Source organism: Erigeron canadensis, chromosome 9 (assembly GCF_010389155.1).
Source record: "Erigeron canadensis isolate Cc75 chromosome 9, C_canadensis_v1, whole genome shotgun sequence".
Lineage (NCBI taxonomy): Eukaryota > Viridiplantae > Streptophyta > Magnoliopsida > Asterales > Asteraceae > Erigeron > Erigeron canadensis.
The window spans coordinates 4,204,311-4,276,399 of NC_057769.1; the positions used below are offsets into that span (position 1 = coordinate 4,204,311).

Here is a 72,089-nt window from a genome sequence, read left to right on the forward strand (position 1 = left end):
TGCAACAATTACTTTGTTAAATTCTATATATAGTAAAAGAAATTCGATTCCGATTTCGATTCAAATACTAGTATATTTTTGACTCGATAACGACGTATGCAAAATGTTGTACCATTCAACCTTTTTTTTTAGGGCATTTTATTTTATTTCTACTCCTAAATTACATGTGTTTCATAAATAAATTAATTTACTTTATAACTATTAATTATAACTAATATAATTTAGATAACTATAAATACTTAAATAAATCCTAACTTATTACGTAAACCTCGACTTTAATTGCAACAAGATATATGAACTCAATATTAAAATATTGATAACACCAAAAGACTTTCAACTTTTCAAAATTATATATTGACTTTCAATATCTTATTAAATACTTTATATTTATTTATATTATTTTTATTTTTTTATAGAAAATATAGTATCACCCTAATCATTTACATCCAATCAAAAAGTTTAATTTGATCCTGAAATAGATTTTGTATGTGTTATAATTAAAATTAATAGATTAGAAAATATGGTTCAAACTTTTTTCAAAGACAACAGACTTCAATCAACCAATCTAAACACTTAATTTTTTCAAAATTAATAAATCAACACTTGTCTAAATTAGTTTATATTTTTTGGTTTTCCATCACCCATTTACATTTTAACGCAATTTAAAAATAATTAATGTTTTATTGCATAATGTCTATTTAATAACAAAATATAGCTAAAAAGTAGAAAGGTTATAACATTTGGTTTAATACGAATTAATATTTATATTAATGTTTTATTTTATATTATTAATTATAATCAAACTAATTTTAATATTGTTGTTATTAGTAATTGTAATTAGATTATAATTATGATAATTATTTTAATAATTAGAATCAAACTATATTTAGGATACAAAATATTCTTATATAAACTAAACCTTACAAATAATATCACAACACGTGAAATCATTAAAAACCCCACAAACTAGATGTACCTTTTATTATTCTTAATAACCATGGCTAACGAAAATAATTTATTTTTTTGCAAGACATCAATGAGAACTCGGTCAGTTGTGTAATCAAGGTTAAGATATTGCTTATTTAGAAGAGTTTTTTATAAAAGAAACTCTGCTACACCAGCCAGCCTTGATATAATTTAACATTTAGTATTTACATTTGAAGATCTCAATTCTTTTTTACATTTAACATATAAGTTTTTTTTTGTTCCATATACTACATATTATATTAACAATGTTGTAAAACTCGTCTATTTGACATGGGTATAAAATCTAGTATGGAATCATGATGAAAGTATTATACCGGCATCAAATGACTCATACGAGATGAGTCGATGAGTATCCAATTGTGGTACCGGTGATAAGGTTTCCCCATTACTTTTTTTTTAATTGTAAGTCCTATAAAAGTTAATTAATTACTCGTATTTAACTCAGATACGTACACTGGTACTTTTGAGCCTAATGAGTGGGTTTACACTGAAATTTATTAATTTAATGTTAAAATTTTATACCAGTTGTACTATTTAACCTTAAAAGACAACAACTTACTCAACGTTAGAAAGATTAAGCCATACAAAATGTTTAAAGGCTAAACCATTGAATTGATGGACTTTGAGGTACATTATTAATTAACCAATAACCCCAGTTTAACTTAATTGCTTTAAGAGCGATCCACTGGCAAATACTGACGGCCTAGTGTGGCCGCCGTGTAGGGGCATGCGAGTTTTATTGACAGATTGGGGTTAAAAACATGATTAGGTCTTTTGAGGTTTTTTCCATATAGATCAATGGCATATGATCTTACTGTCTTTCTAGAAAAAGCCAATGTGGAAAACCAATTTTATTTTAACGGTTGGTCTGTATTTGACATTACTACCTCATCATACAATAGTATACCTTGTACATACTCTAAACTACCATATGTAAACTACAAGATATTACAGCTGATTCAAGGGGGAAAAAAAACTCAAAAGACTTATCATTATAGAGAATCAAACCCAAAAAAATATAGAGAAACCAAAAATGTATCTGCCAGTTGAGGTAACTATAAACCACTTGGTAGAAGCTGCCTCTTGGGGTAAAAGTTATGGTTCAATCTACTATTTGTGAAATTCTTTTAAATGTTTTTCTCATGTTTCGAATTTGAGACCTTCAGCATGTAAAGTTGGTGTTCAACCATTAAGCTATAGTACTATTATATTTTGAATATTTTTCATGAAACAAAAGCCAACATAAACAAATCCATCATTAGACTGGTTTTCAGTTCAAGAATCGGGTCGATCGGGTGTCTTCATTCATGGAGGTTAGTTCGTCAGTCGTCCACTATTTTAATAGTTACATAAATATTGCTTATCATGGGCCTATGGTCTACTTCGTATTTCATATATCTAAGTAAAATTTACTTTCAATCACAAAGTCGAGATGGCCGAGTTGGTCTAAGGCGCCAGGTTAAGGACCTGTTCCGAAAGGGCGTGGGTTCAAATCCCACTCTTGACATTTTTTTTTGATCTATATTTTATATTTGGTTTAATACAAGGGTCTTACGACATTATCAATATTGAATGTTAGTTTATATTAATTTAATAATTAGTTTACTATTTTTGTTAATAAATATATATATATATATTAAAACTTTGACTTTTTAATATTGAGATATATTTTTAGAATATGTTTATCGAAATTGTTTACTGTAACATGCTTAGTGATATTTAAATATTACGAAATTATAATATGTTCATCAAAGTTATAAACTGTGATATAATTAGCGATACTTGAATATTAAACAGTTTAATAAGTCACTACTATTTTATTTGTTTTAATGTTACATGTGATGTATTAAAATTTTTATTTGTACTATTAGAAATAATATATTAACTTAGATGAAATATACTATATATATTATTCGGTACATGGGATCAAACGGTTTCTATCAATTTATCGTTTTTTACTATATATCTCTCAATTAATTTGAATATGACAATATTATGGGTGTTTCTTATTAATTTGATGTTTTAACATGTTTTATTTTTCTTATATGTGTCATAAAAGTTACTAAAAAAAACTTTAAAAAATAATAACTGTAAATAACTTAAAAATCTTATAAAATTTACATTGAATTTTATTTATTTTTACTTAATTAATTTTGTATTTATAAGATAGAGCGTATTATTAGTATAAATATTAGTTATTATTCTATTGGATATATATATATATATTAGCTATTGCTTTTTATTTATTATAAAAAATAACGATAAAGATAAAATAAGAATAATAGATAAAGATTATTATATTATAATTACAGCTTACATTTAAATAATATAATAAAATATTAATATAAATATTAATTCGTATTAATCTTAATCTCTAATTTTCAGTTATATTTTGTTATTGGATATATATCATGCAACAAAGTATCAAATAGTTCTCTGTTGGATTAAAGTGTAAATTGGTGATAAAAAACAAAAAAATAAAACTTTTTTTAGAATGGGCTATTAGTTGGTTAGTGGTTCGAACCCTAACAGTGATATCCAAACGGGTAGTATACTAGCAGTTGGAACCCGAAGGAACCCCTAGAGACCAAGGGTGCGATAACACACCTCGCACATGTCTGAAGAGGGAAATGTCTGAAACCATGAGAAATTGATATTCAATTTCTGGTCTCCAAGCCAATATTCCCTCTCTCATAACCGCCAAAAAGGGCCCCAGTCCTCAGGTGGCCACTTGATTTAAGACCAAGTGATTAAATATAAATTAATTTAAACATGTGGTGATTTAATTAATTTTGAGGAATAGAAAACTGCAATTATTTAATAACTTATTAAAGTAACGGTCTTCTATTATATAAAAAGATGGTATTCAATTAACTGATGTCACACATCTGAAAAGAAATTTTTAGACATGTATATTCGGGCAAGTAAAATGTGTTTGAAAGGATTGTTTTTTCCAGCTAGTAGGTCTAAAATTATGCTCAATAGTTAAAACTATTTTTTATCTACATACAATATTTGATTAAATATAAATTATTACATACGTATTTTTTTCTTTAATCAAATTATTTTTTATGTATTATTCAATAGCAAGTAATATTTTTTCAATAGGTGTAAGGAGATATTAAACAACTTTTAACATTCTATAATATATTTGTTTTATATGTAATCAATTTATTTAGTTTGACGAATATCTATAAATTATCATAAAGTCTCAAAACATATTGAAACAGAATCTACAAGACATGATTTGAATCAATCTGTCTATCGGATGAGACTAAAGACTAGTTAGAATATCATAGGTAAATATAAATATAAATATTTATATGATATGATGGTTGATAATTACTTTAAGGAATGCTTAATTTTTATATATAACAATTTATTATGTGTTAATCACAACTTTGAGGTTATGTTTGGTAGAATCCTAGTTACATTATTTTGCTCCATTTTAACCCAACAGAAATGAAACTTGATGTGTAATTCTATGGTATTTTAATTTAATATTTAACATCAAAAGGGGTGTTTATATATGTACAAGTTTAATAGTTGGATTTACTTTCTGGGAAATTCATAACACTCTCCAGGCTCCACCATAAATTCAAAACTTTAAAGGAATTGACGTAAAAACTACTATTTTCTTGAAAGTTAGATGGCGATATAGTACTTAAATTAGGTAGATAATTATTGCAAGGAATAGGTAATGTTACGTTTAATGAGGGTTTTACTAACTAGCACAAATATAGGTAGAAAACATAACACACTTTTGTTTATTCTCTTTACAAAAGATTGGCAATCCTTGTTATAAATTCATGAATGAAATATAGACATTTACACATCAAAAGCAAGTAAAACTTATACTTCGACATTGATATTTCCCATTAGTGATTGATTAGAAAAGAATCTTTGTCTGATTTTATTCATGGCTTAGCAGTTTATAGATTGTTTCTATTAAGAGGTTTTGACTACAAACTCGAATAAAAGTTCCCAAAATTTTCACTGGTATGTTTAATCAAGATAAGTCTTTTTACTATGCCTACGTACACAAGATCTAAAATATATTTCACAAACAAAAAAAATGAATTGAGAGCATCACATGTTAAAGACATACTTACATAGTGATGACTTTATATATTGGTTTTGAATAATATATAAGCCAATATGCGAGAATCTACGTATAATAACAAAAATATCAGCATTGTTTAAAATTTTTTTAAGTTAATTAGTTTATAACCATGAGGTAACCATATTAGTATATTACCAAAAGCTTTGCATGATTGCAAAAAGCTTACCCAATATTTATAGTCTTGATAAATGTTTTTGATATGTTATCATACTCTCTATGTATTAAAAATGTACATATTCCTCTCTATAAATCTTGAATTAGGTTTGACTGTACTTAATTTAATCTTTTTAGTGATCGATAGATTCTTCTTTATGATACAAGATGTCAGTGAATGTTATTCTAATTCAGATTCATGTGGACTTCTTCAATTGTCATATATTATAGAAGGTATAATCTCTTTATTTATTTTTTAATTTCTAATTCGTATGTGTTCTTTTGTCTTATACCCTCAAACGTTAGACCGAAAGGAGTGGTTCCTCGCCCAAAGTTGCCTAAAGTCGCCCCCCTTCGGCAACTCCCCTTTCAGGCGACCTCCACAAATCGCCCCTCCTCTTTTGACTTTTGCGTGGATCAAGAAAAAGACAAAGAATATTCCTTTTATTATTATTACTAGTGCTTAGACCCCGTGCGATGCACGAACAACCTAAATAATTTTTCTTAAACTTTATTTTAAGATTGTATCAATGAATAAATATAACTGAGTTGGATATAATAAAAATATTCTTATGAGTTGATTAATTTAAAGAAGAAGAATTCTAGATATACCTTGAGATTTATTAATGATACACGAGGGCTTAAAACGCGTACATTGCACGCCGGAGAGAAATTATAAAATGGATTGCCCATAGTAGGCGCATATAAGAAGGATTATGTTGGTTACCTGGATGTGATAGGTATTATGAATTTTCTCCCACTTTGATATATAGACCCACGTGCATGCGCTATAACCTTAAATAATTTCTTTAACACCAGTTCAAGCATGCATGTAGCGAAGTAAATGTACTCCTATTACAACTAATGACCATTTTAAAAAAAATTAATGACTTAAAATGCATAGAAAAGTCTTATTTAGCACTAAAATAAACCAAATATACATCGTAATTTTCATCACAAATTTGATAGGTCGTTCTTTGTATAAGATTTGAAATTTTTTGATCATTCATTTTAACTCCAATAGCACCAGTGGCATTTACAATCCTAACTTGCACGTTAAACCTACCAAAAAAAAAATAGAGATACAATTTTACCACACAACTTAATGATTATAGAGTTTTAATATGAAATATAAATATATACCTAGGATTGATGAGAACTCCTTCTTTGTTACATGAACAACAAATCCACATTTTGTTGTCCCTTAAAGCATCAATAATGTCGATTGCATCCATGTAGAGATCGGTCAACTTAACTTCTTGAGAACAGTTCACACATTCCATTGAATACCATAACTGGTCGGTTGGAATAAAACCGATTGTTGCAACAACAACCACTTTATCAAACTGTCAAAATGAAAATGTTTATACATTAGAATGTTAAAAAGCTAGTTATAAATTCGAAAGAAAGTTATGTTAAAAAGTAATCTAATCAAAAAAGAAAAATTCACAAACAATGAATACTTACATGTTCGTCCATCAGGATCATCTCAATACTACTTATGTTATTAACATCGCCATATAGAGGTTGCTTCCATAGCCGCAAATTCTAACCGTTATCATACATGGCTTATTATTTGGACGCAAATTTCTAATTGAAACATGGTTTAGTGAAGCCATGCTAAAATTGATCTGTTATGTGTTTACATATTCAAATTTTCGAAAATTTGAACTTCTTGAAAGCATAACTAATCCGTAGACCTTCCAAGGAGCAATATTGTAATGATTTTTGGGCTTTCTTGCATTTTTAAGCATGCCACATAGGCAATAACTAACAAATTTTGAAGTGAAATTTATATAATGTAGGGATTATTTTCTCTTCTCCCTCTATATATATTCAATACTTTCTTACCCCACATGCCACATGGTGCAAGTCGTCTCACTCTCCAAAATTCACTCACTTCTACCTTTTTTATGGAGCAACTCTTCTTACACCACATGATACATGGCGCAAGTCGCCCCTCCCTCCCTCCCTCCCTTTCTTCCCACTCCTCTTAGTCTTATAGGATTAATGTAACGAATTGGTAGAGCAATATAGTTAACGAATTGGTCACGTTTTGAAAAAATCTATAAAAGATGATGACCATAAAACTAGAAAAAATCAAATAAAGTAATTTATAGCTTAGCCTTATCAACAAGCAGATCAAAACCGACACTTTGGACTACTGTGTGATATGAAAGTCATGATTTAGGATGACACTTGCTACCAAAAAGCACTTGCTTTTATTTTTTTGATGCATGATTTGTATCTTCTTCGTGTTGCAATTGGAAGTGGGGGCCTTGTATTATTATGGAAATTGGGTGTATTGATGCTTGGGAAATTAAAGTATAATGACAATATGTGGGGTTCATATCATGTTACATGTTCTTTTAACAATCTTTCATTATAAGGTGTACATGTTTTCCTTTATCTTTTGAAGACCCGATATAGAGTAACTTAATATTTAAGCTGAGTAAAGTGAAGGGTGAAATCTGCTAATCACTCATGTTCGATCATTTACATATACAAGATTTATACTTTGAATATTTGGAGCTTTCAAAATAAATTCGAACAAATTAAACAAGTTTCATAAGGATTAAATACACATTGTATTTTGTCTCTCTATTAAAAGGAAGGATTCGAATTTTTGGTAAGAAGTCAAAATGGTAGATTGTGACAAAAAAGCATGTCTTGTTGGCTAAGATCTCTCCCAATTTAGAGATGTAGAGTGGCCATCTTATATCACTCATAGATCATCATCATCATATTTTCTTTGAAGCAAAACTTTGATAGACCAATTGCATCTATTATTAGTATTTGAGTGAAAATTTTAAGTTATGTACTTTAAAAGGGAAATGATAAGTGCATTATTGAGCTTAATTCAGCTTATATTATCAATTATCATTACAATCTCACTGGAAAAACACATTTAATTTTACATCTGGTTTCTTGCTTATATATATAGTCTCATTATAATATGTTATGGCAGGATTTAATTTTTGACATTATTATTTTATATAACATTTTAAGAAGGCTTTAACTATAGAAGTTTTTTTTTAGGTTTTTTATAAGGTTTTCACAAAATCTTTGATTTATTTTGGCCATACCCAAATAAAAATTCAAAAGGGAAAAATCTTGAATTTATGTCTAGTTATTATTCCAGTTTCCATGATGATACCAAGAATGTCTCAAAGATAAAAAAATAATAAATAATAATAAATAAATAAATAAATAAATAAAAAACCTAAAAGGTTTACTTTTTAATAGGTCATATTATTTGATTAAAATTTGAAATTCAAGTATGAATATTAATTTTTGAGTGTAATATAATAATTAAAGCTGTTCTAACTTTAACTATCTATGACAATTTGATAAAACTTATATCCAAATTAATATGCGAGTACAGTGCATTTTTTTGGACTGTATGGACTTTGATTGTGTTCACCTAATCCCCTTATTATTAATAGCGAGGGCCCAAGTTAAGTTAATGGCAGAATTTATCTTCGATTTTGAATCACAAATTACGAGTCCATAACCAAATTTGGGTGTAAGCTGTAAAGTGTTTTTATATTATATAGGTTTTTATAAAATATTTAAAATGCGTTGAAGTAAATTGTTGTGAGTTAAAAGGGTTGTGTAAGTTGTATAAACAGGAGTAGAAAAAGAAAAGAAGAAAAACATGAAACTAGCCATTTCATGAAATTTGTTTGAAAAAAATCTTTTCTTTATAATCGCAACGGATAGTGCAAGTGATCCCACCACCACATCGAGTCCAACTCTTCCAAACCAAGAACAAACGAACCGGACGCAACCCGTAGACGTGACGTAGTTATAGCATCTACGTCCAAAATCACTTTGGACGTGGGTCGGACGGCCTATAACAAACGTCCTTAGCATAATGTTTAGAGACATAGTCATTTAGAACAATTCTATATTATTGTTATTCTAATTAAAAAAAAAAAAAAAAAAAAAAAAAAAAAAAAAAAAAACCACCTATGATAAAACTTGGGCTGGAGCATAAGTCTTTATGCTAACCCATATAAATAAACTGTTGGACAACATTTTGCTCCCTCTCACAAGTTTGGGCCCTGGGCTTAAGTTTTTTTTTTCCTTGTCCAAGAGCCGGCCTGTGTAATAACAGTCAATTTTTTTTTTTTTGAAAGGTGATTTTGTTGGAAACTTCGTGTCGCGATTCGACAGCGAGAGGTGTAGCATACTTTGTCAATTGTCATATCGTAATCATCTTTATTAAGTAAAAAGAGGGTGTAATATGGTTGAATTCCTGATGGATATTCTTAAAACTTGTCATAGGCAAATTGTCACTATAGTCTTACAAATTGTCACTATAGGCCCGACCAAGAAATCCCCCTAACACGACACAAAAAGTCCTCAATGAAACTTAAATCTACTTGATTGGGCGAACGATCAAATCAAACTCGTGCCATAATGAAACATTTTAGTGCATCTTTGGTGACATATTGGTTCTTGTCTTTTCTTTTATTCGATTTATTATCTGAATCCTAAATTGTGATACTAAGTCTATATTTCTAAACTAAACTAAAAATCTATTTAAATTGAACAACTTAGAAAGTTTATCCATTGGGTATTACTGTATCAGGGAGCTACCTTAATTTCTACAAATTTGACCCATTTGCTTTTTTAGTTGGGCTAGCCCTTGATATCTTGGGTTGTAAAATTTATGATTTATTTATTTTTTCTTGTTTCTATTCAACTTGCAATTATATGCTGAATAATCAATAAGTTCAATAATCCTCCTTTTTTCTTCACTATATCAGAATCTACTTGATTAACCTCAATCTTTTCAAGCAAAAGGAAGTACAATGTTAAATTTTCTATGATAAAATGATGTATCATACAATAACCTCCATCCTCTAGCAAAATAAAACTCCAAGAACATAAAATATAAACCAAAAATTTTGAAAGAAATGTTATATATGATGATTTCCTTTGACTAATTAATCCAAGTTATGGTAACAAAAAGTATAATCAAATTTTAACTGCTTAAACAGGTAGGGCACCTTATGAGACCATTTTCATTGCACATGATACATGTCCTAAAACCACCATCTTCTATGTGACACTTATGGCTTCCATTGCATTCATTACACAATACAAATCTAAATCCACCACAAATTTCACAAATTCCGGGAGCCACCGCCGGCAAACCTGACAATACTTTTTGCAATTCACCGGTTTCATGCAGTTCCATCACTTCTTCTGCCCCTCCAATGTACCTTCCGCCGATGAAAACCCGAGGCAATGTGACCTTTCTTTTGCCTTGCCCCATTTGAGCCATCATTTTTCGTATCTCGTCTGAGAACGAGGAGTCCATTAATAGATCCCTTTCGTCGACTGGGACACGGAATCCTTGTAATATGGATCGGACGGTGTGACAGTCATTGAAGGTTGAACGAACCGCCCGGAGGCTCGTGGTGTATACAACCACTCGTTTATCCCCTCCAGGCACTTTGATTCGTTGGCCTGCGGCCGGCTTCAAAGGTTTGTCACTGACACTAGAGCGGAGCCAGGTGTCTGTATATATACACACACGACCCGACCGTTATTTATATATAAAATAAATAACTTTATATATAGTACATGCATGATGCATGTATTATAATAATAAAAGCTATATATTACATGCATTATACAGTTATACATATATACCTGACTCTGTTGTCGTTCCTAACGTTTTAACAGATTCATCAGCGGCCTCTTTGGCTTTGTTTGGAGAATCTAATGAAATGTATTCATCAGGGTCAGCTTTAGGTCGACCAGCGAAGGCACGCGTAAACTGATAAGCGAGACTGACACGGTGGAAAACGGACGGTCTCTTGGCTTCATTATCGGGATGGTCTTGTTCTTCTTTAATGGGATCCAAATTGGAAGCATAGTTATCACCGTCGATGAGACTTTCGACATCCTTAAGGGATTGAGGATTGAAATCTTTATAAGAAGGTATTCTACGAATGTTGGGTGTACAATGATCTATGTTGTTGTTGTTGTTGCTATCGTTTTTATTCGATGTAGATTGTCTTAAATATCCCCACATTTCAAATTCACCACAACACAATTCAAACAACATCCACACACATATATATATATATAAACAACCAAAAAGAGAAAACTGATCGAGAGAATTGGAGAGGGTGGTCACCTTTGTTCTCCCCTTTTCATGTTTGGCCGGTTTGTAATTATTTTGTTTTCTAAAATGAAAAAGAGGGGCTTAAACGGGTAATATTAACAGGGATTCAGGGGAATGTATTGAAATAGTTTGGCCGATTTTTGTTACTTAAATTCGTTATTGTTATTGAAAATATATGTATGTATGGGTGTTTGGAGTTTTGCTGTTTTTAGATGGTAGTAGAAATTAATTATGACAAAATTTGAAAAAAATGTTTAGAAGAAGATACAATAATATGAATTAGTTATGAGATGGTCATTGGATGCAATATATTTTTATTGTTTTTGAGGACCAAATCGACCTCATACTAAAAACATTCCTAGGAATAACATGAATTGTATGGATGAGACATGTTTTGTTTATTTGGGGACCAAATTTCATACTAAAAACACTCCTCGGATGATATCAATTGTATATATAGGGTAATTAAGATCAAATATGCTTGGTTCATGTTAAGGAATGACAATGGGAAAGGGAATGCCAAAAAATACAAGAAATAATGAGTATTCCTTAGTATTCCTTTCATCATTAATGTTGCTTAGTTTATAAATATATATCAATTAAATACTAGTTAACTAAATTATACATTTTATTTAAAAAATATTTATGAAATGCTAACATATCCCATTATAAGAAATGAAATATTTTTGGTCATCTTGAAACAAATTAAAAGGAATTTTATTTTTTATAAATGTTAAGATCGATATCATAGTAATTATATTTAATAACTATGACTATAGCTAAACTATAATATATATATATACGAAATATTTTATACACAGATTATCCGTTCTTGAGTTTTATCATTGATTGACATATGTATTTTATGTTATATATTATATATTGGATGTTGTAAGAAATATTGAGATAAATCATTTGGAAGTTATATATATAAACCGAATGAGAGTGAGAAACGGAAGTTACATAAAAATATGGTTAATTAGGATGGTATTCATTACCTAGTTTTATTACCCCAATTTAGTAAAGAATGGTGTATTATATAGTAATTTGTCATGATTACTCAGAGAGCTTATTCGTTCTTTAGAAATTCCATGAAAACACATGAAATGAATAAACATTAGTAGTCTCGACACTCCAAAGTCCAAATACTTTCTTACAAAGAATTGAAATATACATGGAGGACCACTCGATAAGACAAGACTCCAAGAGCAAAAGGTTTTCAAGATTTTGACAAGAGTTGGTGATGGAAATGCTTACGAGTGTTTGCCTAATTTGCAAAAATAATGGATGTTTTTCTAATTCATATATATGTGTTTCAAATCCAAAACATAAAGTTATTATTCATCCGACAATACACAACCGGCCCTAAAAAACTTCGGGCCTAGGAAGGGCCAAAAAATAGGCCTACGCTAGGAGCGACGAGTTTGACCGGCGACGTAAAAACAAATATACGTGCTTACGCAACATCTTAATTAGCCAATCAAAATGCTTATAGTTAATTATTAAAAGTAACGATACTATATATAACATATAATAAAGTGTATATATATATAATTTTTAAAAAAACGTGGCCCTTAAAAGAAATGGGTCCTGTGTAATCGTCCACTTTGTTCTATGTCTAAGCCTCTCATGCGACAGTATCATTTGTAGTTTATAAAGAAAAATCTGTTAGGTTTAAAAAATTAAACACAAGTTGATTTATTAGTTGTAGATGATAATTTACATCAAAATTCAAAACACTACATAAAGTTTTGAGACTTATAAGGATTAAGGAGCAATGCATTTAGGTCTTTGGTACTCAATATTTATCGATATGGCATTATGTGTTTTGCCGATTGATAGGAAAAGTGTAGTGGTGTATGTATTTGCATTTGTTAGTCTTTGTATCACTACATGATTCTCAAAGATGATCATTTTTGACTGATTTTCGATACACATTACGATTCATGTTATTATTGTGAGTACAATACAAGGATGACAAAAAGGGAGAAAAAAAAAAGAAAGTAAAATTAAAAGTGTTTAATGTTTGTTTCATCCTTACACATAAAACACAAAATAAGTAGAACACACATCGCATAAGACTTATGCGCGGTGAAATACCATCCTCACACATGAAACATAAAATATATTTCTCTAACTGCCTTAAGCAAAATTTAAATATATAAGCTTGTAGTTTTTTATTTTGTGAGTCCGTATGGTCATAATAATTGTGGTACTAATTGATCTAAGTGTAGCATTCGTAAAGACCGTCAAAATTCAACTATAATTATCCACATGAATAAAAATTGATATAGAAAGTCATATTCTTATTGGTTTATTGATAAAATTCATGTACTACTTGTTATATTTTTTAACTAAATAATAATAAAAATAATAGAGAATTTATTGGTAGAAACATCATAACAAAACAAACAAGCGCCTGTAGCTCAGTGGATAGAGCGTCTGTTTCCTAAGCAGAAAGTCGTAGGTTCGACCCCTACCTGGCGCGTTTTCTTTACAATCTATTTTTTTTTTTATAAATAACTTTCTCCTTAATAATATACCCAAATACCAATATATTTGGTATGTGACATTTGAAACTGTTCATTACTTTCCTTTTAATTTATGGATTATGGCATATGAATGTAACCATCTATGACAAAATGGTTATGTAATGTAGTAATCTACTCAAATGGCTATGTAATGTATACACCTATGTTTTTTTGGCTATACTATGTAATGACCTTTTTATTTGGGTCAATCAATGTAAAGACCTATGTATTTTTTTTGCTATACTATGTAAGGTCCGTACATATTTCACATGATATAGCCAAAAAACATAGGTGCATACATTACATAGCTACCTGAGTAGGTTACTACATTACGTAACCATTTTGTCATAAGTGGTTACATTCGTATGTCATTATCCCTTTAATTTATAAACATACATCCAAAAAGCAGCAAAAACTATTTCCTTAACTATATTTCTTGTGGTGTAAAAGTTTTTGAAATAATGTTGCTTATACATAACACTCTTGCTATCGTGTATATTTATACTTAATCGTACACAAGAAATGTATATACAGTCTCTCAACAAATTTTGGTATTATGCAAAATGTGGAGGTTGATGTCTCTTTAGCCGCGAGACTGCCCAATAAATTGAATGAGGCCGTTCGAGTGTGATGTAATCTTGGTTCCATATAATGTATGTACTTGTATATTCGAGTAAATCAAACTGCTTGTCAGAAAAGTGACCTGTCTGTTTTTTGAACTGGAGATGGATGTACGTTAGCCACAAATAACATCAGAAGTTTCGTTTATTTCTGGGACTCTATCAAGTACACGGTTCATCTCCTCGGGAAACTCAACCTTTGCTCGGTTAGTCTTTCCTCCGATTACTACAGTTGTTCCATCTTGTAATGCCCATATCTGTCAAAATGAACCGTGAATAAAGTGAAGAATGAAGCGTGTTCAGTTTGACAATTTTTTTCTTCTGATTCTTACCTGTGTGTGAGACAAATAACTAATGCAAGTTGTAAGCATTAGCGCACCAAATCCAGCATAAACAATGGGCACGCCAGGATCAGTCTGTGCACATGCAATTTCGTGCCGTTAGAATCAATAAATAGCAGAAGTGAGAACTTCGACAAATATACCAACAAATGGCTTGATTCGGGTTATCCTTTTATCTCTAAGGTCAAATGGGTCAAACTTGTGTAATCAGATTAACCTCTTTAACTATTCATACACGAAAAAACACTAAAACTCTGGACAAAAAGTATTTTGCATCAACCCAATCCGACCTAATAAGTTTTGATTGGTCACCCAACCTGTCAAACCTGCCCAATTTGATAAGGAACAGTGAAGTTTACATTATGCAGCTAAATTTGCAGCATTACCTTCATATCAAGCCCACTGCTTCCAATTGCATCTACTATTTCAATTTTTATACCGTCGATTTCAATTGGAAGTTTAGAGTTAGGCCTACGAACCCCTGCAAATTTCCCTTCTTGATCATATAACACAACGGACTGAAGATCACGAAGGAGCATTGATCTGGTTTCACAAATGAGAAAACAAGAACCAAATAAGATGATGAATTTAACTGGAAGTCAAGATTGAAGTCACTTTGGGACATTCAAAATTTTCATTTGAAAAGCTGGCAATTTTGACACATTCACTTATGAATTGATCAAATTGACTTTGGGTTATGTTATATCTCTAAAGGGTTAAAAAATATAACTAGCTTATAAAAGACGGGTCAAAAGTATGACCTAATATATAAATCATCAAACGGAAACGAGTCATATGGCCTCCTCTAAAAAGACATAAAAGGCTAAATCTTACATTCCCTTGACATTTGGAGAATCAGTATTTCCTACGGGCAGAAAGCTTCCATAAAGCTTCTTATCTCCATTGATGGTTAAAGGAGCAACAGCCAAATTAAAAGGGCCTTCACCGTCTTTGAGTATTTGAAGTGCAGAAATGCTCCAATCTGTTTGATATATGGTAACTCCTTCATATCTTAAAGGATCATTCACACTTATTGTTTTCCTCATCACTTCCTTCCCATCGATATCAAACAAAGAAAGATCGGTGTGAAACTGAGACACCTATACCACATTAAAGCAGATGAAACACGATAAGTATTGGCCTTTTTGTTTTTCAAGCTTTCAAAGTCTGAAAACTCATCTATATGGAGTCTCAGAAGTTAGAGTTGAGGTGGCATAATTGGCGGGTCAGACAGGTTGGTAACGCTTAAAATGGGTTTGGTCAAAACATTTTTAATGTTGCATAGGTTGGGTTGGCCCCGAAACAAGGATTGTCCAATCCTTTTACAAATGATAAATATTCTGAATATGATTAAAAAAGATCTATATGTACTTAGAGGTAAATTATTTTCTTGAAGAAAATTATTAAAAAGCTTACAATACAATTGTTGGGCTACTTTGAATCATTTCCATTTAAGCTAATAATTGATTTTATTTTACCGTTTTTTCTACCTTTCGTTAAACTCTTTGAGCAAAAGGTTTTGCCTTGTACATTACACATTTTGACCTGCTCACTGGCCCGCCTATTTTTCCATCCTCTAAAAACAACTATTCTCAGTTTCTTACCTCTCCACTGTCATAGTAGTCCATGTAGAACCGGTTAACATGAACCTCGGTGTTAAAAGCTTCTGTAGGGGTAGAGAGGAATCCGTTTGGTCCTAATACATCTCCCATAACAAAGTTTAACCCCTGTGGAACTGTCACAGAACCTCTAAAACTTCCAGTAGCAGTATAGGTTCCACCAGCCATTATCAAAAGTAAAGCCAAGTGCACGCCAATTGGAGCAAACCGACCAGCCATCCCTTTGAAGGCATATAAAGATGGTCCTTTCAAGAATACCTAAAGTGAAACTTATGGTTATTACAATATGCCTCAGATACTCTTTAACTATAAAAGATTTAGATAACTAAAAGCAGAAATTGTAGACTGCTGGCATGAAACTGAGTATTTGACATCTAATTATCCAAATAATCAAAAACAGAATTTGTTTATCCAGATAACAAATACTGATAATTACGACTGCTCGTTGCAGCTATCAAATAAACAGTTCTAGAATGCAAGTCAAACACCCCTTTATATACCTCATATCCGGCACCCGACAAAATGACGCCTAAGTCCTGAATCGAGGCTTTGGGCAGAGAATCTGAGAACTCTAGCTTTCGAATTGTGTTAGCCGAATGTAAGAAAGACCATCTGTAAAATGGTTCAAGTTGAACAACTAGTAAGAAGGGACTCCTGATTTTAGACAAGGCAAGAAAATGTTTTCTTAGCAGGTAAGAGATATCAATAACATGATATCCAAAATACTGGCACTTTAATCATAATTTAATTTTTATAACTTGATGCATATCAAAATAAATATGGTAAAGACCACCTGTGTTATGGAAAATCCTAGACTAAGTTCATAAACTAGAACACTTCTGAAACGAATCTGCATTGGCCTTTCAGTGTCAAATGGCAAACTTTCAACTTCAAAAGGGATAAGGATATATTTGAGCGTCAAAAATAGTGGACAGGGTGAATGACTGACATGGACATTTTTGTATAACAGTAAGAACATGGCAAACACGCAGTAACACACGCATAACTTTCGATCTGGGAAGTGTTACGGGACAACAAACGACCAACGGAAATATTAAATCGCACACCACATTACTACATTAGAAAAGAATGTCAGTATAATTCGGCATAAAGTTGACTATGTTAATGTGCTATAAAAACTTCAAAGAATTTAGTGATTGCCTATTAACAATACTCCAAAGTCCAAATGTTAGTTTTGCAATTAAACGTATGAGGTTTTCTACCGGGTGCTATATTTTTCTATTGTACTACTGTCCCAAGTTAACCTATTAGCAAATACATGACTTTTGTTCCTTGTCATGATTTGAAAATGGAAAACCGAATCTGAAGCTAACTCATCTATGAGTGTAAATAGGCATGACGGAGCTACATACACCAGAGAAGGTGCAGTTGAACACGTTGAACAAATTTTTCTCTCCAAAATTCTAGTGTGATTTAGTGTACATTTCAGGTCAAATATATATGAACCCCCTGTAAGCCTTGATAACTTAATGAACCCACTCATTAAAAGTTATGGAACTTTAACCCTTACCTTCTTGCTACCTTGACCATGGGAATTTGCGTGGTGTAAGTGCAAGCCATAAGCGATGCACCCAACAAAATTAACGTTCCAAGGAAAACAGGGGATGAGAACATATGATCAAACCCGAGAGTAAGTACCCATCTCCATGTAAAGAACCCAAGAACTGGATTATCTTCGGGGTATTTTTGGAAGTAGAATTCTGGAGCCTCACCTTGATCTATTGCAGTACCTGCAAGTTTAGAACTTATCAAGTTTTCATTTGTTTTTAAGTATATCTCATGTGGAACATGGGATGTTCTTCAAGCACACATCGTCTTAGACTCCTAAGCATATAATTTCAATATCATATATATGATATTAGTTTATACTTTTTAGAAAATAATGAAGTCTTTTATTTAAGTACTTATTGTGCAACGAAAAGTATCGAGAAAGGTTCGTATCAACTGGTACCAGATTTAACCCTACCTTTTAAGGTTACAACACTCGGAGTGGTGACTTGGACCCGGAAAAAGAAGGGTGTCAATCGTGACCAACATAGCCGTGACCAACGAGCTCGGAGTGCTGGCCTATGGAATGGTGGCTTGGATCCAAAAGAAGAAGGGTGCCAACTGTGACCAACTAGTACGTTGGCTCTTCAGAGGGTGGGGTATTGTTATAAACCCACCTCGGCCAAGTATGGGATTAATTAATGGTTTATAAGTCTAGGTGTCCCTTCCTCCTTTGAGCTAGCTTATGGGAGTGAGTTCTACATCTACGATCTACCTTATGGCTCGATGTAAGGCTATTGGGATGGGTTTGTATCAGTATTCTCTCCTTTCAGTATCGATTTGTTACGCATCTAACATATTTATAGTCTAGTCAATGTTGAGGGTCAAAGTTAGCCCCATAAACTCGTGTCCTGTTTTCATCATATTTACATACTAAGTACACTGTACACTTATCAATTGATGTAAGAAAAGTACCACATCCACATTTTCTTTCTTTCATAATCTAAAGCTGCAAACTTTCATACAAATAAGGACCCTTACCCAAAATTCAAAATTCTATACTTCAATGTTTCCTAACCTCCTACTTCAAGTAGTAACCTATTTACTACACATACATTATTTACTCCCACGCATTTGTTAAAGGTGTTTTTGAAAGTAGTCTCTCAAACTTCGGGTAGGGGTATGTACACGGCGGAATCAGGTATAGTTGTTAAAAGTTGTAACTTGACTTTTTTCTTAGTCAAACCTAGAAAATTGTCAAATGAGCTACAAACAGCAATTCAAGAATGTTTACTACTAATCTTACTCTAACTTAAACTACTCCTTGTTTTACTTAAACACAGCTAAAACATTCTTCAAAAAAAATCAAATTCATACAATATCCAACTTCATAAAGCAACCAGTTTGACTTTAAAAAGTCAAACCACAATCTTGAATCACAAATTCACATATATAAACACATACCTAAAGCCATCAAACCAGCAATGGCAAACATTTCACCAAGAGCCAAAGGCAAATTAGCAAGAACTGACAATACCCTTTTGGTTAATCTTTTAACAACCATCCCATTAGTCTTTTTCGGTCCGAAATTCGGCGGTTTCGGCCCGTTTTCCTCTGACAAAGGTGGTGCTGCACCAGGAACCACAACCTTATTGTTTTGGGTTGTTTCTTTAGATGTCTGTGATGTTAGTTTACAAGAAACTGTTGAAAAGAAACAAAATTTTTGGTTTTTGGTGATGATGGGATTATAATAAATTCTTGAATTTGGGTGTTTGAAGAAATGGGTTGGTTTTAATGGGTTTAGAGTTAGTAAAGTTTCCATTTTTTGTTGAAGAAATGAAGAATCCTTCTATCAAATATTTTGGTTAATTTTATCCAAAATGATTTTTTTTTATATACATTTTTTTTTTTTTGACGTTGGAATTTCGCGGGGATATTTTGTCCACACAAATGACAAATCTTGATGTTAAAGTTAAACATATATTTTTAACTTATCTCTGATCTTTTAAGTATTTGGTATATAAAATATAAAATATGTAATATATTCTTATATTTATATAATAATAATTATAATAATTAATACATATTTTATTTAGTTAAACTCTTTATTGAGAAATCAAACTTTTATTTTATATAAAATTAATCTGGTTTAATATATTACAACTTTTAGTTTTTTTAAATGAAAGTTTGAAATATCAAACACAACATACAAAAAGTAACATTTCTATAATGGGATAATCAGATTTGTAACATAAAGTTATACCCTCAACCGTCTGAATTTTATAAGATGTATCGAATAAATCCTCTTCATATGAGAAAGACAATACTCATGATGGGTACATCTGTAGGTATTAAGCCCTTTTTCAATAATTTAAAATACACATAAAAGTAGGAATTTTTTTTTTTTTGTTTACAGCAGGAGTTAATGTCACAAATTGTGTCATCTTCTCTAACGATTAAACCATATACAAAAAGTATCATAAAAAGGTGTCATGTGTGAGATTGTCACTAAGCAAAAATATTTACTCTCACCACACTGCGTAGAACCTTCACAAGTTTAGTTAAAGTTTTATCCGATCAAGAATATTTCATGAAAGCGGATTCTAAGACCTTATTAAAGTTATATATATGACTATATCTACTTCTTTCATATTTTGCTTATAATAATATCGTAAACCCCGCGTCTAGTGTTGAGCACGAGTCTAAAATCTAGTAATACACCTGTTAAAGTATTATATAATCTCGTAGTCTTTAAAAGAATATTTCATTAATCAAATTAGCAAGGCGTTAGAATGATAAAATTTATACAACAAAACAAATTAGGCGAAAGAAAAAAATATAACTTTTTTGCTTTTACCTCTTGCAGAGTTCGTAACCAATAAGTTTTAAGCTAAAATAAACTAAGCCACTAAATAAAAATTTAGGTCAAACACAAAAAGTTCATTATTTAGGCAAGTTATTGGGGTTGTCTGATGAATTGGGATATCCCCGTACTATTACGTTTTACTTGTATCTACACTTATGTTTATTCAAGTGATAATTTATGATTTATCTTGTATGAGAATTTGACTTGTTGGCTGGCCTTTGTGACTTGAGCATTTGTTATTGATGTGTTGGGATGTACGGTAATTTATGGAAACCTTTATAGGTCTAACATATGAGAGGTAAATTGTTAAACCCAGGTTACGAAAAGGCACATATAAATAACGGATAACATTGTAACAAACTTTGTACAACCAGTTTACGTAAAACAAATTACTCTCGTGAGGATTATGTTCAACTGTTCAAGTAACATCATCACTATTTGTTCGAATACCGATTGTTAATGAATCAGTTATAAATTTCCATCACATAAAAGCACAATACAAACATATTATATAACCACTTTACTAGAACAAAATCATGGATAAAATTAATAAAATAGTATATGAAAATTCTTTTTCTTCCTTGTCAACACACAATACAAATGAACAAATGGAAAGAAGAATAAATGGAGATAATAATAGGTTTCACATATTTCTATAGTAATAATCCAATAAATCTCATAATTTTTTATTTGTATACCTTTTATATTGAAAGTTGTATATTGCTGGTATATATCAATTTGTGTTCTACACTTTTATCACATATATCTTCTTTTGAATGCTGACTAGCCCATTTGTTTTTATTGGGCTGGTCCAAACCGTTTGACAATCATGGCCATATACTTGCCCTGATGTAGTGCAAGTTCAAGTTCGGTTTGGCTTGGTTCTCTGGTGCCATCACCTGAATATACACCGGCTCCATACGGAGAGCCACCTCGAATTGAGTCCATTTTGAACATTCCGGCTCCAAATGTGTATCCAATTGGAACATATATCATTCCATGATGTGCTAGTTGTGTTATTGCTGTCCATCTACAAACATATCGACCAATCTCATATTAAAAAAGCTATTGTAAACGCTATGTAACAATTAAAGATCCAAAGTAACAAAATTTAACAACACAAACTTGGGTAACAAAAATGTGCAAACAACTTTTATAAGACAAGAGATTTGCCTTGATTAATATAATTTTAGTTGTGATAATATCACAGTAAATCTTCTCACTTTAAGTTTTCAACATTTTTACTAAATGCATTTACTACTTACTAGTACGAATTAATGATTATGAATGCTAACTTTTTGACGAAAAGGTATAATTATTTAACTTAATTAATTAATAATACAAACATACTGTGATAATAATTTCTTGTACTTTATTAGCAATCCTGTTCACAAACATTAAATTCTGGAATCGAAACACAAAACATGTGAACCAACTGATTAGGCAAGAAGGAAAACATACGCAGTTGTTTCTTGGCCGCCACCTTGTGTCCCAGTACTAACAAAAAACCCAGCCGGAATTCCAGCCAACTTCTGTTCTTTCCACAACCCACCCGTCGTGTCGAAAAACGCCTTCATTTGGGCCGACATAGTCCCATACCTTGTCGGAAACCCGAACAACAATCCATCAGCTTCCAACAATTCCTCAGCATCCAATATCTCTTTAATATCATCATCACTTTTCATGGGCACTTTCATTGCCAACAATGTCTCTTGTGACAATGTTTCGGGTACTCGAAACAGAACACCTTCAACTCCATCTATTTCGTCTACTCCTTTTTTAATATTCCTTGCCAGGCTTTCAACATGTCCGTACATTGAATAAAAGACTATAAAGATTTTTAACTTCTTGGTTTCGGGGTTCAGTGTTGTTGTTGTTATGGATGGATATGGGGTGTTGTGTGTGTTGGTAACTACCGGAACCGGATCAGAATTCGGATTGGGATTTTCTGGATTCTGATCCGGTTCGGGTGGTTTGTTTTTGCTAGGAAAACAACCACCTCCTTTACCCATTAATTTGAAAATGATATGAAGAAATTGGAGAAATGACTATGGGGTTTGACCTGAAAATTGAGAAGATAGCTGGTGGGGATGGAAGTGTGGAATATTTGATAGTAATTTGTTATGATTGTGGACTCTTCGCTGGCTGTTATTGGATGTTGTTTCTTTTGTCTATCTGGCAGAAAATAATATATTAAATTATAATATGTGTAATATTATACTTTATTATATGGGAAAAGGTTATGTAAATTATGCAGCACCTATCTTAGGTAAATTAGAGAGGTTATGTAAAATTCAGATAAGACTATGTATGTTTATCAAATTCAAAGGTTTAATTTGTAATATTTTTTAAAGTAACAGTACCTAAGCTTAGGTAAAGTCTGCAGTACAGATCATTTTCCCTTATTATATTACTATATTGTATTATATGTTTATGGGATTATGACACCTGAGTGTAACCATCTATTACTAAATGGTTATGTAATGTAACCACCTACCAGTGTGGCTATGTAATGTAAGATCCTTCAATATTCGGGTTATGTTATGTAACATACCGAATAACACCGGTTGAAATGACCGGTTAGGCCACATGCATGCCACGCGTATTTTAAATATATATAAAAAGAAAAAAAAAAGAAACATAATTTCACACTCTCTCTTTTTCTTCTTTTTTTTTCCCTCGTCTTTTTTCCCTCTAGATGGCTTCATCATCATCATCATCATCAACATCAACAAATCAGGGTCTGAGATGTATAATTTGTCATTCCGTAGCCAAGATGCATATTCTTGCTTCTTGGACAAACAAGAATCCTGGTCGTCGATTCATAAAGTGCCCTAAAGTAAGTTTGTCTTAATTTTCACTTTTCAAACAGTACAAACGTTGATCAACTACCCCAGAAGAGATCAGAAGAATTAGCACGTGTTTCTTGGTGTATGTGATGTACCAACTCTTCCAAATTCAAGATTGGGGTCATGAGGGTTATGATTTTTTAATAAACATAACGTAATGGGTCATACATAAAAGACCCATCACTAACTAAAAAACAGCTATTTATGACCCGCAATGCGCGTCATAAAGGGGTCAGATGACGCGCTTGGAAGGACTAGTCATAAATTTTCATGACCCGCATTTGGGCGTCATCCGTCTATGACGCGCACTTATGACCCTCAGTTGATGATGTGCGTTTTTGCGTGTTATAACCTTTTTTTTTTAAATAATTATTTTCGGTTCATAATTTTCTATTAAGTAATAATTAAAAACACATATCAAAATAATGCATTTCATATATATATATATATATATATATATATATATATATATATATATATATAGGGGAGTCATCCAATAAGAACAGACAAATAATAAGAACCTTGTAAGAACCAATAGGACACTTACAAATCATCAACCATCAAAAAGGATAATTTAGACAAGTTACAAATACATTTTATCAAGCAGTTATTAATTCACTAAATTAACCGACTATTCAAATTTAACTTATATTCGAACCAATGCATATATTCACATGTATATTTTACCAAATCAAAAATTACACTCTTTTCTTTCTTTTTTGATTTCACGTTTTTTACAATTAATTTATATATATAAATGGATGCTTTATGAGAATCAAAATCTAATGATCCGCCCACTAATGTCATGCAATTTTTGGAAGAAGTTACCGTTCGATTTTAGTTTTCTTAATAGTAGGTGTAGTAAGGGTTCGTTTTGCATGAATTCGAATACATTCGATTCGTCCTCTGTGATTTTGAATGCATATATACGTTCCTTGGATGCACAAAACTTCTTAAACAAATGGATGCATAACTCTTATATAATTAGGATGCATAACTTGATCCGTAGATCTTCTTACAGAATTAATGCACAACCCGATATGAAATAGGATGCAAAATTTTCCTTAATCGTGGATGCATAACTCTAAAAAGGATGCATAAGTCATATTAAAAGAATAATGGATGCATGGAAATAATGTTAAATTTCAATACTTGAGTTCTTGTATAATAAGTTCTTCATGGGGTTGACCTCTTTTTAATTCTCAAAAGTACGATGCATGTTTTTTCCCTATACGAATAGTTTTCTATGAGACATTCTTATGTAAAAGTTTGATGCAATTTCTTACGTATCTTCAATCGCTTTTCTATTTTATTTTATATAAATATTCATCCAATTTGTAGTTTACAATAAAACTATGAACGTGATATAACTACTTTTACTAATTGGAAACCGCCATGAACATGGTGTAATCTGGCATAAATATTTTCGATTTTTGTTTTTATTTTTCCTTATTTTCAATTACTTTTATGTCCTTTAAAATAGATGTAAAAAAACACATTCACCATTAATTTCAATAAATATTTCAAAAATACCCTCAATCATCTTAGCGCTTGATTATTTTCATCCAATGGCCAGAAACTATTCTCACTATTCTCATTTTCAACCTGTTCTCACTGAATATATATAGGGGAAGGGAATATGAGGCTGTTAGGCACCTAAGTTGGGTGAAAAACCCCTTACATAACTTTTTTTAAACCATAAAAATCATGGGAGGCCAAACATTTATTTAAAATATTAAAATATTGGTATGTGAGGGGTTTTTCACCCAAGTTGGGTGCATAACAACCCCATACTCACTTTTCTCATATATATATATATATATATATATATATATATATATATATATATATATATATGTATGTATTAAAACAATGAGGTTAATTCAAGTACTAATTAACGATAAGTCACAAGTTAATTAACAACAAAAATTACATATCGATAGTAATTCACAAGTTAGTTTGACAGCTTCCACATCGACCACTGAGTATACAACAAGACTACCCGAGTCATCCGTGCAGCTCTCCTGAAGCAGTAGTTCGACATTTATAATGGACCTTATCTGAGTTTGTGTAAAACCTTCGAGCAAACTCCCAGTATGTTTCTAGATGATCAAAAAGCATATATAATCTTATGATAACAAGACTCCAAATGAGCTAAAACAAGCAGCAACTACAGTTGACAAATTTTATGGCGATAAAGAATGCCATAACTTCTTCAGTAACTAACAAAATGTAATTAATATAATTACCTCTGTAGGTGCTACATGCCCGGAAAAATTAAGGATATAACGATGACCAATGCATGAGTGAGTAATTAGACATCAGATATACATCATGGTTTGAGGTAGCCCAAACAAGGTTCCTTAGCTGTAAAATGATATGCATAATCAATTAGCATCCCATATTAATTATTTCAGATCATTACTAATTCAAAAAGAGATTAGCAGAAAAGAACAAGACATAGAAATCCTAGAGCCGACACAGCAAAAGAGCTTGTTGGGCAGCTAGTCAGAATGGTTCAAATTGAAATGAGTTGCCAACTCAGAAGAATCCCAAACAATATAAAAGGTATTCGTCAATACCTGAAAGTGGAGGATTGTAGGCTTCACCAATCTTGTATTGTGGAAAAACTCATAGTAGTTGCCACCCTTCTGCTTCTGTTTACATTCCTAGACATACCAACAAGTTTACCATAATTAACGAAAGGACCAGAGGAGTTTTATGCAGGAAAAACTGAAATTGTGAGTGTTGTACCCTATCAACTTTATCACCCGATAACGGGATGTTTTCATAGTTTCTGTACTACTCCAGCCGTGTTTGCCTGTAACTATCTCTTATTATATTTAATCGTTCCCATGGAATGCCTTGTATGTCTTTGGCTCTCCTTGCTTGAGCTGAGGATGTATTTGTCACCTGCAAAACATACTGGAAATTTAAGTCCAAAGTACACTTGTAACCGAACATCAGAATAACGTCAAAATGAGCAGATATAGTAATTTACTAATTTCCAATTTAGTTAAACATGTGAAGCTTGATTACAGATTCAACATAGCAACCGCAACTTCACAAAGACCATGTTAGGCAAATTTCATAACAGGTCAAAACCGATGCATATATCATATATGCAATAGAGTAGGATGTCTAATCATCGGATACATGCAATAAGAATTAGGTTTTGTAATGTTGCATACAATAACAATGATGTTCCAACGGGTCGAAGTTACTAGTGTTTGGGCCATAGGGATATTAACTTGATAAATATAAATGGTGCAAATTTAATGCTACTTATGTGGTGATGTGCCGGTTGGTCTTAGATCAACTATCGTCGATTCAACCGCTGCACATGCTATGTGGGGTCACCATGGAGGACTTTATGAAAATAGGTCACCAGTTTGAATACGGGCTTACTCCATATGGTGGAACCCGTAGACATGATGAACATTGCCCAGCGTTGGTCCTTAGGAAAGGTTTAGTTGGTGCCCAAAGGAAACACGGGGTTAAGAGTTTCTAAAAGGCTGAAATTTGATTTTTATTTGTCACACTCGCAATAATGTTTTGTAAAATTGGTCGAGTCTTAGATGTAGCAGATTATTTATAATATATAACTCTCAAAGTTAATGTAATATCACGTGTGATCTGTCTCTCAAATCATATTGTGAAAGTGCAATGATGCAATTTCAGTATTTCAAATTGCAGGAAACAAAAAGTAAGAAGACATACCATTTTGTGGTTGCAAATGCAAAAATTATGTTGGATGATGAAGAACACTTTCAAGAACAGTTTTTCGAAAGGGCACGTCTTTTCAAAGAGAAGAACATGGAGCAGGAATTTTGGCTCGTGATCGAACCCAAGCTTTTAGATAAGTTCCCTGACATTACTAAGAAACCTGCGGTCGCTTTGGTGTTTACCAACGGGACATGAATCAAGTAAGCACAACCACATCTTTGGAATATTTAGATACATTTTGATTTTAAGGATAATCAGTTATTCTACCATCATATGAAAATAGATTACCCGAAGACAATGAACATCTTTGCTATACATTCTAAAAATTCCCATTTGGTCTTAGATGTGGAAAACTCAACCCCTTAATAGATAAATGGTCGATTTGGGTAAATGTTATAACTCTAACGGGTCAAACTAAAAAAAATTGTAAAATAGGAAACATCTTAAATGGCTCAAAATAGCCATTTGATTGTGTTCAAATGCATGAAATTATAAAATGTAGTTGATTGCAGTTTTGGAAGAAAAAAAAGTGTATTATTTTCTTAAAAGTGTCGGTTTTATAAGATAATGATAATAAATCATATTCATAGAACTAACAATGAACACGAAAGTGCTTGAGTGTTAACACAGAACTTGCCCGATACTAATAAGTACGATAATTAACAACTAATATCCCTTAACTAGGAAAAAAAATTCAGGTTTTCAGCTTACTACATAACTAGGAAACATTATATTCCTATACCTTAACCCGGTCAATCGTTGCAGGATGTACTCATCCTGGACCTGTTTAACTGGTGGAATCAAATCAGCCGTATAAAAAGTTACCAAGCGATTAGCAAAATATTCTACTTCTTTTGGTCTCATTTTCATCAACCGGGTGTTGTCTAAAACCCGATTTCTAAGACTTTGCTTAAGAGAAGACTCATAATCTTCGGATTTCATGAGTTTGTTCACGTTTGGCAAAGGGATCATCCTCTTGCTCAATTTTTCTTTACGAGCGCGTTTCCGCTCCTCGTCTTTTATTTTCCACTCTGGAGCGACTGTCGCATAGTGGATTCTGCTGTTGATGGCCTGCGGTTATAATATTTTATAAGTAAAATCAAAATTTATTAGGTAAAAGTTAAATTAACCTTAAGACACTCAAGGTCCAGTGGCAAAGCATCGACGAACAGTTCCTCCTCTGTACTGTATCCCCTTAATGTGGCAATGACCGAATGAGCCTTTTTTTAAAATGGCTTCATTACCCGTGGCGCCTTGCTGCCAACCAAAGGTGGAACTGTGTCTTCCTTTCGGAAGAAGGGGACATAGTAAGGATCATCTACATCTTGCTCTTTCTCTTTAATGTAGAGATCTAGTAAGGATAACCCATCTAATCTCTACATCAAAGAGAAAGAGCAAGATGTAGATCATCCTTACTAGGTCGGAAGAAGGGGACATAGTAAGGATGATCTACATCTTGCTCTTTCTCTTTGATGTAGAGATTAGATGGGTTATCCTTACTAGATCTCTACATCAAAGAGAAAAAGCAAGATGTAGATGATCCTTACTATGTCCCCTTCTTCCGAAAGGAAGACACAGTTCCACCTTTGGTCGGCAGCAAGGCGCCACGGGTAATGAAGCCATTTTTAAAAAAGGCTCATTCAGTCATCGCCACATTAAGGGGATACAGTACAGAGGAGGAACTGTTCGTCGATGCTTTGCCACTGGACCTTGAGTGTCTTAAGGTTAATTTAACTTTTACCTAATAAATTTTGATTTTACGTATAAAATCAAATAAAATATTATAACCGCAGGCCATCAACAGCAGAATCCACTATGCGACAGTCGCTCCAGAGTGGAAAATAAAAGACGAGAAGTGGAAACGCGCTCGTAAAGAAAAATTGAGCAAGAGGATGATCCCTTTGCCAAACGTGAGCAAACTCATGAAATCCGAAGATTATGAGTCTTCTCTTAAGCAAAGTCTTAGAAATCGGGTTTTAGACAACACCCGGTTGATGAAAATGAGACCAAAAGAAGTAGAATATTTTTCTAATCGCTTGGTAACTTTTTATACGGCTGATTTGATTCCACCAGTTAAACAGGTCCAGGATGAGTACATCCTGCAACGATTGACCGGGTTAAGGTATAGGAATATAATGTTTCCTAGTTATGTAGTAAGCTGAAAACCTGAATTTTGTTTCCTAGTTAAGGGATATTAGTTGTTAATTATCGTACTTATTAGTATCGGGCAAGTTTTGTGTTGACACTCAAGCACTTTCATGTTCATTGTTAGTTCTATGAATATGATTTATTACCATTATGTTATAAAACCGACACTTTTAAGAAAATAATACACTTTTTCTTCCAAAACTGCAATCAACTACATTTTATAATTTCATGCATTTGAACACAATCAAATGGCTATTTTGACCCATTTAAGATGTTTCCTATTTTACAACCTTTTTTAATTTAACTCATTTGACCCGTTAGAGGTATAAAATTTACCCAAATTGACCCTTTATCTATTAAGGGGTTGAGTTTTCCACTTCTAAGACCAAATGAGAATTTTTAGAATGTATAGCAAAGATGTTCATTGTCTTCGGGTAATCTATTTTCATATGATGGTAGAATAACTGATTATCCTTAAAATCCAAATGTATCTAAATCTTCCAAAGATGTGGTTGTGCTTACTTGATCCATGTCCCGTTGGTAGACACCAAAGCAACCGCAGGTCTTTTTAGTCTCTTAGTAATGTCGCATAGTGGATTCTCGAGTTTATGGCCTGCGATTATAATATTGAATTTAATCTTTATACGTAAAATCAAAATTTATTAGGTAAACGTTAAATTAACCTTTAGAGACTCAGACTAAACGGAGTGGTCGACCCTTAGCCCGTTCCTCGCCTAAACAAGGTTTGAGGTAGCCCAAACAAGGTTCCTTAGCTGTAAAATGATATGCATAATCAATTAGCATCCCATATTAATTACTTCAGATCATTACTAATTCAAAAAGAGATTAGCAGAAAAGAACAAGACATAGAAATCCTAGAGCCGACACAGCAAGAGAGCTTGTTGGGCAGCTAGTCAGAATGGTTCAAATTGAAATGAGTTGCCAACTCAGAAGAATCCCAAACAATATAAAAGGTATTCGTCAATACCTGAAAGTGGAGGATTGTAGGCTTCACCAATCTTGTATTGTGGAAAAACTCATAGTAGTTGCCACCCTTCTGCTTCTGTTTACATTCCTAGACATACCAACAAGTTTACCATAATTTACGAAAGGACCAGAGAAGTTTTATGCAGGAAAAACTGAAATTGTTAGTGTTGTACCCTATCAACTTTATCACCCGATAACGGGATGTTTTCATAGTTTCTGTACTACTCCAGCTGTGTTTGCCTGTAACTATCTCTTATTATATTTAATCGTTCCCATGGAATGCCTTGAATGTCTTTGGCTCTCCTTGCTTGAGCTGAGGATGTATCTGTCACCTGCAAAACATACTGGAAATTCAAGTCCAAAGTACACTTGTAACCAAACATCAGAATAACGTCAAAATGAGCAGGTATAGTAATTTACTAATTTCCAATTTAGTTAAACATGTGAAGCTTGATTACAGATTCAACATAGCAACCGCAACTTCACAAAGACCATGTTAGGCAAGTTTCATAACTCATTACACTGGTGCATTGTTCTTAACTTCCTCATTACTAAACGGCCTACCAATCAAAACAATATAAACCTTTAATTAATTAATTACTTCAAAAAAATCAAACAAACCCAGATCTATTTTTTATTAAAAATAAATAAACAAATTGAAGGAAAAAAAAAAGGGGGAAAGTACCTGCATCGCAGTAGAACCTGAACATTCACACCTTTATCATGCCGACCCGACATATTTTTAATTTAATTTAATTTATTTCTTTGGATCGGAATATTTTTGGTCTGTTTCTATGTGTGTGTGTGTGTGAGAGAGTGTTTTGAAAGAGTTTAATGATAAACGGTTTTGGTCTTCTGCTGGTGCGGTTTATTCTTCTTCTCTGTGCTCTGGATCGTTGCACGCCATTTGATTTCGATTTGAAGTTTTCAAGTTTTGAAGTTGTGTGTTTGTGAAATTTGATTGAGATAGAGATCGTAGATTATGAAGAAAGGGCGGCCAGATGTAAAGGTTTATATATACTGGTGAGGCGTACAAGGGTTTTTGTATAATAAGCACTGTAGCCGGGTGTTTCAATTGCTTTTTTCAATTGCTTTTTCTTTTATGACATTAAGAAATGCGTGTCATAAATCTTTCGAATTTTATAAATTATAACAGTGTTTTTATGACCTTTCATTTTGCGTGTCATCTATTAGCGTGGATTATAAAAAATGGGTCTAAGGATAGCCCTGTTTTTAGTAGTGCATCATAATGGACTTGGAATTTAAAGAATTTGTCCATTTCTATTAAAAAAAAAAATCAACAGTAACACTTTAGATACATCAGTCATATTACAAATTAATTTAGAAAAAAAATTCAAAAAACACTAGAATTTTGGGTTGAAATTGAAATGTAAAGAAAAGGAAGATAATATACCTTCATACAGCTTCGCTAATTTTTCAATCTAAGGACAATCGGATTATTTTGGGTTTAGATTAAGTAGTGTAGGTGTGGTTATGGCGGGAAGAAGAGGAAGAAGAAATGGGGTTTTGATGGTGGTTGGGATTTTTTTTAGGTTTTATATTTAAATGATCTGTATATACGCTTTTTAGGTTTTTAAATAGAATATCAAGAGTCAGCCACGCCACGTGTCGAAGTCAACGCGGGTCAACGGTGGGGTGACCGGTTACCTTTACAACAGGTAACGCGTTACATAACATAACCCGAGTATTGAAGGATCTTACATTACATAGCCACACTAGTAGGATGATTACATTAGATAACCATTTGGTCATAGGTGGTTACACTCAGGTGCCATAATCCCTATGTTTATCAACAAACAAAGCTTTTATATCAATCTTCAAAAGTCCTAATTTTTAGATATAAAACTTTTAATCAAAAGTTTTATATTTGTGTTAGTAATGAACATTGTATGATGTTACACGTTATAGTAGTAGTTTATATTATTTATTTAGGTTTGGTTCCTACCCATTTCACATGATGTACATGTTACATGTTCGTACATGTTTGACATGCTTTATAATGTAGCTTGTTAGCATTTGAGTCACTTTGTATGATAATATACTGTTTTGAGGCCTTTTTAACACCAACTTTGATAATATAACACGTTTGTAACAATGTTGACTGTGTTGGAACAATGTCGAATCTCGCCAGTCGCCACCACCTATAACACCGTGGGAGAAAGTCACAACCACTTACATTTTTAGACATATCATTTCTAAGTACACATCAAAAGAATAGAAAATCTTATGATTATTGGGTATGTTTCTTTGATTCCCAAACCATTCATAACTTTAACACAAAGGATACTTCTGACCAAAAAATTTCAAAAAAAAATATACTAGTATAACAAATTAACAATAGAAAAATAAATATTTAAAAAAATAAAAAAGAAAAAAACACACACAATAGTACACACAATATTATTCAACTAAAGATGTACACAAAATAAGTGTACAAATCCAAACTAAAGATTCTTGAACTATGCCAAACACACATAAAAGTTAACCGATACTAACCATGGGAAAGTGAAATGCTCTCTAATAAACTAAAGATTCTTGAACTTTTGATTTTATTACGTATTGGACATCAAATATATTGGGAAAGTGGTATGCTCTAGACTTGTGGTCACTGGTCACTATAGTATTTCAAGTTTATTACTCCGTACTTGTATTAGTTACATTTAATAATTAATGAAATAATTGGTGAAACTCTACATTTTCTATTTTTACTTATTATTAGAAAAGGCAATAAAAATGGGGTAAATGTAGTGGCCTAAAAATATTTACTTATTTATTATATATAAATCTTTCTATATAACTAAAAGAAGATAATTTTTTTATTATGTGACAATTATGAAATCATGTCATGTAGTATTTTTTCCTAGTTGTCATACTTATATTAATTTCCTAATTTTAAGCATAATTTTAAAAATTATTCTTTAGCCTAATTATCATTAAGTAATAATAAAAAAAAAGTTCTTAAAAAAAAAATTCGACTAAACTTTGTAGGTCGGTTAACAAGTCATGTTTAATTTTATCTACAACAAAATCTTTATTAAATCTTTCAATAATATAATTTGGGAAATGCTAGCTATATTTAACGTGCATAAAAAAACTTGTACCTTCCATATTAAAATTCCGCCCTTGATTTTTATGGTAAATGTACAAACAATTTATGCACATTAAACACAGCCCTAAGGGTTGTATTTAGCAAACCTCATATAATTTAGATCTTTAAATTTAATATTCATGCTAAATACTAAATATAAAATTATATAACTTTTATTTTATTATTTAATGTTTCATAAAAAGTATTTTAATAAGATTCTATCCCTATCTTTTTGTTTGATCCAGCAATTTGTTTCAAAAATAAAAAAATATCTATTATTTTTGAAAATCTCTCAAGAAAGATATTGGATATTATTTAGATCTTTAAATTTAATATTCATGCTAAATACTAAATATAAAATTATATCACTTTTATTTTATTATTTAACTTTTCATAAAAATTATTTTAATAAGATTCTATCCCTATCTTTTTGTTTGATCCATCAATTTGTTTCAAAAATAGAAAAATATCTATTATTTTTGAAAATCTCTCAAGAAAGATATTGGATATTCCATTGTATTCTTATTATCAAATAAATTTTAAAAAATCACGGTATTTTAATTCACTTATCCAACAATTTGATTTCCATACAAATTTGGTTTTTCATGTCTTTCTTATCTATAACTAATAGAGTATATGTTTTTTTCGTATGTAACGTTTTTATTTTATTGATACATTGGGATTTTTAATGAGTTTTCATTTTTTCCACTTAAATTGTTATGTTTATCATGTATGATCTTAATTATCAACTAGATTTTAGACGCGTGTCCAACACTGGACACGAGACTTACGACATTATTAATATTACATATTAATACATGTAACTCATAAAAGCTTATAAGTTCAAAGTTGAAGATATAAGTGGATACCAAGTGTTCAATTCTAATGTCAAGAATGTTAAGCTAATAGAAAGAAAACTAATATGATAAAAGAACATTAAAAGGATATACTCTCTTTCATCATTTGAAAGACTTCTTTATATACCAAATTTGTTATAGTGTTTTTTGTCTTTTCATCTTTGTCACATATTAACACCTTAAAACCCCTTATCGATTTAACTCGAGATACTGCAAGGTACAATTGTTCGTGTGTGAAAACCGTGCTTTGTAGATAGAAACCAATTTAAATAACATTGTAAAATTGATTATTCAATTACTATTAAAATCTTAATATATTTGCATTAAATTTAATTTATTTTTAATTAATTAATTATGTATATATGATAGAACATATTATTGGATATATATTAGTTATTATTTTATTAAATAAATATTAGCTACTATTTTATTGTATATATATATATTAGCTATTATTATATTTGTTTATTATATTAAAATTATCGGGTTAAAAGTGTAAATTTGTGATGAAAAACAAAAAAGTGTAAATTAAAGTCAAAATTGAAAACAAAAGTCAAAATTTAGAAATCGAGAGCTGTGATTGGTTGATAAGTTATTAGAGCAACTATGCTTTAATATAATAAAAGATTATAATCTTAATCATCAATCATAATTTTAATCTATTAACTATTTTTTTTTATATATATGCAAAAATGTTTATATACATTATACAATGTTCTTTATTAATTCAATGATAATTATCTTTTTTCAAATAAAATTGTTTATTATATTATGGTTATTTTTTTAAAAAATAATTATTATATTATATTTAATAAATATATATTATAAAAAGGATTTTTTTTTATAATTTATCAATATTTATGTTTCACTATTCATGCTTTAACATATGTGACGTATATTATATATTCATAAACTAAGATTTTAGTGTTTTTATTATAATAAATTATGAATAATAATGTATCTGTCTAAGCATAGTATATTTTATTTATGTTCCCAAGTCATCTCCACACAAAATGCGAGTTTAATATAATATTTAATAAATTATTATTTTTATACATAAATTTTGAAGTTCACATCAACATATGAATATATTTTGGGGTTCGTGGTACATTATCTATAATATGTTTATTTTTTTATGTATTTATTTTCGTACTCGTGCCGTACCCGTTTCTTGATTTTTTGAGTTTTGTCGTTTCTTGTTCCTATACCCGTACCCGTTTCTCGTTCCCGTGCAACATATTACTCCCTCCGTCCCATTTTATTTGTCCACATTTGACTTGTCAAGTCTTATGTCTTCAACTTTGACCGTAAATAGTTTTGTTTGTACTTTATAACACTTAATGTAAAATATATGAATGGATTGAGTTTTAGATGTACTTTTCATTGATATAAATCACACCAACTAATTTATAACACATATAAAGATATTTACGGTCAAAATTTAAAGAAAAAGACTTAAAAAGTTAAATGTGGACAATTAAAATGGGACGAAAGGAGTATTTAGCATGTACATGAAGGCTAAAGCTATAGTTTCTGTTTCTGTTTCCTCGGTACTTACATTTCATAGTATTTTAACATTTTTTAAGCTTCTTTTTTCTTTTTAGTAAACTCACTGACTCACGTTAAAATTAAATCAATCAATCAATTCTTTCTTTCTTTTTCTATTCTAGTACTCTATAAAAGGTCAGAAACATCAAACATATGATTGAACATCAAAGTGAATTTCTTTAAAAATAAAAAGGGATAAGAATATGGGATTGTAAGACCATTTGGAGTAGCCCGTTTCTTTTCGAAATTATCACCGGAACGCCTCGGGAACACCCCCGGAATGCCCTATCTCGGTCCCGGGGGCGTTCCACATGTTACAAAAGTGAAGGCTTCGCATTTCGAACGGGCGTTTAGTTTTTGTTTTTTGTTACAAAAGCAAACTTATAAGTTTGTTTTTTTTTAACCCAACTATATATATATAAAAGTAATAAAAGGAATGCCCCAAGAGGCATTACTCCACCCCGAAGGAATGGGGGAATGCCCCTCCTAATGATTGGAGGACACGTGGCAAGCTGGTATTGGGCGGAGGGCATTCCCAGGAGGGGCTAGTCCGCTTAGTCTAACTATTCGTTTGGATATTATACTATGATATATGATAGGATTCCATATTACTAAAAATACAAGTTAACATTTGTTCTTGAGAAGTGAAATTAAAATACACTTTAAATATTAGAAAAATGTTAAAGAAAGATGTAGTCGATCAAGGTGTATTACAAAAATGCACTTTACCTTGAAATTAATTAAGTTGTAACTTGCAAGAGCCCTGATAACGTTTGCAAGTTCAAATCAATACCGTGATGATTAATTAAGTAAAAATATACACACTTTTCGAACTATTTTCAAAAATGTATCAGCTGAAATTCAAGATATATATTCAAAATATATATCTAACCAATACGTACATTTGTATGTACGGATTTGTGCCGTGAAAAGCGAATAGCAAGTAATGTAAAATCCCTTATTATCATAAACATATTGTCATATTGACGGTTTAAACCCTACCTAACTAGTTCTTAATTTGTAAAAAAAAGTCAATGCACGTACGTACAAATAATATATAGTTAACCACGATCAATAATGCATGAAATTTGTACGTACGTAAGTTATTTTGATTGGATTTAATTGATTTTTAAAGTTCCTTTTGAAAAGTCGATGACTTAGATTGGATAGGAATGCTGGCAATCAGATTATTTTGTTTGATATTGTCTCCAATGAGCTAGCTAGGTTGAACTAGTCGGGTTTTTATGAAATGATTTGGCACCAAAAAAAAATACCAAAAGCAATTACTTATTTGACAATCATTAATATATGGTCTAATAATTCAATTGAACTATTGCGAGAATTTTAATCTCAAAACAGAAGTAACAGTATTTTGGTAAAAGTCATATATCTTAAAACTAAGCATCTTTGATGTTTGTTTTATAATACTTGTTTATGTAATTTGAAAATGTGCATAACAAGTTAACTACTGAATTGTACTCAGTAAGAAACCATTCTATGTTTATGTGGGTTGAAAATGTCCAAAATCTTGAAGTACGTGTTCCAAATTTGCTATACAGATTGGCAGACGTGAGAATCCTTGTTTGCTATACATCTCGATCTGTTTCTCTGCCTTTCAGGTCAAAAAAAAAAAAGAAGAAGAATTAATAAACTTGGAACATCAATCGAGCTAATTAAACCGTCAGTGTTGGTTCGATTGAAACGGGTTATCTAGTAGTTTGAGACTTTGAGTTAAAAAAGGACCCGAATGCCACACATTTTTTGTCTTTTATAAAGAGCAAACGCCTTTATAATAAATATTATACGAGTATATATTTATTTGACCATTATGCGTTTAGCTAGTATATTTTTTTATTTGATCGGTTTCAGATAAAACAAGACTAAATTGATCCACCGTTTAGAAAAAAAATAAACTTGAATTAAGGATAAAACAAACTACGTACTTATTGTGATCATTCGAGTTAAACCGAATTAACTTGCTTGCACAACTCAATGTACGTCAAGAACAAAACCCGATCTTTAGCCCCGGTTCGATGATTCCCAGTATGCTTACAAAAATACTTCAACTGCTCCAACGTACAACACCCCAACATTTGCCCTAAAAACAAAAACAACCAATTGATCGATTTCTTTTTATTTATAACCGGCTTCATACTATTTTCCTGATGACAGAATTCACACTTTGGTAATACCGGATGCGTCCAAAGTTCTGGTGCTCGGTCGTAAAACGTATGCTTGTTATTCTCCACGTACTCGAAAACCTCCTTAAACTTCTCTTCAAGATTGTACTCAACTTTGTAGACTTTTTGACATCTCTTGCATTCCATGTCACCGGATATGGTGTTGATGTCGTTATCGATCAAGTATTTTAGGCTTCGTACATGTGCACGATGCTCTGTTGCCCATATGAATGGTGGTTGGATAGTTTTGGATTTTCCTTGTCTTGGTGCATTTGTAGGCTTTTTACGAATACGACGTGGGGCCGGGGTGGCTACATTTTGTTGTGATCTTATTTTTTCGATTGGTTGAATGAGAGGAAGTACTTGTTCAAGAGGCGGTTTGACAACAACGTTGTTTTCGGGTTGTTCTTGGACGTAGTAATACATTGTGAGTTCGGTTTGTCGATCGATTTGTGGCGGTGGAAGGACTACTGGTGGTGGTGGTGACGGCGTTTGTGAAGATTGAGATTGATGGACATATAAATACAAAGTAAGATCTGTTTCTTGACCATGCAAGTCGTCTTGATGATCATTAATGTTAACTACTGGTGGTGGTTGTATACCGAACCCTAGTGGCTCGATATCGAGACGAGGTCGAGTAGTTCGTGCTTGGATTGATGATGGATCGTTATTATCATCAGAAAGCGAATGCTTTCTTGTTGTTCCTGATGTAGTCATTATTATAGAGACGATATATATTGTTGGTATAACAGGAAGAAATTAAGCTTTGATTAACTTCCTAATGACATTAGGGTTTGGAATAATATTGTAAACGTATATTTATATTCAGGTAGATTCGATAGATGTACGGAGTTTTGATTAGATACAAACTCCATTCAAATTTCAAATTTGATAACAATAACAAATCTTATCAGTTTTGTTATTTTCTTATTCCAAGTCTAACGCTTTTCACGGATTAAGAAAGCATTGTACGTAATATGTACCATGTACGGACCAATTATTTAGGCTACTTAGCTTGTTGTAATCAGATTTATTTTGAATAAAATAAAGTTTCATTTTTAAGATATCAGCATATTTTTAGCGTATAAATAAATGTACATATTAACCACATAATGCTATCTCCTCGGAGAAATTTTTGAGCGACATGACATTATTTCACTTATTTAAAGATTTATTTTTCGTACTTTAATTGAAGAATAATTTGCTCTAAAACAAAGTTAAGCTTTCTAACGAATTTATCAAGCTCGATCGAACCTGTAAATCTAGCTACAAAATTAGTTATGAAGTTTTCTAACCACATAAACGACTTAGATATCCAATCAAGGTTCGAGTCTCACTATTACATTTGTAAGGATGAATCACTTAACATTTATCACTTCTTACATTTGTTATAAGGATGGATCACTTAAGATTTATCGGAGAGTTCTCAGTATATTTTATTCTGCTAGGAGACTTGCAACTGGACTAATTAATTTTAGTCTCTTACGGTCTTTCACCTTCATTACGTACTCACATATAATACAAAACGTCTCACTGTCGTGGGCTTGTGGCCGAACTTGAAATAAAATGATAATATGATAACCTATGTTATGAATTATGATAATGATTAGTTCATCCTGGGCTTTAATTTAACCTTGGCCCATAGGTTGAATTTAATTTAAACTTTAGAAGTATATGTTATGGGCTGGGCCATGAGGAGTCCAAAACTATAAGAAAATACACAATTTAAAATGACCAAGTACAACTGTACAAGTGTACACCCTTCTGGAATGAATAAAAAAAAAAAATCCAAAAACAAAAGATAGTATTTTATGATTATGAAAAGTTGTTAGACACACGCGGGTATATATATCAAAAAAAAAAAAAAAAGTCAAGGAAAAGATATAAGTGAGCTTCAATATGTTCCTTATAAACCGTATTATAGGATATGATGGAATAAAAAACATAGTTTGTATACACACAACAATAAGAAGTTAAAAGGAAACAAAAGGTAGAAAGAAGGAATAGAAAGAGTACAAAGAAGGAACAAATTGCTTTATGATTTCTACTAGATTACAAAAAGGATTTATTTTTATCAAAAACACAGTTAATTTAAAGTGTTTGTACTTTGTAGTGATAACAGCAATATTCAAACATGTAAAAAGAAAAACGATTTTATATTAACGTTGCTTCAACCCAAATCCAATCTTTTACTCTATGTTGTTTCGTGGGTGTCGACCCATTTATCACTCAACTAATGAAACGTGTCTTTAAAATCTACAACTTTATTTAAATTTAACTTAAGCAAATACTATAAAATATCAAAACTGGAAGAAATTAAGATACGGAGAGAGAGAATAGTAGGGTCGTGAGGATGGTGAATAGTAATCTTGTCTTGTGGATTTGGACCCACCACGTGAAACCCACCCGTGGAAGTCTTTTTTTCAAACAAAATAAACATACAGTACACATTGGTCTACGTCTATCTCATTTTTATTCCACCAACTGGAGAACCGTTTATATTTGTTTTTTAACATTAATTATATTTAAGTTTATTTTAAGGGGAAATTATAGATATGCTCAGCAAAAAAGAAAATTAAAAAATTATGTTTTTCAAACAAATATATATATATATATATATGTTTTTTAATCATGTAATGTATTGCCAAACATGTTTGGACTTTTATAACTCTACTCTTTTTTCCGTTCTTTTGTTAGCAAAACCCAAATAACAATAACAACAACAACAACAACAACAACAATAATAATAATAATAATAATAATAATAATAATAAGGAAAATGTTAAACAAAACCTTTAGGGCTTCACTTAACGTGCATAAAAAAAATTGTACATTTCTATATTAAAAGCTCACCCCTGAATTTTATGGTAAGTGTACAACTAATTAATGCACCTTAACGAAAGCCCTTAGGGTTTCGTTTAGCAAAACCCAAATAATAATAATAAAGTAAAACAAAAAAAAAATAAATTACGTTTATGCAAATGGGCTGATGTGACTCATTTTATACATATTTCTCATATTGTTTTAGGTCATTTATGTTACGTTTATAGTCATTCGTACCTATATTTCGATGCTTTATGATATGTATGAGTGGTTCCAGGTCCATAGCAGGTTCATGGAGGAAAATGGCCAAAAACAACTTAAGAAAGTAAATCGTAAAGTTCGTGGATGAATTGGGTTGAAGATAGAGTGGAAAAGGATGTTAAAATGAAGAAATTTTGATGAAAGAAGCTTAACTCCAGTTACAATACATCTAATGGCCGTTAAGAGGATCAAGGATATAACATGGCCACTGTAACTGCAGTTACATTTGTGCTAACGGGAGTTACAAGCCGGGTCTTAATGGGAGTTACAAATCCTTAACGCCCGTTAGTAGCTGAAGGACGAAATCTGCAAAGAATGGAAGTTAACCCGTGTAACGGGAGTTACAAGTCTATAACGGCAGTTACGCGTGGACTTTATATAAAAACTCTTTTGGACGAATTTTAAAACATCTTTTGATAACTTAGAAACCCTAAGTCATATTTCAGCCGTTTTTGGAAGCACTTTTTGAGGTTTTTCTTGTATTCAACCTTCTTTAAGGATTTCAAGCACGATTGGATCAATTCCGTTATTCGTTTTCATTCCTTTGTATTCGGTAACGATGAATTCTTCTATTTTGATTTGTTATTTCATATTTAATATGAGTGGCTAATCACTTTTTCATCCATCTTGATGGAGTGAGACATTATGTAGGGATTGCACAATATTTATTAATTCAAGTGATTTGATTTAACGTTTTGTCGTGATCTTAATCTATTAATTCTTTGTTATTCAATTATTGATTGCGGATAATTTGTATTCATTGCTTAGTGACGACTAGGATTTGGGTATAAGTTATTTTGATTGCTTGGTTAGAAGCAATTGGTTCTATGACGGGTACGGTAGAGGGTAATCAATATTTGATAAGAATTAACGGGTTGACGGTTGGGTATAATCGATAGGCAAAATTGTTATCTGAAATGATCAAAACCATTGTTAAACTAGGGAAGTTATAAAAAGGCGTCTTGGGGTACCGGTCTTAATAATGAAACTAGTTTATACAAGAGAGTCGAATAAGTTGTTAACTTGACGGGTACGGGGTTGGCGATTAATTTGAGTCTCGATCGTTTAATCACTAAATTGAATTTAAACTTCATCAAACGTGCAATCTTAACATTTTGTCGAGCAAAATCAAGATGGGTGACCTTTAAACTATTGTTTAAAACAACAAACACTTCTTTCGATTAATCCTGAGGGATTAGTAACAAATTTAACTGACTTTGCAAAGTGACAATTCGGTCACAAAACCCCCCTTTTCTCTTGAATCGCATTTCTTAAAACAATTGCTTACAAAAAGTCCTTGTGAACGATCTCGGATTTGCCGGTTACTATACTGCATACGAACGGGTACACTGCCCGTGAGTGTGTTGTAGTCAGTTTTCCAGTGATTCGTGTTTTATAAATTTTAAAGCTAGATTTCGCACATCAAGTTTTTGGCGCCGCTGCCGGGGACTTGAATTAAGTAATTGTTACTTTTGTGATTCGATCCTTCCTTGCATTCATTTGTGAGGAAGTTAATTGTCTTTAATAGATAGATTTTATTTTTGTTTTAGTTTTACTTTGTTAGTTTCTGGTGCGGTTAACGGTTTTTCTTGTGGTGCTTGTGCAAGTGCTTTGTTAGTTGATGAACACAAGAGCCTCTGGTAGACCTTTGCTTAGTCCTCAATCTAATCCAGGGAAAGCCAGACGACGCTTACTTAGGTCAAACAACACGGAGCCCTCAAACACCGGAAACATAGATTCAAACACCGAAAACCGTGACCACCCGGACGTAGATTTGGATCAATATTACTCAAAGAAAGGTTCAACGTCCGAGGTGCACTTAAGTCCTAAATTTTCCGAAGGTAGTGGTTTGTTCAAAACTGGTGATAGCTCAGGGGAAGAACATAATCGGGATAAAACTCATCAACCGGATTTAACCGAGATTCCTAGAGAAAATCCTCAGGCAACTCAACCAGTCAGAGCCAGGAGAATGGGTGATTGAGAACCGGAAAACCCCAATAACCGTCTTTACGGTGACCGTAGGAGAAATGTCCCTACTAATAGGGGCACTCCTATTCGCCTTCCAACCACTGGAGTTAACTTTTCTCTTAAAGGAAGTCATTTGAAAAGTGTGGAGGAAGACAAGTTTGATGGGGTGACTAATAATGATCCATATGGGCATTTAGAGAGGTTCGAGAAGATTTGTAGGTTTTATCACTATGGCACGAACCAAGATGATAATGTGAAGCTTGAACTTTTTCCACTCACTTTATGTGGAGGAGCTAAGGCATGGTTAAAGGAGCAACCAGATGATCTGTATACAACTTGGGATGAGCTTCGTGTTGGGTTTATTGATGAGTTCTATTCTATAAGGACTCAGAGACAGTTGGAGAAAAAGATCCGATCATTCACTCAAGATCCAGGGGAAGATGTAGTAGATGCCTGGAAACGATATAAGGAGATGATCAGGAATTGCCCAGGGAACAATCTGAACACAGAAGCAGTGGTTGAGATCTTCTATGATGGGTTGCTAAAGAAAACTCGAAGGGAATTAGCCGGGGCATTTGGAGGTAGTTTGAACAATGTCACCCCAGCGGAAGGATACAAAATCTTGGATGATATGGCCAAGGAGTTCTCTGATCGCGATGAGCTTGTAAGCAAGAGAACTAGTGGTAAGACTGTGGCGAAGTTGGAGAGTAGTGAAGAATCAAGCTTGGTTGCTGAAGTCAAAGCCCTCACAAAGCAGATGAACGAGAGGTTTGACAACCAAGATGTGAGATTCAAAAACATTGAAAGGGATGTTAAGGTGATTGCTGATGGGTGTGACTACTGTGGGGACATGCATTACTCGGAGGATTGCTCGGATAAACCTGCACAAGAAGTTAACTATGTCCAGAATCAGCAAGGGAACTTCAATCAGAGTACCGGTTATCAAAATCGGTCATCAGGTACTTCTTTTCCTTCATCTAATTTTAATGCTAATAATTCTGGTTTTAGTGGAAGCAGGTTTAGCAGGTTCAATAGTCAGCAGAATGCGAATGCTGAATTGAGAGATATCATGAAGGACTTGGTAGGTGCTCAGAAAGCTACTAATGAGAAGATGGCCTCTCAATGGGATGCTATGACTACTAGGTTGGATGGATTGGCAAATAAGCTTGAACAAAGTTCGAAGAGTACTCAAGCAACGTTTCAGGATATTGAGGCAAAGCTTGAAAGGCTAGGAGCGTCGAACAAGCAGCCGGTACTTTACCGAGCAATACCCAGCAGAATCTTAAGCCTCAACAGAACAATCAAGGATCTGGAACCAAGTATAACCATCCAAATGCTAGGAATGAGCAAGTCAATGCTATCACAACAAGAGCAGGTAACACTTATAACTCTGCAAATGCTTTACCTAATGTTGTTACTCCTCTTGTATAGGTTGAACAAGAAGGAACTGTGGATGAGGAGATCGAGATGGAGCCGAACCCAGCTGTGAAGGTCCCGACCGTTCCATCTAAGAATGTTGAGAAACCTACTGTTGAGACACCTCCGGTGAGGCCCTACCAACCGAAAGTGCCGTTTCCTCAACGATTAAGACGAGGGAAGATCAAGGAGAACTTTAAGAAATTCGTTGAGTTAATTCAAAATGTTAACATTTCTGTTCCGTTAGTTGATCTCCTTGCAGGTATGCCCAACTACGCGAAGTTTCTTAAAGATCTTATTTCGGATAGGAAGAAGCTACAAGAAGACAAGACGGCAGTCATGAGTACCGAAGTTTCCGTAATAATAAAGAACGAGATACCCCCTAAGCTTGATGATCCAGGGAGTTTTCTTATTTCTTGTTCTTTTGGTGTTGAGTTGTATAAGGCATTGGCCGATCTTAGGGCCAGCATTAATTTAATGCCTTACTCTGTTTATAAAAAGTTGTCTCTTGGTGCATTGACCCCGACCCGCATGAGCATTAGGCTTGCGGATAGATCATTCCAATATCCCATGGGGATAGCGGAAAATTTACAGATTAAAGTGGGTCATTTGATTTTCCCGGTTGATTTTGTTATTCTAAAAATGGAGGCGGACATTAATGTGCCTCTAATCTTAGGCCGACCATTCCTCATGACCGCGGATGCTATCATCCGGGTCAAGGCCAAGGAAATCTCTCTAGGTGTCGGTGATGACCGGGGTGTTTTTAATGTAGATAAAGCTCTTAAGCATCCGTACTTATGTGATGAATCTTGTTTCAGGATCGATGTGATCGAGGAGGAAGATGCTTTGGAAAAGGAGCTTATGAACTATTTGGATATGGAAGATGGACAAGCTGTGTTAGCTTGTAGTGAAGAAGAGCATGCGTTGGTTGAAGAAATGATGCATGAAATCATGGCTCTTAATGTTGATGAAACTCCACCGAAAGTTGATAGAAGCATCCGAGTGCCTACATCGGTTGAGAGCCCTCCAACCGATTTGGAACTCAAGCCACTTCCGGATCATTTGGAGTATGCATATTTAGAAGGTACATCTTTTCTCCCCGTTGTCATTTCATCTTCCTTTATGGAGGATGAGAAATCTAGGCTTATTACCGTGTTGAAGGCCCATAAAAAGGCCTTTGCATGGAAGATTTCCGATATTCCGGGTATAAGTCCAGAATTCTGTAAGCACACAATTAATTTTGTTGATAATGTTAAACCTATTGTGCAAAGACAACAGAGGTTGAATCCAAACATGAAGGATGTTGTTAAAAAAGAAGTTTTGAAATTATTAGATGCGGGAATCATATTCCCCATCTTGGATAGTTCATGGGTAAGTCCGGTGCACTGTGTACCGATGAAGGGTGGGATGACTGTTGTTTTAAATGACAAAAATGAATTAATTCCCACAAGAACTGTCACGGGGTGGAGGGTATGTATTGACTATCGGAAACTAAATGATGCGACCCACAAGGATCACTTCCCATTGCCCTTTATCGATCAAATGCTCGAACGGCTCGCCGGGAATGAGTATTTTTGTTTTCTGGACGGGTTCTCCGGGTACTTCCAAATACCCATAGACCCGAAAGATCAAGAGAAGACCACCTTCACTTGCCCCTATGGCACTTATGCCTATAGGAGGATGTCATTTGGTCTTTGTAATGCACCCGGGACTTTCCAACGTTGCATGAATGCCATTTTTCAGGATATGATAGAAACCTCCATGGAAGTATTCATGGATGATTTTTCAGTTTTTGGTAGTTCATTTGAAAATTGTTTAAAAAGTCTTGACAAGATGTTGGAAAGGTGTGAACGGGCACACTTGGTCTTGAATTGGGAAAAATGTCACTTTATGGTCAAGGAGGGTATAGTTTTGGGACATAAAGTTTCTAAGGAAGGGTTAGAGGTTGACAAAGCTAAAATTGATGATATAAGTAAGTTACCTCCACCCAGGAATGTTAAATCTGTTAGAAGCTTTCTTGGTCATGCGGGGTTTTACCGTAGATTTATAAAAGATTTTTCTAAAATCACCCGGCCTATGACTAAGTTGTTAGAGAAAGATGTCTCGTTTGTTTTTGATAAGGAGTGTCTTGTTGCTTTTAACTTGCTTAAAGAGAGATTGACAAATGCCCCCATTATGACTCCACCCAATTGGCCACTCGGATGCTTCTATCAACTTTGATCTCTTCGAAAGATTCATCTTCCGGTGGAGTTTCATCAACATTAAGAGCCATGATTTCATGCATCATTTCTTCAACCAACGCATGCTCTTCTTCACTACAAGCTAACACAGCTTGTCCATCTTCCATATCCAAATAGTCCATAAACTCCTTTTCCAAAGCATCTTCCTCCTCGATCACATCGATCCTGAAACAAGATTCATCACATAAGTACGGATGCTTAAGAGCTTTATCTACATTAAAAACAACTCGGTCATCATCGACACCTAGAGAGATTTCCTTGGCCTTGACCCGAATGATAGCATCCGCGGTCATGAGGAATGGTCGGCCTAAGATTAGAGGCACATTAATGTCCGCCTCCATTTTTAGAATAACAAAATCAACCGGGAAAATCAAATGACCCACTTTAATCTGTAAATTTTCCGCTATCCCCATGGGATATTGGAATGATCTATCCGCAAGCCTAATGCTCATGCGGGTCGGGGTCAATGCACCAAGAGACAACTTTTTATAAACAGAGTAAGGCATTAAATTAATGATGGCCCCAAGATCGGCCAATGCCTTATACAACTCAACACCAAAAGAACAAGAAATAAGAAAACTCCCTGGATCATCAAGCTTAGGGGGTATCTCGTTCTTTATTATTACGGAAACTTCGGCACTCATGACCGCCGTCTTGTCTTCTTGTAGCTTTTTCCTATCCGAAATAAGATCTTTAAGAAACTTCGCGTAGTTGGGCATACCTGCAAGGAGATCAACTAACGGAACAGAAATGTTAACATTTTGAATTAACTCAACGAATTTCTTAAAGTTCTCCTTGATCTTCCCTCGTCTTAATCGTTGAGGAAACGGCACTTTCGGTTGGTAGGGCCTCACCGGAGGTGTCTCAACAGTAGGTTTCTCAACATTCTTAGATGGAACGGCCGGGACCTTCACGGCTGGGTTCGGATCCATCTCGATCTCCTCATCCACAGTTCCTTCTTGTTCAACCTACACAAGAGGAGTAACAACATTAGGTAAAGCATTTGCAGAGTTATAAGTGTTACCTGCTCTTGTTGTGATAGCATTGACTTGCTCATTCCTAGCATTTGGATGGTTATACTTGGTTCCAGATCCTTGATTGTTCTGTTGAGGCTTAGGATTCTGCTGGGTATTGCTCGGTAAAGTACCGGGCTGCCTGTTCGACGCTCCTAGCCTTTCAAGCTTTGCCTCAATATCCTGAAACGTCGCTTGAGTACTCTTCGAACTTTGTTCAAGCTTATTTGCCAATCTATCCAACCTAGTAGTCATAGCATCCCATTGGAGGCCATCTTCTCATTAGTAGCTTTCTGAGCACCTACCAAGTCCTTCATGATATCTCTCAATTCAGCATTCGCATTCTACTGACTGTTGAACCTACTAAACCTACTTCCACTAAAACCAGAATTATTAGCATTAAAATTAGATGAAGGAAAAGAAGTACCTGATGACCGATTTTGATAACCGGTACTCTGATTGAAGTTCCCTTGCTGATTCTGGACATAGTTAACTTCTTGTGCAAGCTTATCCGGGCAATCCTCCGAGTAATGCATGTCCCCACAGTAGTCACACCCATCAACAATCACCTTAACATCCCTTTTAATGTTTTTGAATCTCACATCTTGGTTGTCAAACCTCTCGTTCATCTGCTTTGTGAGGGCTTTGACTTCAGCAACCAAGCTTGATTCTTCACTACTCTCTAACTTCGCCACAGTCTTACCACTAGCTCTCTTGCTTACAAGCTCATCGCGATCAGAGAACTCCTTGGCCATATCATCCAAGATTTTGTATCCTTCCGCTGGGGTGACATTGTTCAAACTACCTCCAAATGCCCCGGCTAATTCCCTTCGAGTTCTCTTTAGCAACCCATCATAGAAGATCTCAACCACTGATTCTGTGTTCAGATTGTTCCCTGGGCAATTCCTGATCATCTCCTTATATCGTTTCCAGCCAACATGTCATAGTTGTTCTTTCAAACAAAACGTTTGGCCCATTGACAAATTCCCATTGTAGATTGGGTTGGTCGTGTTACTACTAACTCCTAGCTAGTTGAGAAGTTACATTCATATGATTTATGCTCAGGCAAAGTTTTTCTATTTGATACGCATCCTAGCTAATTACATTTTAATTGCAAGTTGCCATATTACCTATTCCATGTTTTGGTTTGATCGTAGGATACTTACTTTACACATTCGCTCATTGTATCAAACTTAGTAGAATAGTGGAAAAAGATATATATTAACCACTATGTCACTTTAAAGATGGTTCAATTGGGTGCTATATTAAACTAGAGGGGGAATATGGTAAGTGAATGAAACCAATTAGTAATAGCTAGTATACAAATTATAATATCAAGATAACTTTTAATATTGGTAGAAATCTTTTTAACTAATGTTATTGTTGTGGTATTATATATGTATCTATTAAACTAACAAAATATTATGCGATGATCAAGTCATAGGAGCATAAATGTACTATCGGGAAATGGCAAAAGCAAGCCTATATTCTGGATTAGATATTGCACGAATTGGTCAACCGGAATAGGTTAAAATACACAAAAGTTCGCGGAAAGATTTTGTGTAATTAATTTCAATTAAGTCGTATCTTGCTCAGACCAATAAATAAAGCTGACGAACTACGTGGGAAAATGAACCTTCTTTCTTTTCAGAAAGCATTTTTGGAAAGTGACAATTCCATTCAGTTCCGGTATCGGAAAACTTTTCATTGGGCCTACATCAAAGGCGCAGGTTGATCTCTCTGGTTGAGGTTGCCAATCAAATGATATTGAGCATGTTTCTCATCTCTGCTCTAGAAACAAGTGGGGCTATTTCTTTGCAAAGTTGTGCTTAGTTTCATATTTGGCAATTCCGCCAAGATCTCTTCGTTAGTGGGTTGGCTTGGATTTCTTAGCGTTGCGCGCCTAGGAGGGCAACGCACTTTGGGATGCGGAGGAACTATTATCGCCTAGTTTCCTAACCCTCATTGTGATCCCGTCCCTTTTTTCTTTCATTTATACCAGAACCGTTCTGTTCATTAGATAGATGCCCGTCTCGAAAAAGTGTTTTCTCCTCTTTGTGATTTCTTGTGCGCTGTTGCGCATTCAGCCATTTTTATGGTAAGAGACTATGATCCAGCTACTCGATACAACGATCTATTAGATCATGTTTTTAGACATCGCGATGCAATCATATCACATATCAACTGGGCACCGGAGTTTCGTCGAAAGAGCATTTCGGGATGCTTTCATGTTCTTTGCGAGAAATTTAGGAATAATCTCTTCGTCTAATCACGAGATCACATGTACTTTATGTCGTTTATCTGGGATTGGTTCTCGTTAGGTGGTAAAAAAATGAACAATTATAAATTATAATTTTATAGAGTTTAATAAAACTCAAATTAATCTTTTTATAAATTTGCTATGCTTAGTGTGTGATTAGTTGGGTGTCTGATCCGACAGTCTCGTGAGTAAGAGAATTCCGATGTTCCACTAAGAAAGGTCTCGTCACGACAACTCAATTTATCTGGTAAACTACTAGGGGCTCCCCATGGTTTAGTAAAAGGGAGGGGAGATTGGTTATCAACCTACCCTTAGTACCGAAATGGGTTCTTTCCAAGAAAGAATTAGTTCTACCAAAGAGGGGTCCATAACTTTTATTCAAACTGTTTATGTACCTGGAGATGGTTTGACTGATTCGTCAGAAAAGGGGATATTAGCTACTTTTTTTATGTCTAACAGGATTATTAATAACTCGTTGGATTTATTTGGGCCATTTCCCACATAGATTAGTTGAGTAGGCTTGCCTTAGTTGTCCACTATAAGATAACTAGTTTTGAGGTTTTCGACATAAAAAGCCTATCCAGCTTGGCTTCGTTGTCGCTCATGATGTTCGTTTATTTGCATCAAGCTTTTGGGGGGCTCATTCAAGACTTACTCAAACTATTACTCAACAAAAAATAAGAGCTTTGGTTTCGGCTCATCGGGATAGAGATAGGCAAAAAATAAATTTTCGTTGTTTGTGGATCACTACTCCTTTCCATTAGTAACAAAACAGACTTTTCCATAGTATAAACTAAAATTTCCAATGGCTTTCGCTACTATAACCTTCCTAGCCACTATTTTTTACCTTATTATAGGCATTTTATCTCAAAATAAGAAATTTTAAATCAACAAGGACCACCTTGCAAGGCTAGATACTCCTGGGTAACCGATAGCAAAGTAGTACCATGAGGAAAGGGTGAGGCATATTTTATTGTATTAACCAAATCAGCAACGTTTGAACCAAGTAAAAATTACCAACTAAATCCATACCTTGTATAGCTAGACATACAGAGTTTGTAGTCTCAATCATAGATGATTCGATCTTAGGCGAACTAGGTTGCCGACTCTCCGGTGCCATTTTAGTGCACTATTGGTGATCAAGCTGAATGGAGTGAAATCTACCATTGAAGAAAGATATTTGCTTAACCCAGGCCTTCACATCGCACTTCTTGCTTAAAGAGGATCCGAAGAAGTTGAAGGTTAAGAAAGAAGGAGAATGTAGTATTAGATTAAAACGCCCATTCGGTGAATTTCAAGCAGTTTCAGCCTACGATTTCATATATATGTTTAGTTCTTGAATTTGAGCTAGTTTAACCAAAGTTATATTTTCGTTATTCCTTTTTCTATTTTTAATGTAGCCAGGTAATACTCAAAAGATAAGTATAGTTTTTAAACTCTTAATACTGTACTCTCCTGGTATATTTATTTTGGCCAGAGATTCTTATAGAAACGGTTTTTCTACCTTTAGATAAAAGACAAAACTTTTTACATCTCACTTCTTATATATACCATGCATGTAGAGATTTGGTCTTGTTGTTGTTTTGAGTTAATTTTAACCAAAAGTTAACTTTTACCTGCCTTTCCCAATATAAAATACAACTGAAGTTGATCGAAGCCTTTTGAAGTAAATGGATCAAAGTATTGCAGTTAGATAAAGTTTCTCATCAGTTTCTTGGTATGGTAAAAATATTCATGCATGGTAACCTTTAAAGTTTGACTGCAAATTAATGAAGATATATATAAATATAACAATGAAAGCTCTATTACAACATTAGTTTGGTTCGCTGTTACGTTAGACTTTGGACAATATGATTAAAACATGAAACAGTGGCTGCAAATTAAATAAAGTAACTTTTTTGCTAATGAAGCTAATTTAAACCATGCAAAAATATGTCCATGACTATATATTTTTTTTTTTTTAAAATGAAATATGTGGATCCTACAAGAATAATAGGTGTATTGAATATTGCCCCTGGTGAGTAAGGAGGAGCCTTCATTCATATTTCTTTTCTATATTACGTCCCATCATCTCACTTTCTCCACTTCTCTCCTCTCCTCTCCTCTCTCTAGAAACACCACCCTCCCCACAATTAATCAATCAATCCAAAACCCCCAAAAACAGGAAATTTTTAATCCTTCCTATATATGGATTTACCATCAGGATCTGGCGGGCCATCTGGTCCGCCGAATCCTGATGGTAGTACAACAGAACTTGCTGTTGGAAGATCAAGGTCTTCCGCTGCAAATCAACCACCAAGTAGATACGAGTCCCAGAAACGTCGTGACTGGAACACGTTCTTGCAATACTTGAAAAACCACAAACCGCCGCTAACGCTTGCACGGTGTAGCGGCGCCCACGTGATTGAATTTCTCAAGTACCTTGACCAGTTCGGGAAGACAAAAGTGCACGTGACTGGTTGTCCGTACTTTGGCTTCCCGAACCCGCCAGCACCATGTGCTTGTGCACTAAAACAAGCATGGGGCAGCCTCGATGCGCTCATCGGGCGGCTTCGGGCTGCCTACGAGGAGAACGGTGGGCAGCCCGAGTCGAACCCGTTTGGTGCAAGAGCCGTGAGGATATATTTAAGGGAAGTTAAAGATAGTCAAGCAAAAGCAAGAGGTATTCCATATGAAAAGAAAAAGAGAAAAAGAAGTGGTGCTGTCAGTACTTCGGCTAGCGCCTCCGCAGCAACTACGTCGGTGGTGGATGATGACGGTGGTGGGGATGGTGGCATTATTATTATTTCTAGTGAAGCTGCTCCTGTTACTCCCACAGTATAGTATTATTTTAATAAATGAATTTTACATTATTGAGAATTATTAGTACGTATTTCCAGAAAATTTTCGAATCATTATTATTAAAATTTGACAATTCGTAATAGTATAATAGAATCTAGTACAATTAGTTTTTTAATTATATATATTTTGATCATTTGGTTCAGCTACATCCTACATGACTCACATTTTGTCATTTTGAGATATTATGTTTAGAAAACTAATTAGTATTTCAATTATTATTTGTGTTTTCTTCACTAGACTAATAACTCTAATTTTTAATTAGTAGCTATAGAAAACCTATGAGCACGCAATTGCTATTGAATAACTTTGCCTTCCTAGCTAGAATTGACAATTTATACAAGGTATATATGCTGGTACGCCATTGTAATATTATTTTAAATGTATGTAATTGATGTGTTTCAGTTGATATTTGATATCGGTTCGAATTTGATCAAACCAAATCATATTTAGATTAGGTAGATTTATGTATGGTAAAAGAACTCCCTTCAAAGTTTTAGGCAGGTTGTAAATGGGTTTAACTTGAAGTCGTATATGACCTAATTAAACCCATTTTGTCGCAGGCTAAATCTGTTAATTTCGTGTCGTGTGTATTGGTAATGTTGCATGTTGTATTATAAATTTTCATCCCTAACCAAATCAATTTCAATAATAATACGAGGTCGTTTGATTTAATTTGCAATTTCTTAGACTTCAATCCATATATAATGACCACCCTTAGTATTTAAATTGTAAATTGTAGTATAATATATGCATTTATATTCTATAATATTATGAGTTTGGTTTTGAATGAAGTCCGTCATGGATTGTTTGGCATACCCGTGTATGTGCTTGATTTGTATATTTTTGCAACCATTATATAGATAGTGCTTAATTTTTACAAGATATGTCGTTGGGTTTATTTGTAACTTTAATGCTATTAATCCATGAAGGTCAAGTTTACATATACTCGAATCTTGTAATCTAGCATTTGATATCTTCAATGAAGTTTTAAGTTGTTAATTAATCAATATTTACCATTACATCTAATAAGCTTTCGCAACAAACCATGTATATCTTACGTCCTAGTTGTGGTGAATAATGAACGAGCTTTGAGGGTTTAATACAGCGTTGTCATTGGACATGGGTTGGAACACGAGTTACATCCAACCCATGGGGAACACTGGCGCCATCAACATGAGTTGGGCATGGATTGATGTTAGTTTCATAGGTTTAAAAGCCATTGTGGGTTTGGGGATTGGTTGAAGTCATAATTGCTAGAAGAAAAACCATTGACCATTTAAAATGTGAAAAAAGTTTTTAAGAAATAAATAAATGTAGTGTGGGTTGAGATGTAGTGTGGGTTGATAATTCCAACAAAATCAAAAGATTGGTTAAAAATATGGGAAAATGATTCGCACCGCAGACTTTACTTAAGTTTAGGTACTGCTAATTTAAAAAAAGTTACAAATTAAATTTTTGAATTTGATAAACATATAAAACCCTCCCTGAATTTTACATAACCTCCTCTTGAATTTTACATAATGTCTCTCTACTTTACCTAATATAGGTATTGTATGTTTTACCTAACCTTTCGCTTAAAAATATAGGCGGGATGGTAAGATATGGGTGTCATTGCCCTCTTTATCATTTTGAAATCCTAGCAAATTTATTTTATTAGAATAACTTTTTTAGATGGAAATAGGTTAATATATTGGTTTATCATCATAGTATGATTAGGGCATTGGAGCATGGACCACAGTTACGAGTTAATGAGTCATGGTCCGTCGAAATTTGGGACCTTGGGTCAAATCCTATATATATACATTTTTACACGCACGTGTGGGCCTGTATTGTATGACAATATATATCTGACCTCAGGTGCCTGCAATAGCTCCTTTTCCAATTTCCACACGTTCACTCTGGCTTGCAACCTTTTCTCTTTTTTTTTTTTTTTACTTCTTTTCTTAGGTATTATTGTCTTCTTTTTTTAATTTCTTCTTAAAATCCTAACGAAAATACGAAACACCTCCAAGAAGGTTGATAGTTAAGTATATTAATGTTCTCATATAAGGTTAATTTTACATGAAACCTCCTTACGTTATTAAACATCTTAATTGGGACGTATCATGTATAATTGTATATAGAGGAAATTGTCACATATATACTCGATTAATCCATTTAGTATATCTAAATTAATTCCCCAATGACTACACATTTTATTTTATTTTTTTTGGATTCCAAAACAATATAAATGCAAATATCATTTTACCATTTTAAATAACGCCATCAAAATTTCTATATTCAATTCAAAAATCTATTAATATAAAATAGTCTTCTAATTCCGATAATGAATTTTTAAAAACGTAAAATAAAATGAATTCCATTTCCGATAATAAACTTGGGCTTGATTCATCAATGTGTCGACATATTATCGGCCATAGAGGCTAAAGAATATTAAGGGAACTATGTATATAGTTAAATTATATTTCTTGTTCATAAAGTTAATTACCATGCTTGTTCATTAAGTTATTTGTTTTCTTGTTTAACAATTGTATTTGGTTATATAAAGTCCTTTATTTTATTAATAATATTAAAAACAATTTACATCTCAATATGGTATTCAAAGTCAAATCCGTTCCAACGAGCAAATTGTTCTTCAAAAAATGAAAAAGTTTGATTAAAACCCTATCATATATTTTTGTAGATCAATCGTCTTCGAAAGTGAGTTTTTTTTTTTTATCCATTGTTTCATTTGTACCAACCAAAGAAAAAAAATTCGTAATCAATAAAGTCAAAGTGTTTTAGGTGAGGTTTATTCATAAAAGAATTCTGTAGATCGTTTTTCGTAAACCCCAATTTTGTTTCGTTTTATTTTTAAGCATGTAGTCGGAGAATTTAGGTTAATATAAACAATAATATATCTAAGTTTTTAGTCAATTCCTCAAAGTCAAAGTAATTAGTTTTTGTTTTTCAAAGTCATTTCGCTACAACAAGCAATCTCATCCATACGTCTATATCTTAGTGGTCAGTTATTTTTTTTCTCTCATGCCCATATCGTAGCGGCTGGTTAATTTTTCATTTTTTTTTCCTCTCATGCATAATGTAGTGGCCTTTTTCTTCAACTTACTGTCTTCCAATAATGCGCAGTAGCCTCTCAGGCTTTCAAGCCCATACCGTAATGGCCGGTTTCAATTTTTTTTCCCTCAGCCCATACCGTAGTGACCGGTTTCAATAATCAAAAGCTCTCACGATCAATTTCATTCATTAGCCCATACCGTAGTGGCCAATTTCTTCAGCTTGTTGCCTTCAAACAATGCGCAACAGGCTCTCTAAGCCCATACCGTAATGGTCGTTTTCTTTAGTATTGCTGCTTCAATAATGTGCAACATTCTCTCTCAGCGCATACCGTAGTGGTCGGTTTATTTGACTTGTTGCCTTCAAATAATGCGCAACAGCCTCTCTTTGCTCATACCGTAGTGGCCGGTTTCAGTTCGTACAGTTTTTTTTCTTTTTGCTCCAATGAGCAACCTATTTTTTTTCATCACAAAAAAAAAAAATCAAATTTTCAGTCCCTTTATCGGGTTCTTCACTACCTCAATAATAAAACGAGTAGTCAAAGATAAATGTTTCTCAAGTTCAAGTCCAAGATGTGGTCAATCATCTTGTGGGGGCGTATTAAGGAAGTTGTCTACAATTTCAAGTCTCAAGTCTAAGATTTCGAGTTCAAGTCCAAGATGGACTTCCTTGACGGGTCAGCCATCTTGAGATGACGTATTAAGAAAACTATGTATATAAGTAAATTATATTTCTTATTCATAAAGTTAATTAGGATTCTTGTTTATTAAGTTATTTGTTTCATATTTGGCTATATAAAGACCTTCATTGTATCAATAATATTAAGAATAATTCATATCACAATAAAGCATACGACAAAATCGGATAAGTAGAATCATGTTCAAACGAGTAGTTTTTACTCGTATGATATTTGAGAATTTTGGTAAGTCAATAGAGTCAACATTAAGCAAATTCAAAATTTGTACTTTGGCAGTTTAGTCAACACATAGTAAATTCAATTTTTGTACAAGATGAGTAAAACATGTATAGCACTTCATCAATTCTTCTATTTGGTATACTTTGGCTTGTCAAGATAATTCATTGCGTACGTAGTTGTATATTTTTGCAAGTTTTTTATGCACTTAATTAGTTATCCAAAAATGATTGTAATATTATGATAATATAAGGTTATTAGATATCTAAATTTAAGTTGAAACACTCACATAGTAGTTTCTTTAATCCATGAAATTAATTGGGGGCCCAAATATTTATATATTAAACAAAAAAATTAAAAAAAATAAATATGTGAGGTGTTCCACATTTAAGTTTAAAGGAAAGTGATATATCTATAACTACTTTTAGCTATCCACAAAAATACAAGCATTGTATAATTATACACTGTGCAGTAAAAAAAATACAATTGTTGTAGATAGTTAAAAAGTGATGTACATATATTACTTCCCAAGTTTAAATGTCGGAAAACCTTATATTCATTTTTCCATTTAATAAACTTGTGGATCAGATTAGTGGAAGCGTGTATTAGCTATTAGCAAAATATAGATTTTGTTTTATATTATTTCAAAAAATAAGTTCACTTTTCAAGAAGACAAAAAAATATTATTGTCGTTAGTAATGATTTTCTGAAAGAGCAAAAATCAATTGGAAATCCCTTTAACATCAAGGAATGGACATCATCATGATTTTTAAAGCAAGCGGCTATCTAGAGTATACACACAAACGGTTCCTAAAAACATATTCGAAACTGAGCCGTTTCATATAAAACGTCGTGTTTATCGCCTTATTTAATATAAAATGTTCCGTTTGGCCAGTGTGTAAATAGTAAAAGATATAAGGAGAATTACACGTAGTCTGACACACATGTCAGTCATTCCCCCGTTTTAGGCTCCGTTTAACCTAAATACGCAGCGTTTTATGTAAAACGGTACCTAAAACGTGGGAATGGCTGACATGTGTGTCAGATCGACATGTGTGTCAGACCACGTTTAATTCTCCTTATAGCTTTTACTATCTACACATCGGCCAAACGCGACGTTTTATAAAAAACGGGGCGATAAACACGACGTTTTACATAAAATGAGGCATTTAAGATGTGTTTTTATGAATATTTGACGGTGTATCTATAATAGCACTTTTTTTAAATATATGTATATTTTTTTTAGAAAGCTATCTATATATCACACAGACACACATATTACAAATATTTATAATTTGACTACAATTCACAATTTACTAATTGGTGGATTTTTCTTACATATACTCCGTATATTGCAAGGCCAAAAACTCTTTCTTTTAAAAGGAGTATTTTCTTACAAACCAAGCGTGTCATTAAAGGTAAGGGTGCAATCGGCATTTTATAACTGCTTCTTTCATCGGCAAGTATTGAAATGTTGGCTCCATTGTACCCTTTTCGTTGACAAGAATTGATAAGTAGCATTGGCAACTTCAATCGGCCATATCTAGTTGATTGTGGCAAGTATTTACATCTTTTCTTGCTCCTAAATGCAAGCTTAGGGCAAGGGTGCAGTCGGCATTTTGCATCGGCTCTCTCCATTGGCAAACATCAGCTTTTTAGCTTTATTGTACCATATCTATCTGCAAACATCAACACTTTGCATTAGCTATATATATATATATAGGTCAAACTAGGTCGCTCCTTGTGAACGTTGGTAGCGTGGAATGTGACCGTTTTTTATTTTTATTTTTTTTAGTGCCAATCTTGTCTTTGACCAGAAACCTAGTTTTTAATTTAAGGGTTTTCGATTTTGAGGCAAATACTATCATTTTCTTGGCTTGTATTGTCGGAATTGATGCCGGAAACGACTTACCGATGCTCCTAACATACTACACCCTTTTTGCGACGACAGCCATGGTTGTTCACTTTTACGATAACCCCTTTTTGAGGTTTCTATCTTGCTGCTGCTACTTTTCCGGTGACCCCTTTTTTGGGGTTTCCGGTTCTTGCTGCTGTTGTTACATGTTTTCTGGCGACCCTTTTTTAGGATTTCTAGTTGTCGTTGTTGCATGTTGTCCGGCTACCCTTTTTTGGGGTTTCTGGTAATGTTGCTTTGGTTTTTTGGTGACCCCTTTTTGGGGTTTCTGGTTACTTTGGTTTTCAGGTGAGCACTTTTCTGTTTTTCTGGTTAACTATTTTTGCTTATCATTATATGTATATTGATATTTAATATTGTCGTTAGTTGCATATTTGGGATTAGCTAGATAGTGTTAACTTAGCGGTAGCGTTGCCCGAATATTTTTCCGTTATAGTGTTGCCGTCTTTTGCTCCATTAAAACAATATCTGGTCGAAAAAGTAGTATTATGTCGGTGATGATATCGTTGAACAATAACTTGGTTGATGTTACGTTAAATGGGCGATGATGATACAAATTGCTCGTAAAAATATGACTCAGATGATCCGGGACGTATCTTGATGGGGTAAACCTTCATGTTGGCAGCAATGGTGTCTTCCACTTTCGAATTCTCGAACCCCAACTTCTGAGCCCAAGTAGTTTACTTTGTTTTTTCATAGAAAAACCGTCACTTTTCTAAAATCCGACAACCAATTATTTTTCCGGCATTGGTATTTTGGCAACTATTGGCAAAATTTGGTTTAGTATGCCCTTAGTTTTGGCAAGTTCTGACAAGAAGACCAACACGCCGTGTGGCGCGTTCTTATTCTTTGTTCAACTTGCCAAAACTTTTCAAATTGTCAATGTTTGGCGCTGCACCCTTATCCTTTATGACCCCACCATTTTTTTTTGTTTTGCAAATTTTAACATCTTGGCAAGGTTTTGGCACTACACCCTTCATAATGAGGTTTTGGTAAAAATTGGCAAAAACTTGCTGGACACATGGCACTACATTATTGGTCAAAAACTTTGTCAAGTTGTCAATGTTTGACGCAACACATTTGCCCCGAAGAGGTTAAAATCAACGACAAAATGTATGAAACTATTAAAATACTTTTCCTAAAATATCTATAATGTTGTAAAAATATGAAACAAGAACAATAGAAGATAATAAAGAACACAAGAAAAGATAGAGAGAGAATGGAGAATTCTAATTATTAATCTCATCAATACATTGTTTATATAGATACAAAGATGGAGTTGTCTCCAAAAACCAAATCTCTCAATATTATACCAATATTTAGTTACCATAGATGGACATCCATTTAATATTTATTCATAACACTCCCCCGTGGATGTCCATCAATTAAAAGACATTATGCCTCGTTAAAACCTTACTAGATAAAACCCAATGGGACAAAAATCTAGTGAAGGGAAAAGAGTACATAATTCTTTCGATACGCTTGGGGATGTTGCCTCGTTAAAAAACTTGACAGGAAAACCCAGTGGGACAAAGCCTTACTCAAGGGAAAAAGAGTGCAACGCGTATCTTTTCCCCCTCATGATCACATCACTTAAAAATTCTCATTATTACCAAATATTTTTAAGGCATGACATATGAAGTGTCTTAACAATATAAACTTTATTACTTCTCGTACAAATGAAATCCTCAAATATTATTCTCTCCACATATATTCACATATCATGTTTGAGGATTAGTAATACATCATGCATCTCATTAAGTACATCCTCGTACTTCACAAATTACACGTTGCCAATAAATTCAAGGTAAATGATGTATAATTCATGTTTGAACTGTGAGAATAATAAGAGTTTCATTGACACTTTTAAATCAACAATGTGGTCATTATCTAAAAAGTCATAAAAGGGGCATTTTAAGCATCATGTGACCTCATAATCATGAGCGTCATTTATTATCAATATCAAGTATATTTTTTATCTTTCTCTCTTATTTGTCATGATGCACATTGATTTATTCATAAGATATTAAATTCATAAATTAAGACAAACCTTGTCGTTCATCTCCCATTCATTAATTCAATTACCATTGGACACTCCCTCAGAGTTTCATCGATATTCAAATCATCAAAATTGCATAAAAAATATATATCATATCCAAATCCGGATTTTTTTTTTATAAATGTCAACCATAATAATTTCAACGACAAACAATATTCTCGAGAAATTTTCACACGTGTTTCAATCACTTTTAATCACGAGACATGCTTCATGCATTTTATATCCCTCACGGAATCTCAATTTCAAATGAGCTCTATTCTTATTCTTTTAGACGCGAATCAAAATTTCTCATATTGCCAGACTTTATCAATAGTTGCTTCCACCATATAGTTTCTGCACTTTCAAGTCCTTGGACTCCATGTCCCAAACTACTAGCGTCTTTTCATCTTAGCCAATCATTCAAACATATCAATTTATGTGCATGCATGCTTTCAAGATCCTCACCATTATACATACTCTTAGCGCTATCATATTCAATCAATCTCGACGTTGTTTTTATTCATATTTCGATTCCACAATTCTCTAGACATGATACACTCATTGAGATCTCATTATTTCTGGGTACCCGGGGTTTATCAAAAACCTCCATGTCTAGTTTCTCATCATCTATCTCTTTTGGGGTCTTTGTACCTCGAATTTGACCATCTAAATTTTATGCTCCTTTTATTTTGAGGCTTTTATTTTGGAATCGACTTTGCTATCACTTATTATCAATCGGAGCATAAGCAGCTTTTTGGTCAGTTAACATTGTTGGAAATTACTAAATATTCTGAATGAATTATCCCACAAATTATAAGCTTATATTCATTGGTGTAAAAATCTTTGATAATTCTTTCTTGCTTCTTTAGCTGCTTTTCACTTTCCCTAATGTTGGGAAAACTAAATTATAATAAATATTACAATGATGGCTTTATTGAATACGTACACCTCTTTCATGTTTCAACTCATACCCAAAACAGCCATACTAATGTCTAGTGTAATCAGACCGTTTAGAACTGAATCAAAGCATGAGCCTACACACTTCCAAGGCACGTCTATTTTCCCAACATTATTTCCAACATTCATCGAAGTCTCATCTTTGTGCATTGTGGTGGAACAACTTAATCATATATTGCACATTCAAAACTTTTATGAGACATATGTGGTTTCTGACCATAAACCAATTTTAATGGGGAGAAACACTATTGTCATGATGCGAGTTCATATTATTGCATGTTAAATAACATGGCCCCAAATCATATCCATTTTGCTCTAAATAATCATCCAAGTTAATCATTATTGCCAATACAATATGGAACATGCTTCCAATCTTACAAGATAAACAATTAATTACGCAAACATCATGTTGCGATGTTGGTGACCCATTTAGACGATGCATCGATTTTAAAACACTAAATGGTCAATATGGACGATGTATAGGCCTACTTACATCTCATTTGCATATGTTCCATAGATTTAATCTTATTGTATTTGACATATACTTTCTTATAGAGCAAATATTCACAATTTATGAAGAATCTTTTTATTCTTCTATATATTCGCATCATCATTGACACGGGATGGTCCAACCGGTCATGCCAAGTAATCAAATAATCAAAGTCTATAAACCTTCGTTAAACTCATTATGCTTCGTCAAGCTACATGTATGACCATATCTCAAAATATTTGTTTCTCATGACAAATTTATGGTAGCCCCAAGAGCTTTCACATGATTTAATGTAATATTGCATTGTCTATAACCATATAAAGTGAACATACAATTCAAGTTGCACATATTTCTCATTGAGCGCGATCAGTATAAACGACAAATTACATTTAGTCCATTTTCATTACATCAATCACCATGCTATCACATAATCTTTAAAAACAAAATTTGCATGATCTTATATATCAATTCAAAATAATAAATCAGTATCCATTTACGATATTACTCATAAGAATCATAATCTTAGTTAAAACTAGTTACATATAAATCACATCAAGTATCGATCAAAACTTATATAAAAACATAATAAATTATCATATTGAGTTAGTTCGTGCAAAAAAACACGTCTCTTGTATTTTAGAGCATGACATCAATGCATTATACGAGTGATAGCACAACGACAATTAACGTATATTATTTTTCTACACTTTTGATAGCATGTATTTTTAATAGTTAACCCATCGCGAGAACATTGCAAGCAACTCATGATCAAAAATAAAATTCCATCTGTATCATAACTCTAACTATATGATTATGCTTATGAAAAACGTTTTTTTTTCTTTTTTTCTTTTCAATTATGGTTTCACAAAGTTATGTCATCAATTAAAGTAGACATCAAATAAATTCCATTAATCAAGAACCGACCAAGTTATTATATAGAGTTTAAACATTTGATTCAAAGTTTTTAAATTCATTTAATGATAGTTTTGAACTAATAAATTATACTAATGGTCGATTTTTCCGAAAGTAATTCCTTAGAATATAATTCGTAGACAACATAAGTAACAATTTTTATATAAGTTAAGATAAATCAAAGTGATATTAATTAATTCCAAAGATATCTCATCAGATTTGATAAAGGATAATTAAATTCCAAAATTTTTGATCAAAAATAAAATCATAACTTATCTAGCTAGCTACATATAAAAAGACATATGCACCTTCAAAATCTGCTAATTTGGTTCATGTGTAAACCCCACGGCTACTCAAAGATTAACATCTACGACATAGACACATAGTAATTAAGCGATTAACTAACTTTATTGTATATGTATCTATATTCCGCATGGTTCTTTCAAAATACAAATATTTCAAATAAATGGTGACATGCTGTTATGTACCTCATGATCGGTTTCCAAAACTTTCTTATGGATCAAATATTACTTTGAGAGCTTAGCCATGAAAGTAATCTGATTTGTTAAAATAAATTATCGGTAAGTCTCGTATACATGCAATCACATATAATATGATATTGTTATACATTAATATGCATAGACCATAATAATTACATGAACATGCCACACACTTCATTTAAATAATTAAATAAGCTAGAAAATAAATAATAGATTAATGTGTAAATATATTATAGATCGTAAAGTTTGATATGTGAAAATTAGTGTCTTACATCTTAATTTACTTTATATGTCATTCTACCATCAACGTCAAAAGAAAATTAAAAAAAATATTCACGGTTATTTTTTGTTTCTAAGTATTCAATCAAATATATACGATCAATGAATCAAAGATTCGAGATGTGTTATAATTAATTTTTAAATTGTCGGTCAAATTAAGTTGCTTAAAATCAACATGATAAATTTTTTTTTATTATCTTTTGATTTAATGTGTTATAATTCTCAAATATAATCAAGCAAACCCATGTACCCTTAAATGCTTTGGTTTAACCGACCTCAAATATGAACCTGTTTTGTTCGTAACATAAAGTTGATTTTTTTTAATTAAATAAAAACTAATTAACCAAACATGGAATCAATTTATAAACACAGCTATTAAGAATAGTGTATGTTATACATGATCGATGGCTTACCTCAATCGAAGATGGTTAATAATGATATTGAATCCTAGCTTGATGATGTCGGCTGCCTATTTGCATGACCAGCGAAACCTAGAAAAAAAACGTGTTGTAAAACTATGAAACAAGAACAATAGAAGATAATAAAGAACACAAGAAAAGATAGAGAGAGAATGGAGAATTCTAATTATTAATCTCATCAATACATTGTTTATATAGATACAAAGATAGAGTTGTCTCCAAGAAATAAACCTCTCAATATTATACCAATATTTAGTTACCATAGATGGACATCCATTTAATATTTATTAATAATATATAAAAATTAACTTTTAAAGTTCAAACTAAGTGATTTCTATAACCTATTATAATAATTATGTCGATCTTCAATTCAACTTGAACTCTAAACTTATCGGATATCACTAGACCAATTATGACAAACAACCATAAACTTATATTTTCTATTTATAACATAACATAACTCTATTAATATATTGCTAAAGTACAATAAGACAAAAGTCATTTATTTGTTTCGGTGACAAGACAGATGATCTAAAATGGAATTAAATTAAATAAAATTAAAGAAAATATAAAATGTAAGGTAGACAAATAGTGGTATTGAGGAAGAACAAAACCCACCGTTTCTTCCACCTTATTTTGGTGCTTATTTTATATACGGCTTATTTTGCATTTGACCGGCAGGAAAAAAATGTATTATTAATAAGAAGGTTGGTACCCGCGTGTTGTTGTGATGGTTAAACGGTGATGATAATACAAAAGAGTAAGAGAGGAATTGATATGCGTGTGTGTAAATAGGAAGGAAAAAAAGAAGTGACTGTGTGTTAGATCTTGATAGAGTGTTTGTCTGAGATATAAAATTAAAGGTAATGTATGAATTAAGAGCAATATGGAGATATTGAAAAAAGTGTTTAACTTACTTAAAATATATTTAACACTTTTATAAGGGTTTATAAATATATATATATATGGTATAGATCTTTTAAAGTTGGTAACAAATTTACTATTAAAGTAAAGAAGATTTTGACCATTAAATTAAAATCAAAGTTCAAATGTTTCTCAAACTTTATTATAAAGTTGGAGAATCTCCCTCTTTTAAAAAAACATTAGTAACATGCTAATGGCAAATAGTACGGTTACAATCTAGATATTTGTTGCATTATTCACAACGCCTGCTCAAATATACACTAAAGTCAAGCATGAGCTTTGGGCCTCTAAAACCCAAAGGCTCCCAATTTTTGCTAAAGACTTGTATACATCAAAATATCTAATTAGAACCATAGAAGCAACGCCAAGCTAAAAAGAAAAAAAATCGCCTAAATAAAAGGGAGCGCAAAAAGATTAGGGAAATGCTAAATACAGCCCTAACGTGCATAAAAACACTTGTACCTTCCATATTAAAAGTCCATCCCCTGATTTTCATGGTAAATATACAAATAATTTATGCACCTTAAATACAGCCCTAACCCCAAAAGATTAAACGCACTATGTCGATTATGATGGCATCGTTTAAGACTCATAATTATAGTGAAATTTCCCTTATTATGATTGAATATTTGGCTATAAATATAGGTAGAGTGTAGTGCCAAAAGATTGGCAAATTGGTTAAATTGGCAAACTATCGACGAATCACAAGCCGCCACGTGTCGTTGTAAAAAACTAGCAAAAAGTGGTGGTATAGTGCCAAAAGACTTGCCAATTTAACAAATTTTATAACATAGCAAAGGTAACCAAAATAATAATCAAACTTGCCGGAAAACTAAAAAAGTGATTTTTTTTTTTTAAATAAAACTTGGGCTCAGAATTTGAGGGTCGGGAATTTCGAAAGTCGACGCCATGGCTGCTAACCCGAAGGTTTACCCCGCCAAGATACGTCCCGGATCATCCGAGTCTCATTTTTACGAACATTTGTATCATCATCGCCCATTTAACCGGCAACCTAAAAAAATGTTCAATGATATCATCATCAGCTAAAAACTACTTTTTTCGGCTACCTATTGCTTTAATGGAACAAAATCCGGCAACGCTACCGCTAACACTACCAAGCTAATCACAAACAAGCAATTAACGGCAATGTAAAAAGATAAATATACATAAATATACAGCAGCAGTAACCGGAAAACCCAAGAAGGGTCGCCGGAAAATTAACCGCCGTAAAAAGAGCAGCAGCAGCAGTAAACGAAAAAACCCAAGAAAGGGCTCGCCGGAAAACCACCAGCCACCGTAGCAGAAGCAGTTCACCTGAAAACCCAACAAAGGGCTTCGCCGGAAAACCGAATCAACCAACAAGCAATAGTGCATCGATTAAACCGGAAACCCCAAAAAAGGGGTCACCGGAAAACCGAACCAACCAAGTAGTCTATAGCCAACTACACCCTTGCACAAGCCAAAATAAGTTTTGGCCGGAAAGATAGTGAACGTTTTTGGCCGGCAACGACCAGAAACCCCAAAAAGGGGGTTTTAGATCTCACCGAAAAGGGTGATATATCACGTTAGGAGCATCGGCACGTATTCCGGAAATAGAAGCCAAGAAAAACGTAGATCAAGCCTCACAATCAAAAACCCCCAAATTACAAGAACAAAAACATGCCGATATATATAGCCAAAACTTGCCGATAATGCTTGCCGAAACTAGCCGATACACGTGCTATAGAGTAGCCGATGCTTGCCGATGGTTTTTGCCGATAAAATAAGTAGACTACACCCTTGCCCTTATATCATATTGTTTCTGTTCTCCAAAAATCATACATTGATGCTCTCAGCTTCCTAATTCCTATGCTCAAAAATTCTGTTTGATTTTTTCTGTAAATCTGAATCATTGGCGTTGTAGCGGCACCACGGTTAACCACCAACGGCAGAGGCACACGCACACCGACACTTTACTTCGTATGCTAGGAAACTAGGCCCCAAATTTGATCTCGTTTAAGGCAACCAAAATGCTTTAGCCAGCACTGATCATTAAGATTGTAAAAAAAGTGAAAAAAAGTGAAAAAACTCGTATGAATCGAGAAAGAAAAGAAACCCCAATTGATGTATATATTACGGATAATGATAAATCAACCTAATTTGTATGTCTAATAATCAACCTAATTATAGGATGGTGACATGTGAAAAAATTACGAGGTAAGATTAAGAAAGAAAATAAGTGTAATTCATATGTCAAACTTTTAAAGTTTTTGGTTGATTTTTAAATATATTACACACCTTCAACCCAAATCCAAACTGATCACATGAGCACACAGTGGCTTCCAAGACCTTTAAGAGTAGTGATTATCTTGTAGCCATAAAATTAATAACTGATGGACCCCGCGTATGCCATGGTAGTTGTGTGTCTTCACAATAATGTGTGGGAAGCACAAGACTAGGTACGTGAAAATGTGATTCATGGTTCCAGAACTGTCGGGTGAAAAGTCTCGTGGTATTTAGCGTATTCAACTATATAAACAAAAACTTTTATAAATCACACGACTAATTTTATGAACAAAATAAAAACTTTTATGCCCCTAACAAGAATTGAGCCTGTGACAGGGGTCGAGTTTGTCCATTTCTAAGACCACCTCTGTTGCATTTTTTTTTTCCACCTCTGTTACTTTGCATATCGTAGAATATGTTTGAGTACGTTACTTTGCATATTGTAGAATATGTTTGAGTACCATATATCAACATTACTGTAGAATTGTTCTCAATAAGTTTTGAGTTTTGACTACTTCAAGTGTATACTAAACCTTGATGAATCATGATATATAGACTTAACGTTTATAAGGATATAGTAACATTCCAGTGAGAACACCCTTAAAATAAGAATACGGGAAGAACATTTAACAACATCATCATTGTAATGCATTAAAAGTCCATAAAACTAACATATTGTATAACTAATTATCATGATTTAAGTGTTTAACAACGTATTGATCCGACAAAATAGATTAAATCACGTCTTTTGTTTGTACATCCATTTTGATGAATATGCATCCAAGATGGATGCACAAAACAAAAAACATGATCTTTTTATTTTGATATATCATTGTGTTGTTAAACACTTAAATAATGATAATTAGTTATACACTATGTTAGTCTATAGACTTTTGATGCATCCAAATAAAGTTTTTAAGTGTTCTCACCGTGTTCTCATTTTAAAGGTATTCTTATTTAATTGTCCCTTATAAGAATAAATATATCTAATTAACTCAACTATTGATATATGTATTTTAGTTACTCTCTTTTCTCTTATTAGGCAATTTAGATAGATTAATTTGTACATCTAACATTTCTCTTCTTGTCCACCCTTGAAGATATTCATCTCTTTTGACATGATTTAAACACATTTAATTATATTCAAAAAATTAAATTTGTGTGAATATTATCAATCCGGATTTTTTTATTCAAATGACGAAAAAATTGATGCTCTAACAAAACTCCACAAAAATAAATTTATAAAGCCTACAAAAGTTGATGGTATATTGCAGACTTTGTATTGGAAGCTAGACTGGATAAATTTTTTTTATATCGACTAAGACGAAAAGTATTTTATACAAGGCCTCAAGAAAAGGAAACGCTTTAGACCATCCGATGCCCTTAAATGCCATGTATAAAAGTTATGGAATTTCTCATACCATAGTTTTTCAAAACGAAATGACATATTTTTTAAAAATTATTAGCCTAATAATCCTTTTAAAATCTTAAAACATGACAAGTATAATCCATTTATTTTTTCTCATAAATTCATTTTTTTATCTCGCCAAATGTCATGATCTAGCTAGTAATTAAGATGATTAATTACTACCCTATCTATTTTAAAGGATTTATCATTTACCTTTTTGAAACTATGATTAATTAGGACACTGAAAAAATTACGAGCTAGTATGCATAAAAGTAAATATCTTGCTAAAGTGTAGAATAGTTCACGTTAAGAAAAAGTGAACCAACCGACATGGTTGTCCGTTGAGGTCTTCTTTATAAAAACGTCCAAAAAGTTTACTCGTATTAAATTTTCAATTTATTGTGATTTAAAAAGATGAGTTAAGTAAGATAACAACCATAAGTCTCACACCATGTTATTTTACAAGCTATTGACCCTCCCAAGTCAACGATAGGCATGGGCGGAACTATGAAGGGACCGGGAAAGGTCTCGGCCCCAAAGTTTTCGACATAATATATATATATATATATATATATATAGATTTCAAATGCTGACTTGCGGAGCATGAGTAAAACACAAAAATCTAAACAATGAAGGAAAAAGATAAGAAAATCAAATTTAAAAACAAGAATAGGTGAAAGTAAAAAGAAGCTAAATTTGACAAAATGTAGTAGAAGACCCCGACATGCAAATATAATGGGGCTAAGTTATTAAGTTAATAACAGACAAAATATACTCTGACCTTTCACTTTCTAGTATTAGCAAATTGGCCCCGCATCTTTCAAAGTACTCTCTACAATTCCACATCTTGCTCTTTACACTTTGCAAAGGACCCATTTATGGTTTATTTATTTTGTACGACATACAAAGATTGAATTTTGAAAGCTTACCTTCTTAAACTATATCACATCAATAATTATTATTGGATTTGATTGTATAAATTTAGATAATTGTTACAAAACATAATGAATAAAATGTTATTTACATGCGTCATTTATAATCTATAATCCCTTATAAAGAGAATAGGATTAAAAAATTAAGCATAACTTTTCTTCACAAAATAACCCTAATTAAACATAAAATTTTCATATACCTTTCTTTCTCCATTTTCTCTAATCATTATACACTCTCATCGACCTTCTATCACCCTCTGTCGCCACCCTCCTTCTCCACCGCCTCCTCGATCTCCACCAACGCCTCCTTTTTTATATTGTCCTTGCCTTCTGGCTGCCGCAACGCGCGGACACTATGCTCGTAATGTATAATAACAAGACGAATAGAGGGAGAGTACGGACAGAGAAGAGAAACGATAACAGTCTAGGCGGATTTCTTCCCCTATTCTATCTTTAAGCAAACCAAATATATAGTGGAAAAATGTTTTTGGTTATGCTTTCTTTATGCATAAGTGCAAATCTACAACGGAGCAAAATGGGGAATTTTTTCATAATATTAATAGTGGAAACCTTTAATAAAAGAGTTGGACTTTGGAGGGTATAATAATTTTATCTCACCATTTATTGACATGCCCGTTTTTAGAGGCCCAATGGGTACTATAAGCCTTTGTTCATGAGATGCCATTTGGAATAGTGTGAGTTTTGCTCGATACCTCCTTTTGAGAATAGGAAGTGATAATTGTCCCATATGAATTAATTAATTAATCTACTACACATATGTTTTATTGGTTTGTAAAGTATGTTTGTTCAATTTTAAAGTTTAAAGTTACACTGTGTGATAGATTTATCAATATTTATGATACGATAATCATGGATTTATCAATAATTGTGGTACGATAATTATTTCCCGGTTAGAATCCTTTTATCACAATGTGCAACTTAAAATAGTGAGTTCCAAACACAAGTATTGACGAAAATCACATGTAGATTAGTATCATAAGTCATAACAATATATATAATGGTAACACTCTAGTGAGAACAGTTTTAAAATAAGAACGGTGAGAACACCTTAAAAACATCATTTTGATGCATTAAAAGTTCATAAAACTAGCATAGTGCAGAACTAATTATCTTTATATAAGTGTTTAACAAAAAATCAAAATAATCATGTTTTTTGTTTTGTGCATCCATCTTGGATGCATAATCATCAAAATGATGCATCCAACAAAAAATGTGATTTTTTCGATTTTAATGATTCAAATTGTTGTTAAACACTTAAATAAAGACAATTAGTTCTGCACTATGTTAGTTTTATGGACTTTTAATGCATCAAAATGATGTTTTTAAGGTGTTCTCACCGTTCTTATTTTAAAACTGTTCTTATTTGATTGTCCCCTATATATATATAAACTTATGTTATAACCAGCAAACCACTTAAAATCCTTGTACCCGAAAGAAGTTACTAGGAAAAGACGTTTGTGAACATATAATAATTATTCTTATCTTACATTGATTCTACCATCCCAACACCAGGTATCCAAGAAGCTGTTGTTGACATTGTATTGCCGTCTTCGTTATAACAAACATGATTAAAAGGTTTTGCGATGTCCTTTAGATCGGTAATGGGGTAGGATAAACCTTGGCAAGCTTGGGGCACATTAGTCCCTTTATAAGCTTTACATATATAGCTTATGAAATCTGTGTACTCCTGCAAGTAACAAAAGAAATATCGTTATCTTTCCATTGATTCTAAACATTTTTGTAGCAAAAACGTTAGCAAATTATGATACGGTGACAGCTAAAATACTAACATCATAAAGTGGTTGTCCATTAACGACGACCCATGGCACGTAAGCATGAGGAGGTTCAAGAGCCTTTATTTCATCTGCATATTGTAGCTCAAGCTGCAAAACACATGTATAAAGGATGCTAAAAGAAACTTTAATGAATGCGTAATATATGA

The 72,089-nt window shown here is 32.9% G+C and overlaps 6 protein-coding genes, 2 long non-coding RNA genes and 2 other non-coding genes across 12 annotated transcripts in view; 3 read left to right on the forward strand and 7 right to left on the reverse strand.

The window, feature by feature from the left end:
- Positions 1-2,413: 2,413 nt before the first annotated feature.
- TRNAL-AAG lies at positions 2,414-2,494 on the forward strand. The gene has a single exon. It is a non-coding gene; the product is annotated as a tRNA-Leu (tRNA).
- Positions 2,495-10,256: 7,762 nt separating this feature from the next.
- On the reverse strand, positions 10,257-10,781 carry LOC122581583 (uncharacterized protein At5g39865; the record flags this gene model as incomplete). The annotated part of the gene is made up of 1 exon (XM_043753818.1): positions 10,257-10,781. A coding segment is annotated over one exon (525 nt), but the record flags the coding sequence as incomplete, so codon positions are not given.
- A 3,042-nt stretch (positions 10,782-13,823) lies between these two features.
- TRNAR-CCU lies at positions 13,824-13,896 on the forward strand. The gene has a single exon. It is a non-coding gene; the product is annotated as a tRNA-Arg (tRNA).
- Positions 13,897-14,341: 445 nt separating this feature from the next.
- LOC122581739 (cytochrome c biogenesis protein CCS1, chloroplastic) lies at positions 14,342-19,902 on the reverse strand. The gene is made up of 8 exons (XM_043754008.1): positions 19,493-19,902; positions 18,051-18,270; positions 17,020-17,131; positions 16,505-16,777; positions 15,735-16,000; positions 15,287-15,443; positions 14,892-14,975; positions 14,342-14,816 (listed from the first exon to the last, which is right to left on the reverse strand). The coding sequence occupies exons 1-8, from the start codon at positions 19,848-19,850 to the stop codon at positions 14,676-14,678; spliced, it is 1,611 nt and encodes a 536-aa protein (XP_043609943.1). The 5' UTR covers positions 19,851-19,902; the 3' UTR covers positions 14,342-14,675.
- Positions 19,903-21,384: 1,482 nt separating this feature from the next.
- LOC122582316 (probable NAD(P)H dehydrogenase (quinone) FQR1-like 1) lies at positions 21,385-23,030 on the reverse strand. The gene is made up of 2 exons (XM_043754686.1): positions 22,356-23,030; positions 21,385-21,924 (listed from the first exon to the last, which is right to left on the reverse strand). Exons 1-2 carry the CDS (start codon positions 22,904-22,906, stop codon positions 21,693-21,695), a joined length of 783 nt encoding a protein of 260 aa, XP_043610621.1. The 5' UTR covers positions 22,907-23,030; the 3' UTR covers positions 21,385-21,692.
- Positions 23,031-25,621: 2,591 nt separating this feature from the next.
- LOC122581633 lies at positions 25,622-28,561 on the reverse strand. The gene is made up of 5 exons (XR_006321023.1): positions 27,464-28,561; positions 26,498-26,656; positions 26,326-26,412; positions 25,993-26,110; positions 25,622-25,845 (listed from the first exon to the last, which is right to left on the reverse strand). It is a non-coding gene; the product is annotated as an uncharacterized LOC122581633 (long non-coding RNA).
- A 1,040-nt stretch (positions 28,562-29,601) lies between these two features.
- Positions 29,602-31,631, reverse strand: LOC122581634. Of its 3 annotated transcripts, none has more exons than XR_006321024.1 (6): positions 31,290-31,631; positions 31,025-31,164; positions 30,778-30,936; positions 30,606-30,692; positions 30,301-30,390; positions 29,602-30,230 (listed from the first exon to the last, which is right to left on the reverse strand). It is a non-coding gene; the product is annotated as an uncharacterized LOC122581634 (long non-coding RNA). The 3 variants fall into 3 exon arrangements; XR_006321025.1 differs by having other exon boundaries at positions 29,603-30,230; positions 31,063-31,164; positions 31,290-31,629; XR_006321026.1 differs by lacking the exon at positions 31,025-31,164 and having other exon boundaries at positions 29,606-30,230; positions 31,290-31,623.
- A 6,448-nt stretch (positions 31,632-38,079) lies between these two features.
- Positions 38,080-39,015, reverse strand: LOC122581584. Its single transcript, XM_043753819.1, has one exon. The coding sequence runs from the start codon at positions 39,013-39,015 to the stop codon at positions 38,080-38,082; it is 936 nt and encodes a 311-aa protein (XP_043609754.1).
- A 13,341-nt stretch (positions 39,016-52,356) lies between these two features.
- LOC122582484 (protein LIGHT-DEPENDENT SHORT HYPOCOTYLS 6-like) lies at positions 52,357-53,268 on the forward strand. The gene has a single exon (XM_043754880.1). The coding sequence runs from the start codon at positions 52,467-52,469 to the stop codon at positions 53,100-53,102; it is 636 nt and encodes a 211-aa protein (XP_043610815.1). The 5' UTR covers positions 52,357-52,466; the 3' UTR covers positions 53,103-53,268.
- An 18,217-nt stretch (positions 53,269-71,485) lies between these two features.
- Positions 71,486-72,089, reverse strand: part of LOC122583868 (gamma-interferon-responsive lysosomal thiol protein-like) — a 2,425-nt gene continuing 1,821 nt past the window's right edge. Inside the window, exons 4-5 of the mRNA XM_043756242.1 lie at positions 71,938-72,030; positions 71,486-71,834 (exon numbers count right to left, since the gene is read on the reverse strand). Coding sequence (XP_043612177.1) covers positions 71,631-71,834; positions 71,938-72,030 — 297 coding nt within the window. The 3' untranslated portion in view covers positions 71,486-71,630. The remainder of the gene's footprint in view (positions 71,835-71,937; positions 72,031-72,089) is intronic.

What these genes read in the sequence shown, in the direction of transcription:
- LOC122581739 (XM_043754008.1), bottom strand. Translation starts at nt 19,850, where the DNA reads ATGGAAACTTTACTAACTCTAAACCCATTAAAACCAACCCATTTCTTC. An exon ending in TGCTGGTTTGATGGCTTTAG is followed by an intron (nt 18,271 to 19,492) that starts GTATGTGTTTAT and finishes CTAAACTTGCAG; the next exon opens with GTACTGCAATAGATCAAGGT. An exon ending in ACTACTATGACAGTGGAGAG is followed by an intron (nt 16,001 to 16,504) that starts GTAAGAAACTGA and finishes AATGTGGTATAG; the next exon opens with GTGTCTCAGTTTCACACCGA.
- LOC122582316 (XM_043754686.1), bottom strand. Translation starts at nt 22,906, where the DNA reads ATGGGTAAAGGAGGTGGTTGTTTTCCTAGCAAAAACAAACCACCCGAA. An exon ending in GGCGGCCAAGAAACAACTGC is followed by an intron (nt 21,925 to 22,355) that starts GTATGTTTTCCT and finishes ATATGTTTGTAG; the next exon opens with ATGGACAGCAATAACACAAC.
- LOC122581584 (XM_043753819.1), bottom strand. Translation starts at nt 39,015, where the DNA reads ATGACTACATCAGGAACAACAAGAAAGCATTCGCTTTCTGATGATAAT.
- LOC122582484 (XM_043754880.1), top strand. Translation starts at nt 52,467, where the DNA reads ATGGATTTACCATCAGGATCTGGCGGGCCATCTGGTCCGCCGAATCCT.